The sequence below is a fragment of the Triturus cristatus genome, chromosome 4_2 (genome assembly GCF_964204655.1).
Source record: "Triturus cristatus chromosome 4_2, aTriCri1.1, whole genome shotgun sequence".
Taxonomy (NCBI): domain Eukaryota; kingdom Metazoa; phylum Chordata; class Amphibia; order Caudata; family Salamandridae; genus Triturus; species Triturus cristatus.
In genome coordinates, this window is record NC_140586.1 from 963,655,138 (window position 1) to 963,727,226 (window position 72,089).

Consider the following 72,089-nt stretch of genomic DNA (forward strand, 5'->3'; position numbering starts at 1 on the left):
TTAATACTCCCTATAGAATTCGTGGCTTGGCCACTTCTAAGAAAACCTTCTATCCCTGAGGTCCTAAAGCAAAGTGTCTAAGGCGTACGTTAGCACAACATAAAATAAGGTGTCCTAGCGGTGTCCCACAGCACAGGAGGAAGAGGGCTGCATGTACCGTGACGTCACAGAAGAACGCCCAAAACGAAGCACAGGAGGCAGAGGGCTCCATGTACCGTGACGTCACAAAGGAGCATCCCAAGGCACAGAGTTCACAGATCAGCGCCTACAGTGACATCCAAAAGCACGGGAGCCAGTGCAGTGAGCTCCGTGTACTGTGAAGTCACAGGGCATGGTCTCCCATTGACAATCTAAAGCACAGTAGGCAGCGTGGTCACAGAACATGAGCTACCAGCATTAGGGGCACCGCTTGGAGCATGGTGCACTGCTGTACTGGGCAACCCCTACTTCACCCACTAGGAACAGAATAGCGTCTTTCATGCAAAATACTGCCCACAGAAGTTGAAACATCATTCCAGCACAGTCTGAGCGACAAGGGACCACATTGCAACTCTCACACGTTGACAGCTGTCGCTTCCCGAAAATGAGCGCACGCTTTTATCTTGGCACACCGGAAGCCTATTTACAGGGCATTTTCTCTGCCCCAATTTAACCCCCTGCATTCCCGCTCCCACTGCCAACCACTTTCTGGACAACAAATTGTCCTTTCTTCCTGGTCTATTCCATAAATTACTGAACGCTTCCCTCTGTTACTCAAAGATCGGATGAATGTACAAAGGGCTGCCATGTTATGCCTCCACCGTGATAGTGCCAAGATGCCTGTGCGTTTTCAGGGAGATTTGTTTCACTTTCTAACAAGCCTCGCCTGTAACAAAACATGCCCGGCTTAATAGAAGATCGTGCAGAGTTCACCAAACAAAATCTGCTTACATTTTGAATAGCTTCACAATCAGGGGAGACGCATGTTTGTGAGGCTGGACCGCGGGAGGGTGGACAGCCCCACCACTTTCCGAGCACAAACAGACTTACATTCAGCAGTGGCCCTGTGCTGTCAAATAAAAACACACCTTGTTCCAAAATAGTGCTGATGGGGGTGAAAAAAGGCAGTCTTGCAAGCTATTCACTCGCTGTGAGGGCACTGTCCCAGAACATAGCCACAGGGAGCAGTGGTCAAAGGGGGCAGGATCAGCAGCCGGGCACAGCATGCCCCTACTTCTTTAATTACATAGAGTCCGTTCCCCTACTTTCTTATTTTAAACATGCCTCCCGGAGGGCAGAAGTTGCTGAGGCCGATAGTTAAGGCTCGGCTTTTGGGGATGGGCAGAGAAGGACAAGGACTCTGTCTTTAACTTCTTGCCCAGAGAACACAAGGATAGTGTCCAGTTCTCCTACCGCTGGCAGCTGCCCCCCCTTTGTTCTCTATCTTCCCTCTCTTTCTGTCTCGCTCCTCCCTATTTAGTGAAGACCGAGACTTCAAGAAACAGATATTATCTTCTCTTTCCTCCTTTCTTTTATTTGCTCCCCTGTGAAATGGATCCAAAAAAGAAAAAAACACTTTTGCTGGAAACATTTTTCAATTTCTAAGTGCAGCCTCGGGGTGGAGAGAAATAAAACATTAAAAATATGAAACATAACTAACTAAAGCAAGACAGAGTGGTTGCAAGGTGGGCAGATGGATTTATTCACACCTGAACACATTAGCGCCACTTTACAGTGTTTGCCAGTGAAGCGCTACTTTTGTTTTCTCTTTTCTCTTTGAACGACATTGTTTTCCCTGGGTGGGAAAGTGCACTATTCCTGGAGGTACTGAAGTACCTGCTGGATTGGTCAATTGGTAAACAAATGTGGTCTTTTTAAACCATACTGCTTAGGCTTTGTGAGGATATAGGCAATGGCATTGAAGTGGGTCACTTCTGGGCCCTATAGTCATGACCTTAAGTTTTCAGGCAAAAGCACTCACTAATTTCTGAATAAGAAGTATAAAAAGAAAAAGGTAACCATGTTGTTTCTGCTTACATTTCAAATGCTTTACCTAATCTTGCATTCCCTATAAGCGTTTGCTTTTTCTAGAATGTTGTCAATTTTGTTTTAGGCAGCATATTGCTCTTGTCTAGTGCATAATTTGAATGGAGTCACATCCAGGTGTTTATAGCGGGTCAGTGCAGTGCAAGTTTCTCTCAGTGGGGCAGTATGGTGTTCAGTGGGAGAGAGGATGTGGCACTATGGTCAGAGCTGCTGAGTTTGGAACTGGGTAACTAGGTTCAGCCTTCATGACTAGTCCACCAGACCACTCCCCCTAAGGGAGCACATTCCCATGCTAGACCTTACAAGGCCCGCAAATCTTAAAAGCCCTGGTGTCTTAGCACCAGCACGTGGACCCTAGCAGTGGCAAGTGTGGGTTAACCTAGAATGCCTGTCCGCCACAATTCATTCTGAAGTTCACCTCCAGTCTTGCAGGCAGGCCTATGAAGCACCACACCATAGAGTGACAGTGATTCTGTCTCTGAGGTCACAGGACCCTTGAGCAGGGTGGCTCGAGGGCAGTGCAACCGCACCAGAAGCTGACCAGCCGCGGTCCGTGTAGGTATCAGCGGTGGGGCAGAGGGGCCAGGTAAGGGGGGATTACGAGGGATGATTCAGAGGGAAAATTAAATGATTAATTTTCCCTCTGCATCGTCCTTCGAAATTCCCCCTTAAACGGCCCCACCTCCCCACCGCTGTAACCTGCATGGACCGCGGCTAGTGCTGACTTCAGTTGGGGGCATCGTGTTTGCAAGTATAATATGGTTTTAAAACCCCTTGCTGCCTGCTTCCTGGCCTCCAACAATTTCCAGCACACCTCTGACTCCGCCCACTGACCCTATCCACGGGTTATTCCCGCCCTCTGATTCTCTGCCCACAGTTCCCCTACTTTTTTTCTCCCACTTCGACCACTGACAGGGAGGAGAATTATTATTATGCACACCTAATCCTTTCTTCTCACCGCTACAACATTAGCCCGAGTTGTGGACTCTTAGTTTTGTGCACAGGGGGGCTGTGGACTCTGTCAGCTGTGTGCACAGGGTGGTGGTAGACCCTGTCAGCTGTGTGCACAGGGTGGCGTTAGACCCTGTCAGCTGTGTGCACAGGGGGGCGGTGGTCTCTGTCAGCTGTGTGCAGAGTTGGGGATTGATGTGAACTCTTTCAGCAGTGAGCAGACGAAACGCTGTGGATTGTCAGCAGTGTGTAGTAGTGGGGCTGTGGATTGTCAGCAGTGTGCAGTGGTGGGGCTGTAGATTGTCAGCAGTGTGTAGAGGAAGGGCTGTGGATTGTCAGCAGTGTGCAGTGGTGGGGCTGTGGATTATCAGCAGTGTACAGACGAAGGGCTTTGGATTGTCCGCCCTAATATCAAACGGTTTAAGGCTTTGAAAGTGAATCAGAGTCAGATCCTGGGGCAGATTGGGGGCGGTGGGGTGCTTGCAATCATCTCCTCAATTCCGCAAACAAGTTAAGGCAAAGGGGCAGTGGAGACACCAGCAATAGCGGCAGGGACGGTGGAGAAGATGGAAGGGATGAAGAGATGAAGGTGGGAGGAAGGGATAAGTAAAGGAGGGATAGAGAATGCGAGGAAAGACTTCTCGAAGGGAAAGATAAATGAAGCATGAGAGTGAAGGCCAAGGGGTTGTCCGGAGGGATGACAGGAGTAGGGGAAGGGAGAGAAGAAAGGAAGAATAGGCGCGGAGAGAGAAGAGCTAGAAAACTGCTTAGGACAGACGGAAGGAAGGGAGTTTGCAAGGGAATGAAGACTGACAAGTGAAGGAAACCAGTGAGAAAGGGAGGGAACAACGACGGAAGAGAAGAAAAAGGGAAAGATGGCGGTAAGAGAATGAATGATTGAGGAAGGAGAAGCGAGAAGCCACAATGTGTCTCGGCTAGAAAAGCCCACAAGGCTTATATCTGAGGTACGAATCTTGGCAAAGCCAATTCAGCCATTCAGCCTTCTGAGGTCGATAAATTGACTCCCTTTAAATTAGCTCAAAGCAGCACGTTATTTAAAATTCTTAGAAAAGGCAAAACCTACTGCATTACGAGCTATGAGGTGGCCTGATGGGGGGGCCACCTCCATGTGCTTTGTAATGAAAAATGTGTTGTAAAATGCACTGTTTTGGTCTGTCTTTTTCCAAAATTTGCTTGGGGGGAGAACCCCCCCCCCCATAAAACCCACTAGTAGTGGTTGGGCTCGCTCGCTACGCTCGCTCGCTACGTGCCAGGAGGGGGCTGGTCTGGCAAATTTGCCAGGGCTGCTTTCAGTTCCCAGTCCGGCCCTGGTGGCATCCCGTCAACCAGTGTGCGACCACCTTTGGCTAAGGGTCAGCCCTCGAAAATAGGTCACTCTTCTAGAGAACTGACCTGGGATAATACTCCTGACTTAGCCTTACAGGGAGGACCTGCCGGGGATAGCTCTGAACGCTCTCTCTTGGAAACTATCCACCAGGAGATTCTTGCCCACAGGGAGGAAACACGCCAGGATAACCGTAAGGCACAGGCCGCCATGAGGAAGATTCAGGGTGTAGTAAGGAAACTATCAAAGACATGTACAAATACGGCGGACAGAGTCTCGAATCTGGAGGAGAGGGTGGTATCTACGGAGGCTGAGGCAGCGGAGGCAACGTGTAAAGTCAATGCCCAATGTTCTCAGGTTACGGATCTCCAGTGGAAAGTTGAGGAGATGGAGAACAGGCTCCGTAGGAATAACCTGAGGGTCCTGGGGGTCCCTGAGGGTTTGGAAGGGTCGGATATAAAGGCATTCATCATCAAACTCTTTGAACAAGCATTCCCAGAACTTTCAAGCTGGAACTGGGCTAATGAGATACAAAGAGTTCATCGCACCCCTTTCAAGCCTCGGACCAATGCTAAAGAAGGCGACAAACCCAGAGCAGTATTAATTTTTTTCGGAAACTTTATATTGAGGCAATCTATTGCAGAAAAAGCCAGACCGGATGCTAGGCGGAGTGGCAATGGATTCTCCTTCTTTGTTCTCCCGGATTATTGCCACACGACTGTGGAAAGAAGGTGGCGCTTGAGGGAAATGATTAAACCATTTCAGGAGAAGAAGATTCAAGCCTATCTTATCAATCCGGCTCAGTTAAAGGTGACATTTGATGGGAGAACCTTTTTCTTCTCATCAGAAGTTAAAGCAAAGGAGTTTCTGCTTTCTTTGGACAAGAAAGTCGATTAGGCGCTGGACTGAGCTTGTGGGAGAAATACTTAGGCGGAGGCTTGGGTTGTAGTTTGTCTTGATTTAACAAAATAGGAAGCTACTATCAAAGTAAGGACATATAAGGGGTTCATTGTCTTTGTTTCTCAGTGAATGTCCTCACATACCCATACTGCAGCACCATCACATGCTCAGACTTATTCTGAGCGCTTCACTTAGGAGGGTTCGGGGGAGGGTCGGCAGAAGGGGCGGGATCCTCTTTGGAAGGGAGGGAGATTTGGGAGGATTGAAGGGTGTTGGGGGTATGGCGGTTAATGAGGGGGAGAATAAGGGTTTAAAATGCAGTTTGTTTCATCTTGTTTTTTTTTGTGGTAAGATTCTGGCATCAATGATACAGAAGCACAAGCAGTCCGAAAGGCAGGATAATTATGTTGTTCTAATATTGGGTCAAGATGGTTTGCGTTAGAGTTTGCTCTCTAAATATAGATGGGCTGAATGACTGGAGGAAGCGCACAAGGCTGGCTCATTTTATAAAGAGTAATAGAATTGATATCCTCTGTCTCCAGGAGACCCACCTTCCATGGTCAAAGAGGAATTTGCTGTTTCTCAGTGGATTCGAGTTAGCAGCCTGTTCTACTCAAACTTCAATTAATAGGGGGGTCGCGATCTTAACCAAAAGACATTTGGGAGGGGTTAGAAGTACCAAGTTGGATGGCTGTGGTAGATGGGTTTTGGTCGAATTAGTAAGTGGTCCAACCCTCTGTGTAGTCTATGGGTCAAATGAAGACGATCCAGATCTCTTTGACTCAATGGAATTAGAACTAGCTTCCTGGCCTACCTCCATAATCATGTGTGGTGATTTTAATATTTCAGCTGACTGGAGTGATTCGGGGTTGTACCAGGGTCGAAAACCAAAAGTTTATAGGGCAATAAAAGCCCTTATTAATTCTCATGGCTTGATAGATGTCTGGGATACAAAGGAACCTCTAAAACCGGGCTACACTTATTTTTCAAATCCTTATCAGAAGTACACCAAGTTAGACTATTTCTTCATTTCAGCTAGTGAAATTAGCAGGGTTGGAATAACAAAATTACCGAAAATATTGTCAGATCATAACCCGCTGATATTGTCATATGAAATGCCTGGTTTTGAACGGGTCAGGACCAGACGGACCTTTGAGAGACAATTACTGGGAGACTCGAGATATACAGGGCACATTTTGAATTGGGCAGATGGGTTTTTCGCTGCCAATAGATTTAGCGCATCCAGGAATATCGTCTGGGAGTCATTTAAAGCGGCCCTAAGGGGGGAAACTATAAGTTTTGGTGCAAGGATAAGGAAGGAGGATAAGAAGGAAGAAGAAAGATTAGTGGGTATTTTGTCTGACACAGAAGAACAGCATATGAGAGACATAGCTGGGGGAGGGGACAGTAGGAAGAGCCAGTGTGAACTGTTAAAAAATAGAGCAGAAATACACAAGTTGATCTCCCAGAAAGCCTCAGGAGAGTACTTGACTACCAAGGCCAAGCGCTATGAGACAGGTGAGCTAGCTGGCAGAGTTCTAGCCTTACAAATAAGGCAGGGGAGGGCTAGGAATATCATCTCTAGGATTGAAGTAAATGGTCAGGAACTCACGCAGACGGAGGAGATCTTACAGGCGTTTAAAAACTTTTACCAACACCTATATGACGAGGAAACACGGGATGGTAATCAGGGGGGTGAGGTTGTGGATATTGGCCCCCGTCTTAATTCCCTAGAAAAGGAGGAACTGGACAGAGATATCAGCGGGGGAGAGATTATAGAGGCTTTGCATGAGCTAGCCTCCGGTAAAGCCGCCGGCCCTGATGGGATTCCCCTGGAGGTCTATAAATGTCTTGAATCAGTGGTTACACCATTATTAGTTGATTTATTCAATGGAATAATGTTTACTGGAGTGGTCCCAGCCTCTTGGCAGGAAACCAATATTGTGGTTTTTCATAAGAAGGGGAAACCCCTGGAGAAACTTGGCTCCTATCGCCCAATCTCGCTTATTAACGCGGACGCCAAGCTTTATTCAAAGGTTTGGGCTAAGAGGCTCGGCAGGATCATTGGCGGTCTCGTCTCCCCCTGGCAACATGGATTTATCCCGGGTCGTAGCACTACCGATCATATTAGAAGAGCTATAGCGTTATTTGACGCTCAGGTTGCAGGGGGAGGGGAGATGGCCATGATCCTGCTAGATGCGGAAAAAGCCTTTGATAGGGTTGTATGGAACTTCCTTTGGGGTCTATTGGGAGGTAGAGGATTTGGGGAGATAGTTATTAGAGCTCTCAAAGCTATGTATGTGAATCCGGTTGCAAGGGTGGTAGTTATGGGTGAGAGCTCGGAGAGGATAGATATCAGGAGAGGTACCCGGCAAGGCTGCCCCTGCTCCCCGATTCTCTTTGCCTTATACATTGACCCTCTAATCCAGAAAATGTTGGGGTCTCCCAGGATCAGTCCAGTGGTCTGTAATGGCCATACCAGCAAAATCTTGGCCTACGCCGATGATTTGGCAATTATTACAGTTAATCCCCAGCAGGCGCTCATGGTCCTGGTCGAAATAGCAGAAGAGTTTGGTAAGCGGTCGGGCTATCTTTTAAATGAGTCCAAAACTCAAATAATGTGTACTAGGAATATAGCTAAAAGTGATTCGAGATATGTGGACTCCGCAATTTATCTGGGGATTAAGATCAACGCATCAGTTAAGGAAATAATAGCCAAAAATTACCCTCCTCTATAGTGAAAGAGTTAAAAAGGATAGATGTCTTGCACCTCTCCTTGATCGGGAGGGTAAATGTTTTAAAAATGTCTTTTTTTCCTCGATTCCTTTACCTGTTTAGAGCTATACCATTATTTTTGGATGAATCTACAATTAAAGGATTGGAATCTATTTTTATAAAATGTATCTGGCAATATGGTAGGATTAGACAATCTACTAACCTTATGTCACTGCCTAGGGAAAGGGGAGGTTTGGCTCTCCCTAATTTGAGATTATATCATTGGTCATGTCTCATGACACAAATGTCTATTTTGTTTCAACAAGAGAGGGATTCTGGTGTCATCACTTCACCAGCTCAGGATTTACCGTCCATTTTTGAGGTGTTAATCGGGGAAAAGGCAAGGGGGTTGATGTTGCGGGAAGTGGACCGTAGGTATTATAAAAGGCCCCGCTTGAAGATTCTGGAAGGGGTCTGGGAGGTTTGGAAGGCTGCCTCCAAATTTTGCAAAATCCCAAAAGTCAACTGTTATCTCCACCTGTGTAACTCAAGTTTACTCCCGTATATCGGAGCCGACAGGAATTTATCGATCTGGAAGAATTATGGCATTAGGACCCTCGGGGATATATGGGGTGTTTATGAACCATTGAGTTTTGAAGCCATTCGACAAAGGTTTGGCATTCCGGTCACGCATTGGTTTTTGTATGGTCAAGTCGCTCGGTGCTTAAAGGCATTGAGACCAAAGCCGTTGTTAATGGAGGAGGCCCCATTATTAGAACTGTTATTGGCCGGGTGTAAAAAAATTAAAGGGGTTTATAAGCAATTCGTATTGGAATTACAAGACGATCTAGAAAAAATGGAGGTAATCTTAGCTCGGAAACTGGGAGATCCGGATGTTGATCTAGACCTAGCCATATCCCTGAATAAAGAAGTTTTTAGATCCACCAATTTGAGGGCCCAACATTATAAAACAGTATTCAATCTTTATTATTCCCCTGCGAAACTATTCGCTTGGGGGGTCAGGGGGGACGACAGATGCACCAGATGTAATGCTGGGCAAGCTGACCTTCTGCATATGTTTTTCTATTGCAGCTCATTGTCTCTAATACAGAGAGAAATCTGTAAGTTTTGGGAGGGGCTGCTAGGTCATAAGATCGATCTATCTCCTACCTTGATGTTATTGGGCTGTGATCACAAGCAGAAACTGGTTCAAAGTGAGGTAGCGCTGGTTTTTATTTCGGTGGCGGTTTTACGGATTTTAATCTCGTCAGGCTGGAAAGATACTTTGGCCCCCTCTTTCCAAATGTGGCTCGGAAGACTGCTGTGTATCCATAATATAGAGAGTCGTTTATATGAGCAGAAAGGCAAGAGAAAGAGAGATTTTGGTAGGAAATTGTGGGCCCCGATTACAACATGGAGGGAGATGACGGGTAGCCCTCCGAATTAGACTCATAAATCTTAAAAAATCTGCTTTTATAAGTCTTATCGGATGGTATTTTATCCTTTTGTACTCTGTGCTGATTTTGTTTCATGTATTTTTTCATGTATATATGCTGATGCCTTTTCTATTGATGTATTCAAACTGCAAACAATAAAAAAATAAAAAAATAAAAAAAAGGAGAGCCATAAGATTGCTGCCCACTGCTCCTGGGGGACCCAATGAACTTTACAGGCCCTTTCCAGTGCAGTTATCCATTTGTGGATGTCATGCCCACTCTGATAGGGAGGGACAATCTTATTCAGCTTTCTATGGTCATAAGACCTCTCCCTATCTCTAGGGATGTTGCTGCCACAATGGGACTCTAGTCCCAACTTTTTTCTAGCTCTGTAGAGCTCTAGGGCCTCCTTATCTAGGGCTACCTGCCTCTTTCTGATTTCCAGGTGAGCTTCCTCATACTTAAACAGTCTCTCCCTCCTCTCCTGAGAGGTTTCCCTCCTTTAAGAGGAAATAGAGGTCCCTATGGATGAGCCAGAATGGTCAGACTCCACTGAGGGAGATCTTGACCTTCTACGCCCACTACCAACTCTTCCAGGAGGGACAAAGAGTGGTCCATTGAGGCCCTCTCCATCACCTTCCAGGGGAATTGGATTTTCCAGGTCCAGATCATTGTCATCTGCCTGGCCAGCATCAGAGGTCAGGTAATGGGGAGTTCCATCCCTAGGCCCTTCCTCTGGTGCTGTCCCACCCACGCTGCCTACCCCTTCAGATCCTATAGATCTGCTGAGATCATCCAGCCTGAGTACCACTATGAGATGCTGGGTGGTTGGACTTTTGCCTGTCCTCAGTTTCCTAGCTGTACATAATGCTCTCAGTTCCATGAATGGAAGGTTATCATACTTGGAAACTAGAAGCCCATTGGCTTCTAGCAGGGACCCACTGGTTCCTGTCCTTGAAGACATTACTAGTGAGGTGTGGTGTATTGCACTACCTACTCTAGTGTGGCCTACTAAACTCTATTGAGGTGTAGAAAGGGTGTGCTAAGCCCTTCACACACATCTCTAAGTTCAGTAGAACTTACTGTATTCTAAAGCTTGTATTATATGTACCTAGATTACCTTTAGTGGTTTTCAGTTAGTCACTCAATTGAGATTATCTGGTAAGACAATAGCAAGCACACCAATGTGAAAAGTTGGCCTGGTATATGCTGTCCACTAATTATAGTGGTAACTCTGTACCAGTCCAAACAACCCCTTATTGGTTATAGGTTAAAGACAACCTTTATTGAAAGCTATCCTAGTGGTAGCTATGGAGAGCAGCCTTCAGGCTAAGTTTTGAAGGAATGTAAAGCAGCTTGTTTTATCAGTCTATAATCTCTTGAGTGCCTAAATGAAAGACATCCACACCGGGTATATATAAAATATATGAATTTATTACTAAGCACACCCCCTAGTCTCTTTATGAGACTAGAGGTCAAAACACATAAGTTACACTTCAAATATGACAGTAAATTAGCACAAATACACGTCAGGCCCTAGGGGCGAGCCAAACCATATCCTAAAATAGTGGTATAAGAACCACAACTTAATTAGACACAAGGCCTAGAGCCTGTAGAATCGCTGGGACCCCAAGGAACCAACCAAGGTAGTGACACAGGGGACCCACGAGGGCCGTGTGCAGTGTGTAAACACAGCCGCAAGCTCCCATTAGCTTCTATGGGGAAAGTCGCGGTTAGATTTTCAAAGATTAGGGACACTTAGAAGTGAGTCAGGACCAAACCCTTTGGGACTTAGGAATTATAGGGTCAACACCCACGGGAGCACCGGAATACTCGTGTTACCTCACCCAGAGAAGCCAGGTGCATAGGTGTCAAATGGTGTCGGGTCGTGTCATCGATTTCAATGGGAGCTGGCGAAGAAATGCTGCTGCCGGGAAGATGCAAAGTGTCCGAAGAGATCCAAGCCTGGATCAAAGATGAGAAGAACCTGAAAGCAGAGGGGACAGAGTCTGGGTCACTAGCCAGTGACCAGGAAGGCGATAGTCAGATGCCCACGGATGTCGGGTGATTTCTGGTGAAGAAGGTGAAGCTTGACTTTTCAGCCGCGAGGACCACGAGGTGTCGAGGACAACCAGGAGCTGGATTTGAGCTGCCCCACGAAGGATGTCTAGTGCTGCAACGTCGCTGCCCGGATTGGACACAACAAGCCTTGGCAACAGCAACACACGCAGAAACGAGAAAGAAGCTTCGGTGCAGACCAGCAAGGTCTGTGGGTCTCACCACTTGGTAGAGAGCCGGGGCACGTCTGGAGCAACAAGGGTAGCCCAAGGAAATTCAAAGTTACCCCCTCAGGGACCCACCAGTCAACGGACAAGGGATAGCGAAGGGACCTCAAAACGAAACACAAAATGGCGGCCCACGGGTCACTCGGGGTGACTAGGCTAACAATCTTTGGTGGATTCTGTGCTCGAGGAGGGGGCTATCAGTCAGCCCAAGCACGACTTCATTAGACGTTGAGAAGTCAATGCACTTGCAAAAGTGCACGGTGACCAGGAGTTCCGGTTCCACGCTACTCACAAGGGCTGCGGGTCTGAGCTTTGATTGGGACTCGGGTCGGCCTCTGAGATGTCTGGAAATCTTCTTCCTGGGCTGAAAATACATCGGCGTCCGGCGGGAGCTTCGGAAATGCAGACTGGCAAATTGCTTCATTGGTGCCTGCCAAGCAGGGGAGTCATTCCTGGACTCCAAGGGAGATTTCTTCAGTCCTCTAGTCTTGAGTAGATCGTTGAAGTTCCAGGATTCAGCTTCAGAGTTTCATCCAGGGATATCTAAAGTTCTGGTTACAGAGGTTCCTTACTTATACCTGAGGAAGGGGTAGGACTAGCTCTGGGGACCCACCTATGGGAGGGTTTGGATAGAGGGGTGGCTACACCCATTTCCTTTGTCCAGTTTCACGCCAGAGCAGGGGCTGGAAGCCCCTGAACTGGTTTGAGCTTGACTATGCACAGGGACACCAAATGTGCCCCCAGTGCAGGACTTCAAAGCACTCAGAGAGTTCTCCCACCCAGCCCCAATACACATAAGCCTGGCTGGGAGGCAGTTACACCTCCCTGTGACAGGAAACCTATTGTCCAGGCCTCCCCTGCCAAAGTTTCAGTCAGCAGCAAGAGGCCAGACCTGTGTCTGTGGCTGCAGCATCCATTTTGTGATGCCAGGGTTCTATTAAGTTTCTACCGGGTATACCAGTGCTGTCATGTCTCTACCTCTAGAAGGGTGGGATCATACTCCCACACCAGTTACTGGCGTGGGGGTATGATTCCAAGGTGTTTGATACCTAACACGACATGTTTCCGTGCAGCCAGTCCAAAGTTAGCATTTACAGCGAGGTTCTGAATCTCTTTCAGTCATTGGAGTAGCTTATGGTGTGACACTGTTTCAAAGGCTGCGGTCAAATCCAGCAGCACCAGCAGCACAGCCTGATTGTTATCAACGGAGAGTTTGATGTAGTCTGTAACACCTATGAGAGTTGACTCCATGCTATGCTTTGGTCTAAAACCCGACTGTGATGAAGACTCTACACTCCATAAGCTGTATATTAATATATCCTTCCAGGAGTTTACTCATCAGCGGAAGAAGGAAAATTGGGCAGTAATTAGCGAAGTCCGATGCAGGTACATTCGCCTTCTTGTAGATCGGAAGCACTTGTGCAGCCTTCCCTTCACGTGGAAGTTGGCCCTCAATCAAAGATATATTTAATATCGCGCAGATGGAAGAGGCTAGTTCCCCAGCTAATAAAGCAAAGAGTTTAGCTGGCATGATATCAAGGGGGGAGCCAGATTTAACTGCTTTCAGCATCTCTTCCACCACAGGTACCTGTAGAGAGGGAAAACTCTCTAAACACACATCATTCTCCCTGGGGGATGGAGGTCGAAAAACAGTGATATCCCAAGAGTCGCTATAACTGGCAAATTTGTCATATATTTTATTAATCTTTTCTTCAAAATAGTTGGCGAGATCTCCGCATAGTATTTGGGAGCGAGGAATATAGTTAATACAGGAAGGTGGGTTGGTGGAGGATTTAAGCACTTTATACAATTCTTTGGTAGAGTCGCCTGCATGATTTATTCTGGAGGTTATGTGGGCTTGGTGTGCTTTTTTACATTTCTTATAATAAAGTGCTAAGGTATTTTCATACATTTGTTTCCACTTCAGATTATATGATTGTCGCCAGGACTGCTCCATTTTTTTATAATTAGCCTTCTCCCTGCCAGGCCGCGTGCCGACGCTGGATATTAGAGTGCTGGTGTTTTAAAGGCACAAAAGTATCTGACTCATTTTAAAGCCCCTGAAATTCATTTAACCTTATGTTAAAATCTCCAAACTCTCCAAGTGTGGGCGGCATGAATTATTTCGCAAAGTTGTCTGGGGTAATTTTGTGCGAATGTCGCCTAAAATTACAGGTAGATTTGGTAGGGATGAAGGCAATCTGAGAGCCAGTAATCCAAAAATGAATCAAAAATAATCAGACCAGACAAGTGGGCAAGGAGTTTCAGAGTTTATACAGGGTGAATGAGTCAAGCTAAGGTCCAAAGTATGCCCAGCAGAAGGGGTCGGTCCCACATTCATCTTTACCAATCCTAAGGAGGCGAACTCTGCAAGAAAATGAACAGAGCGTATGTTTGCGATATTTTCACTATGGATGTTAAAGTCACCTAGTACAAAGAACTCTTTGGGAGAAATAATATGAAAAGCCAATCTTTCCACCAATTTTAAGGTAAAGTCCTTGAGAGGGCCAGGACGTCGATATACAAGGGCGCCTTTCTAGTAATCCTGGGCCGCGAGCTCGATCTTGAAGATACAGATCTCTATATTAACATCCGAGATAGTGTCAAGTATGGAGACTTTCAGAGACTCTTTGTAATTGTATTTGTAACTTGGTACTTATAGAGCGCGCAGCTACTCAACTAGAGTGTTCCAGCGCTGTAAGACCTCAAGACAGACACTGACAGTATAACTACCATAGGCTCCGCTCATAGCCTATTGCTGGAATAAGCATGTGTTCAGCTGCTTCCTGAAGGTAAGTAGATCCTGCTCCTGTCTAAGTGCCAGTGGCAGGCAGTTCCAAAGACGGGAGGACTGCACCTCAAAGGAGCGGCCACCTATGTGGGCGTGAGAGAACTTGGGGATGAAATCCTGCTGCTGCGATGAAGACCTCAAAGTTCGGTGTGGAATATAGAACTGGACTCTTTTGCTGATATAGGAGGCACCAGTGTCATGAATAGCTTTGAGGGTCGGGACCAAAGCTTTCAACCTGATCCCTTGCAGATCGGTAACCAATGAAGGGATTTCAAATGGGCGGACATCCGCGTTCTAGGACCTAGCATTGTATACAATGGCTATGCCACCACCCACTTTATTTTCTCTGTCTAGTCTTAAAAATGATAATTTTCTGGAAGAGCCATGGTGATGGCTGGTGTGGAGGTAGGATTAAGCCAGGTCCTGGTGAGAAAACCTAAGTTAGGGGGAATCCGAGTTAATTAAATCCCATATTTCTGTGGCATGCTTAAGCAAAGATCTTACGTTTGCTAAAGAGCATCTCCAGTTGTAAGCAGATTTAGGGGGCCTCAATTTAGCAATAAACAGGAGTTTGGCTGATACTAAAGCTAGCTTGTCAGGAGCACACTGAGGAGAACACTGAACTCTAGTCTCCTGTTTCCCTGTAAGACTTTGAAACTGGCAGTGATTGCATATAAACGGCCCCTCAAGAATTGAGAGTGGTGTGACCTTGTTACACACCGTGGGAGCATCTAATGTATTAGCAAACCGTCTAACCTTTTTAAGATCTATGGCTGAGTAACTGCGTCTTAATGGAGTAGCTGGGACATGAGGGGCAGGGGTCCTCGCTCATGGCAACGGATGGGTGCAGACGGGCTTGCCTTTGGTGCGCCAGCGTCTGCAGCGTGTCAGCGGAGTCATGCTGCTTAAGTAACACTTTCCTGCAATTAGCTATGAGGTGGTGATTTAATTACCCCCGTACACAGGTATTTTTAAATATTTCAATAACCATAGTCCTGATGATGACCTCAACGCAAGGAGGTTGAAACGTCGTCGACCGGACAGCATTATTTGTGGCTAACTAAAGGGTCCTGTGTGACCTTAAAGATTATGTGCAAATTATTCATTGTATATATTTCTCCTCGACCTTGAATTTATTTGAATTATTTTGCCGTACCTTGTTGTCATTTTAACACTTATGTCACTGCGTCGTTCACTTGTTCACTTCACTGTCAGTGCACATATGTTTGTTATGGTTATTCTAAATTATACATACCAATTGTGTATTTAATTATAAAATCTGTTTTCTTTTTCAATCTCTTGGTCTCTCTTGTCCCTCCTTGCCTTTGATTGAATTGTGTATTGATTGGTCCCCTTATTTATTTCCCCTGTTGAGACATTGTTTTTGTTACTGCTTAAGTAACTGAGGCCCAGAAACATCTTGCAAGCTAACCCCTGCAACCGTGCTGGAACTGGAAGGAAGTATTAGCCCACAACACCCTAGGACCAGGTTTGTGCTACATACAACTGCATAAATAGATGTATAGGAAATGTAGTATCGTGAAATCAGTTGGGGAAAGCATGACGGCGGTTGTAAACATGCTCACTCTAGTGTCCCGCCTCATGAAAAGGCTTCTTGGGGCTTAAAGTTTGACATTCAGTGGCTCACTGCAAGTTTGTTATGTGGAACCTCTCAGGTAACCTTTTCCAACCACAATCCTCTCCCAGGTCATAATGCCTTGTTCACTGTGGGTGATCAGCACATTGTCCCCCTCCCTGTCTCTTTAAAAAACATCTCTACCATCTCCTCATGGAGTCTTGGGCTATCCTTGTTCACTGTGGGTGATCAGCACATTGTCTCCCTCACTGTCTCTCTAAATAACCTCACTGCCATATCTTGATGAGGCCTGGAGCTGTTCTTGTTCACTGTGAGTGAGCAGCATATTGTGTCCCCCACTGTATCTGTAAATAACCTCACCATCTCTTCATAAAGCCTCAGGCTATCCTTGTTCATTGTGAGTGATCAGCACATCGTCTCCCTCGTTGTCTCTCTAAATAACCTCACCATCTCTTCAAGAGGCTTCGAGCTGTCCTTGTTCACTGTGAGTGATCTGCACATTGTCTCGCTCACTGTCTCTCTAAATAACCTCACCGCCATCTCTTCATGAGGTCTCGAGCTGTCCTTGTTCACTCTAGGTGATCAGCATATCATCTCCCTCGCTGTCTCTCTAAGTGACCTCACTGTCATCTCTTCATGAAGCCTCGATCTGTCCTTGTTGAGTGTGAGTGACCAGCACAATGTCTCCCTCACTGTCTCTTAAAGTCACCGAGAGGCTCGTCAACGCCCAGCTGACCACCTTCATCGAAGAGAACTCCAACCTAGACGCCTCCCAGTCTGATTTCCGCATCAACCACAGCACCGAGACCGCCCTCCTCGCCGCCTCTGACGTCATCCGCATGCTACTCGACCAGGGACACACTGCGGTCCTCATCCTTCTAGACCTCTCCGCAGCCTTCGACACCTTGTCGCATCGCACGCTCGCAGCCAGACTTCACGACGCAGGGATACAAGGAACCGTCCTCGACTGGATCCAATCCTTTCTCTCTGGCAGAACCCAGAGGATTAGACTCCCTCCCTTCTTCTCTGCTCCCACCGACACCAACTGCGGAGTTCCCCAGGGATCATCACTCAGCCTCACACTCTATAACATCTAGATGGCCCCCCTCGCCGCCATCATCAGACAGCATGGGCTCAGTATAGTATCCTACGCCGATGACACCCAGCTCATCCTCTCACTCACGAAGAGTCCCGAAGACACCAGACTCTGCCTCCATGAAGGAATGAAGAACTGTCGCAGCATGGATGAAAGACAGCTGCTTGAAGCTCAACTCAGAGAAAACTGAGGTTCCCATCCTCGGACCCTGCACCTCCGCCTGGGACTACACCTGGTGGCCTTCTGCCCTGACTGCAGAAGGACAGTCACCCACGCGTTCAAAACGAGCAGACTGGACTACGGAAACGCCTTATACGCCGGAATCAACAGATCACTTCTACACAAACTCCAAACCATCCAGAACGCCGCAGCCAGACTCGTCCTCGGGACACCGTGTCACAAACACATGACCCAACACCTACGAGACTTCACGATGCAGGGATACAAGGAGCCGCCCTCCACTGGATCCAATCCTTTCTCTCTGGCAGAACCCAGAGGATTAGACTCCTTCCCTTCTTGTCCGCTCCTACCGACACCAACTGCGGAGTTCCCCAAGGCTCATCACTCAGCCCCAGGATCTATAAATTCTACACGGCCCTCCTCGCCGCCATCGTCAGACAGCATGGGCTCAGTATAGTATCATACACCGAAGATACCCAGCTCATCCTCTCACTCACAAAGAGTCCCGAAGACACCAGACTCTGCCTCCATGAAGGAATGAAGAACTTCGCAGCATGGATGAAAGACAGCTGCTTGAAGCTCAACTCGGAGAAAACTGAGGTCCTCATCCTCAGACCCTGCACCTCCGCCTGGGACTGCACCTGGTGACCTTCTGCCCTAGGCAATCCACCCACACCTACAGACCACGCACAAAATGTCGGCATCATCCAGTACTCTTCCCTCTCCATGAAATGCCAGATCAACGTCGTCGCTTCCACCAGCTTCAACTGCCTGCGTATTCACCGCAAGACCTTTGAATGGATCCCCCCGACTGCAGAAGGACAGTCACCCACGCGCTCATAACGAGCAGACTGGACTACGGAAACGCCTTATACACCGGAATCAACAGATCACTTCTACACAAACTCCAAACCATCCAGAACACCGCAGCCAGACTCGTCCTCAGGACACCGTGTCACAAACACATGACCCAACACCTACGAGACCTCCACTGGCTCCCCGTCCAGAAGAGGGTCACTTTCAAACTCATCACCCATGCCTACAAATCGCTCAACAACATCGGACCCAAATACCTCAAAGAGAGAGTCTCCTTCCACGTACCCAAGATGATCCTCTGCTCCACCAATCTCGCCCTGGCAGAGGCCCCACGCATCTGCAGAAACAGAGCAGGCGGGAAAGCTTTTTCCTACATCGCAGCCAAGACCTGGAACAAGCTCCCTGTGAACATCAGACGCTCGCTGACCGTGCACACTTTCAAAAAGGACCTCAAGACCTGGCTCTTCAACTGATCCGGAGTTGCTTCCCCCCCCCCAGCGCCTTGAGACCCTATCGGGTGAGTAGCTCGATTTACAAACCCACTGATTGATTGATTGATTGATTGATTGACTGTATCTCTAAATAACCTCAGCGCCATCTCTTCATGGAGCATTGGGCTGTCCTTGTTCACTCTGGGTGATCAGTACATCGTCTCCCTCACTGTCTCTCTAAAAAACATCTCTACCATCTCCTCATGGAGCCTTGGGCTATCCTTGTTCACTGTGGGTGATCAGCACATTGTCTCTCTCACTGTCTCTCCAAATAACCTCAGCCCCATCTCTTCATGGAGCCTTGAGCTGTCCTTGTTCACTGTAAGTGATCAGCACATTGTCTCCTTCACTGTCTCTCTAAATAACCTCACCGCTATCTCTTCATGAGGTTTTGAGCTGTCCTTGTTCACTGTAAGTGATCAGAACATTGTCTCCCTTCTGTCTCTCTAAATAACCTCACCGCCATCTCTTCATGGAGCCTTGGGCTGTCCTTGTTCACTCTGGGTGATCAGCACATCGTCTCCCTCCCTGTCTCTCTAAATAACCTTACCACCATCTCTTCATAGAGCCTCGATCTATCCTTCTTCACTGTGGGTGATCAGCAAATCGTCTCCCTCCCTGTCTCTCTAACCTCACCGGCATCTCTTCATGAGGTCTCGAGCTGTCCTTGTTCACTGTAAGTGATCAGCACATTGTCTCCCTCACTGTCTCTCTAAATAACCTCGCTGCCATCTCTTCAGGAGGTTTTGAGCTGACCTTGTTCACTGTGAGTACGAAAAAACTACAGGAGCGCCCTGAAGGAATACCAGCAGCGCATAAGAGACACCAAACGGACCTTCATAAGAGACCAAGTCCAGACCAACTCGACCAACGCCAAGGAACTGTTCAACATCATACAGAAGTTCACCAAACCACACAGCAAATTCACAGTCGTCACACCCTCCCAGGATCTCTACGACAAGCTCAGCTCCTACTTCCATCTGAAGATCAAGGCCCTCTACGACAACTTGAGCGATCAGATGCCGGACACCACCCCCCTCCCCACCACCGCCGATAAGCCTACCATCATGACCTGGAATCCCGCCACCGTCGAACACATCATCTCGACCATGAAGAAAAGCCACTCAGGTGCCCCAACTGGCCCCTGCCCACCGCGCATATTCCACAGAGCCACCACCGCCATCGCACCCGAACTAGGATGGACCATCAACGCCTCCTTCAGATCCTTCCCAGATGACTGGCAATGGGCGGAGGTTAAACCCCTCCTCAAGAAACCCACGGCCGATCCAACGGACCTGAAATCTACCGGCCCATCTCGCTCCTCCCCTTCGTGGCCAAAGTCACCAAGAGGCTCGTCAATGCACCACTGACCGCCTTCATTGAAGAGAACTCCATCCTAGACGCCTCCCAGTGTGGTTTCCGCAGCAACCACTGCACCAAGACCGCCCTCCTCACAGCCACTGACAACATCCACATGCTACTCGACCAGTGACACACTGCGGCCCTCATCCTTCTAGACCTCTCCGCAGCCTTCGACACGTGTCACATCGCACGCTCGCAGCCAGACTTCACAACGCAGGGATACAAGGAGCCACCCTCGACTGTATCCAATCCTTTCTCTCTGGCAGAACCCAGAGGATTAGACTCCTTCCCTTCTTCTCTGCTCCCACCGACACCAACTGCGGAGTTCCCCAGGGATCATCACTCAGCCTCACACTCTATAACATCTACATGGCCCCCCTCGCCGCCATCGTCAGACAGCATGGGCTCAGTATAGTATCCTACGCCGATGACACCCAGCTCATCCTCTCACTCACGAAGAGTCCCGAAGACACCAGACTCTGCCTCCATGAAGGAATAAAGAACTGTCGCAGCATGGATGAAAGACAGCTGCTTGAAGCTCAACTCAGAGAAAACTGAGGTTCCCATCCTCGGACCCTGCACCTCCGCCTGGGACTACACCTGGTGGCCTTCTGCCCTGACTGCAGAAGGACAGTCACCCACGCGCTCAAAACGAGCAGACTGGACTATGGAAACGCCTTATACGCCGGAATCAACAGATCACTTCTACACAAACTCCAAACCATCCAGAACGCCGCAGCCAGACTCGTCCTCGGGACACCGTGTCACAAACACATGACCCAACACCTACGAGACTTCACGATGCAGGGATACAAGGAGCCGCCCTCCACTGGATCCAATCCTTTCTCTCTGGCAGAACCCAGAGGATTAGACTCCTTCCCTTCTTGTCCGCTCCTACCGACACCAACTGCGGAGTTCCCCAAGGCTCATCACTCAGCCCCAGGATCTATAAATTCTACATGGCCCTCCTCGCCACCATCGTCAGACAGCATGGGCTCAGCATAGTATCCTACACCGATAACACCCAGCTCATCCTCTCACTCACAAAGAGTCCCGAAGACACCAGACTCTGCTTCCATGAAGAAATGAATAACGTCTTAGCATGAATGAAAGACAGCTGCAAATCTCAACTTAGAGAAAAGTGAGGTCCTCATCCTCGGACCCTGCACCTCTGCCTGGGACTATACCTGGTGGCCTTCTGCCCTAGGTAATCCACCCACCCCTACAGACCACGCACAACATGTCGGCATCATCCTGTACTCCTCCCTCTCTATGAAACGCCAACTCAACATCGTCGATTCCACCAGCTTCAACTGCCTGTGCATTCTCCGCAAGACCTTAAAATGAATCCTCCCGAATGCAGAAGGACAGTCACCCACGCGCTAATAACCAACAGACTGGACTACGGAAACGCCTTATACGCCGTAATCGACAGATCACTTCTACACAAACTCCAAACCATCCAGAACGCCGCAGCCAGACTCGTCCTCGGGACACCGTGTCACGAACACATGACCCAACATCTACGAGACCTCCACTGGCTCCCCGTCCAGAAGAGGGTCTCTTTCAAACTCCTCACCCATGCCTACAAATTGCTCAACAACATCAGACCCAAATACCTCAAAGAGAGAGTCTCCTTCCACGTACCCAAGAGGACCCTCCGCTCCACCAATCTCGCCCTGGCAGAGGTCCCCCGCATCCGCAGAAACAGAGCAGGTGGGAGAGCTTTTTCCTACATCGCAGCCAAGACCTGGAAAAAGCTCCCTATGAACATCAGACGCTCGCCGACCCTGCACACTTTCAGAAAGGACCTCAAGTACTGGCTCTTTAACTGATCCGGATTTGCTCCCCCATCCCCCAGCGCCTTGAGACCCTCTTGGGTGAGTAGCGCGCTTTACAAACCCCCTAATGGATTGATTGATTGACTGTCTCTCTAAATAACCTCACCGTCATCTCTTCATGAGGTTTTGAGCTGTCCTTGTTCACAGTGAGTGATCAGCACTCTGTCTCCCTCCCTGTCTCTCTAAATAACCTGACTGCCATCTCTTCATGAGGCCTTAAGCTGTCCTTGTTCATTGTGGATGATCAGCACATTGTCTCTCTAACTGTCTCTGTAAATAATCTCACCACCATCTCTTCATGGAGCCTCGAGCTGTCCTTGTTTACTGTGGGTGATCACCACATCGTCTCTCTCCCTGTCTCTCTAAAAAACATCTCCGCCATCTCCTCATGGAGCCTTGGGCTATCCTTGTTCACTGTGGGTGATCAGCACATTGTGTCGTGAGGGTTTAGGGGAGCCAGCGGACGTTGCTAAGTTAGCATTAGTTTGTGCTTTGCATCACCGCCATCTTGCCACTTATGCACACGACACTACATGCCTTGGTTCCTGTAAACACTTTTGCTCGTGCTGCTTCACATGGGAACGGTCTGCCTTTCAGTATGTCTGTTGTGCTCTGAGTTCTCGTCTGTACATCGTGTTCATGGCCAGAAAACAACTCCACTGGTTAATTGGCTTTGGTCCGTCCCACACACATATAGACATAAGAGGGAACCGCTTCTGACTTTTCGGGTGCTTTTAATATTGCACGAGATGCAAGTTAAGAGCACTTGGAGAAAACCTTTCCAGAGGAAGAGCTGTGTTTGTCCGGAGATGTAAATCCTATCTTCTAAGACTTGAGGTATGGGGTTCCGCTGTCCAAGCCCAGAGGTCTTCCACTGATAAAATAAACATAGCTTGTAGCACGGGGAGGGTGGTAAAGCGCTATAAGGCTTCATCCACTGTCATTATAATATGCTATCCTCGTTCGTATTATATGGAATTGTAATCATGCTGATTACATTGTTTTTATGCATTTCTTTGCTAATGTTAGCACGTGTACTGCATTACAGAGCACGTTAGTTGAAATAAACATTTTAAACTATACATTGTCTCTGGTTACTCACATTGTGAACAGGTAGGAGCATCTAAGCGAAAAAGTATCTTGTTCCCACGAGTTCTGAGAGGCCCTGAGTCACATGTTCGAGGATTTCCATTCATTGGTAGCTCTGCTGTAGTATGGAGAGCGAATGGGATACTATATCTAGCCGCATAGGGGTTCTGGGCACTGAGGCGTGTTTTTGGTACACCACAATACACCGAAGTCCTGGTTTCCTGTGCATAGTTCTGTGTATGTGCAGAATCCCTGCAACAATTGTCTCCCTCACTGTCTCTGTAAATAACCTCAGAGCCATCTCTTCATGGAGCCTCAAGCTATGACTGTGGGTGATCAGCACATTGTCTCCCTCACTGTCACTGTAAAACACCTCACTGCTATTTCTTCATCGGGCCTCGAGCTATCCTTGTCCATTGTGGGTGATTAGCACATTGTTTCTCTCTCTGTCTCTCCAAATAACCTCACCACCATCTATTTATGGAGCCTTGAGCTATCCTTGTTCACTGTGGGTGATCAGCACATTGTCTCCCTCACTGTCACTGTAAAACACCTCACTGCTATTTCTTCATCGGGCCTCGAGCTATCCTTGTCCATTGTGGGTGATTAGCACATTGTTTCTCTCTCTGTCTTTCCAAATAACCACTCTGCCGTCTCTTCATGGAGCCTTGGACTATCCTTGTTCACTGTGGGTGATCAGCACATTGTCTCCCTCACTGTCACTCTAAATAACCTCACTGCCATCTCTTTATGGAGCCTTGGGCTATCCTTGTCCATTGTGGGTGATCAGCACATTGTCTCTCTCCCTGTCTCTCCAAATAACCTCACTGCCATCTCTTTATGGAGCCTTGAGCTATCCTTGTTCACTGTGGGTGATCAGCACATTGTCTCCCTCACTGTCACTCTAAATAACCTCACTGCCGTCTCTTTATGGAGCCTCGAGCTATCCTTGTCCATTGTGGGTGATCAGCACATTGTCTCTCTCCCTGTCTCTCCAAATAACCTCACTGCCATCTCTTTATGGAGCCTTGAGCTATCCTTGTTCACTGTGGGTGATCAGCACATTGTCTCTCTCCCTGTCTCTCCAAATAACCACTCGGCCGTCTCTTCATGGAGCCTTGAACTGTCCTTGTTCACTGTGGGTGATCAGCACATTGTCTCCCTCACTGTCACTCTAAATAACCTCACTGCTATTTCTTCATCGGGCCTCGAGCTATCCTTGTCCATTGTGGGTGATCAGCACATCGTCTCCCACCCTGTCTCTCTAAATAACCTCGTCAGAATAAGAGGGAGAAGGAGGTTCAGGCTACGTTTGTCCTCCTATATCATTAAAGTACACTCAATTGATCCATAGATAATGGATCATGAGAAACTAGCCTAAGTCAACAGACAGTGGGTTCACCAAATTGGTGATCCATTATCTATGGATGAATTGAGTGTACTCTCTAAATAACCTCACCACCATCTCTTCATGGAGCCTTGGGCTATCAAACAAGATTAGAACTCAGAGAAGTAAATCTCTGTTTGAAGCTCTCTGTTTCACAGACACGTACCCTCAAAAGGTCCTTCGATGGTAAATGTAAGGATGAAGAAACCTCTGAAGACACAGGTAAGATCAAGAGGCATTTTTTAACACCCCATCCATCAGCAAGTGCGGTCAACTATCACCAATCAAATCCACACTCTGTCCGCCCTTGATATTCCATATGGAACCAAGCTACCTCACACTTCTTCCCCATTACAATTAACATGAGCTAAGGGAAACACCACAACCTCTTTTCCCTTAAAACAAATGAGAAACCAAGACAACCAAAAAACAAGAAAAAAAGTAATAGAGATGAACCAAACAAGGTGAGCTCCTGCAAATATGCAATTATTTCTTCACAAAGTCCGTAAGAAATGCTGGACTTCTGCAAATTCTCACCCTCCTCCGGGTAAACGCCGAACACCCCAACTAAGACATGGCTCTGGATGCTGATTCAGTGTTTTACACTTTGTCGAAAGAACTGTCATTCCTTGTCTTTACGTGAACCACACGGCTGTGATTCCAGATACGTCCATTATTGGTTTTCGCTGCATTCTTAAACAATTTCACTACTACCTTCACATTTGTGAATTTAGACCAGTCTTGACAGCCCACAGGTGTCTTAATCTTAACTTTGTCTTCAACCTGGAATTCAACTGCTTTAGCACATTTATGGGAATCAAAATACTCTTTCCTTTTCTGCTGCAATGACAACTCCTTCTCCCTCCACTGGCCAATACCATTGTCCTTCTCCCCTTTGTCCAAAATCATCCATCCAGGACATATTTTAGTATTAGGAAATCTCCCCTTGAATAATTCAAACAGAGTCTTCCCAGTGGAGGAATGAGGCGTTAATCTGTAGGCTGAAATCCTGATTTGCAACTTGTTTCTCCAATTCAAACGCCAAATGAATTCCCTCCTTCAAAGTTTTGTTCAACCTCTCAATGGCTCCATTGGTCTCTGGATGATAAAAATAAGTTCTCTTGTGTTCAGTTCCACAACCTTCCAAATGTTGCTCCATTTCTCGCGAACAAAACTGTGGACAATTGTCCGACAACAAGAACCTAGGAAAACTTTCACGTTTAAAAACTGCATCCAGAAATGTTATCACATATTGAGAAGTAATGTCACGCACACAACTCACTTCAATCCACCTGGAGTATAAATCTAGAAGAACAATCAAATACGGTGTCTGAACACCGTGAACAGCTCCAACAATATCTATAGCTACCTCTTCCCAAGGACACATAGGTAATTTTCAGCAGACCATAGGTGACTTTCTCGGCCTGGGTATCTTATCACCAGGGTACACATTCACTCACCACGCGTTTGACCATGAGATCCAATCCAGGCCTCCAAAAATCCTGTCTAATGCGTTCTTTGGTTTTCAAAATTCCCATGTGCCCTTTGTGGACCATTTGAATAATGTTGTCCCTCCGACTTACCGGGGGAACCAACCTCATGCCCCTAGTAAGCATCTCATTACAAATGGCCAACTCATCACTCAACAATGACTAAGGTTTCTCAAGCTTATACACTTTATCTTCCAGAATCCGATCCATCACTTTCACAAGCTCAGAATCCTTCTTTAAATCCTCCTTCCATTCTTCCTCTTTGATTGCTCCCAAGGTGATCTCACACACTTTCACATCAAACTCTTCCACAATGTTCATGTCTTCCTTACTAACCCCAGAATCCACACTGTCAACCAGACGCAAAAGACAATCTACCCTAACATTAGTAGCACCTGGAATGTATTCTGTAGAGAAATAAAATTCTTGCAGGAAAATGACCCACTTCCTTATCCTTGAAGAAATTGAATCCAAACCTTTCTTCTCAAAAATCTCCTTCAAAGGTTTGAGATCAGACCTAACAGTGAAGGAAGTTCACCACACAAGCTTCCTGAATTTGTTTATTGCCTAGAAAATCGCAAGTGCTTTCTTCTCATCGACTGAGTAGTTTATCTCAGCACCTCTTAAGCATCTCGAAGCCGAGGCAATCAGATGTTCCAAATCTTTCCTTTGTTGAGCTAGCAGAGCACCCAACCCTTTATTGCTTGCATCAGTAATTATATACGTTGCATCACCTGGTGTAAAGGCCTGAAGATCAGGAGCACACGTCAGATCAGCCTTACCCCTTGTAAACTCCCGTTTGCACACCACATCATCCCACATAAATTCTACCTTCTTGCCGAACATACTTCTGAGACGATTAGTTTTCTCCGCAAACTTCTTTACAAACTTGCTATAAAACTCAGCCATACCCAAAATGAGGCCATCTCTTCCTTAGAACATGGATCTTTCAATTGTGTTATAGTGTCAAACAAATCCTTATTTGTCTTAACCCCACTGCTTGATATGTGATGACCCAGATAGTCAACCTTAGTTACTCCATATTTACATTTCTCACAACGTAGCGTGAACCCTGCCTTTAATAGCCTCTCCAAAACCTTCACCACTCTGTCATCATGCTCTTCAATAGTCTTCCCATAAACCAACACATCATCCTGGTAACAACGAACACCTGCAGTTCCCTTGACAATATCATTCATGAACCTTTGAAAGACGGAAGCCACCGACACCAAACCTAATGGCATCCCTACGAACTTAAAAGCCCCCATGGGAGTTATGAATGCTGTCAACTCCTGTGAACTTTTATCCAAAAGCACCTGATGGTAGGCGGATGCTAGGTCAAGAATGTTACATTAAAATGCCCTATCCAGAGTTGACATGACCTCATCAATATTGGGGAGTGGGAATGTATCCACCACCACCTCCATATTGTGTGCTTGAAGATCCACACATAAGCGAATCTCATTATCACTCTTCTTGGCCACTAAAATTGAAGCAAACCACTCCGTTGCCTCCACGGGCCCAATCAATCCAGAATCTATTAACCTGGTGATTACCTAATTCATGGCATCATGCACACTTAAAAGAATCCTCCTCACCTTAGCTACAACTGGCTTGGCACCAAGCTTCAACTTAATATGATGACTATAGCCTTTCATACGCCCCAACGTTTCCTTAAACAATACTTCAAACATCATCACAAATTTGTTACTAGCTCAATTCGGGGCAAAATGGCATCTGAGTAGGAGCCACCGCTTGCCTTTCTCCCCCTCTTCGCTGTAAACATCCCAGATGGAGCCCAAGAGTATGCATTGGAGCTGCAGGGAAGTCCGCGACGGGCATGCTGTGCTCTGGTGGATTTCTCCAACTTTCCTTCAAGTCGAACAGCAAGGGCATTCCTGCAGAGCTAAAGGGAACTTCTGTCAGGGACGCTGGGAGGCCCTAATGTGGCTTCTGCAGATGGCAGCAACAGGTTCAGGGCACGCCTACGGCTCGCAGTGGTTGCCTGGAGATGGCAACACACTATCGGTAGGAGCGCTGTTAGACACGGAGCCCGAGCGTAACAGCGAGTCAGTGGCAATCGCTGCTCAAGGCAGGGGAAAGCAACGAGTGAGTGCTACCGCCGTACAGTTACAGCGGGAGGACTCTGATTTAAAAATAGATTTCAAAAAAGGGGATCTACGGCCAAATAAAGGAGACAAGCAAGGGAAAATCGAACATGACAAAACTGAACTTTCTGGAAAAACAAACTTATGGCGAACAAAACCATCCACTGATGTAGAGGAAGCACAACCATCCATTTTAAACATCGTCTCGCCCATAGCTTCGGGTGGGGAAGGGGCCCCTAAAAATGGAGACACAAAAGGACCTCAGCAATAACAAAAATAATGGCAATGGTGATATGGACAGGATTAGAAGCGACCATGTATCAGAAACTGACCAGGCAATAACATCCGCAGTGCGAACGCCCACTGGACAAAGTAAAAGGTCAGACGTCCCGGATGGGGGAAACACGACTCCATGGCAGGCAAATGGTGTTAATACCATTATAGCGGCACAAGTGCATGCTGTACATACTAGCCCAAGTAAAGACGTATTAATGCAGGGTACTCGATCCCGGATGTTGGACGCGGGTATTTCTGGTACAGAGTAACAGAGTAACAGCTGTGGCTGGCAAAAATGGGCCATATACTCTGGGAGGCACTGAGGACCAAACGGGGATATGGAAGCCGACTGCTTGACCCCAGATGTACCTGGAGAAAAATTCTTCTCACTGACAGAAGAGTCAGAGAGAGTCACAACCTCAAGTAAAAAACAAATGGGTGTCGGGGAAGAAGGCTCGCAGGAAGATCACAGGGGAGCAGGAGACGGTGGAGGAATGACTATTCAGCAACATCAATGCTATCCCCGGAGGGAATAGACGAAGGTGAGAAGCAAACGGCGGAAAATATCGGTGGGATCTCAGATCAGACGAAGCGAGTAAACCCGGCTGAGCCCTCACTGGCTCTGATATTGCAGTTTCTACGAGCTTTTCAGGATTATGTCAAAGCCGACAATCGACAGGCACGACTAGCAACTAAGAAACTTTAAGGTTCCATAGGGAAAGTGGGGAAGATCTGCTCGGACATTGTTGAGTGACTGAACGGAAATGCTTGAAAGCACAGTGGAAAGGCGCAGGCTTCATGGCAGGGCAGTACTATAAAAGATGTGATGTAAAAGCTTGAGGACTATGAGAACCAGCAGCGCCGCAATAACCTCAGGCTGTTAGGGAGTTCCTGAAAACTGTGAGGGTAACAACATAAGAAAGTTCATAGTAACCATGCTAAGAGGCTCCCTACCCGATCTTCCAAAATGGGATTGGGACAAGGAAGTTCAACGTGCTCACAGATTCCCCCTTTTACCATCAAGGCATTCCTCCAGAGAAAAAGCTCTACCCCATGAAATATTGATCTATTTTGGTAACTTCTTGCTTCAACAAGCCGTGTATGATTTAGTTAGACCCAATGCCAAAAGGAACTTTGAAGGTTTTTCTGTTTTTGCCAAACCGGATTTTGCACACGCTATGGACGAGAGGAGATGGTCGGATCAGGCAATTAATGACCCCATTTCAATCTGGAGGGACCGTGGTTTTCCTACAAAATCGAGCGAGGTTAAAGGTGATATACAAAGGCCAGTATTTCAGTTTCACCTTTGAAATTAAAGCACAGAAACTCTTGGATGATATTGCAGCGGGGAGTATGGGGGGGTAAATCGTAAATTGTAAAAAAAAATGTAGTAACTATTGTAAGCAAGAATTGTAGGCTTGAAGGATGGTTCCTCTGGATATGGGTATTTGGTAAGGGCGAAAAGCGTTACAACAAACAAATGATGGACGGAATGCTGACAATGCAGACATTCTCCCCCAGTCAAGAGATCTGGGTTAAATCCATCGTTCTTTTGCCCACTACACCACCCCAGTTTAGACATGGCCATATGCAAATCAGTCTTGACCCTGTGCCTCATGGGAACAGTCCAGCCCGAACTGCCAAGCCATGTCTTCCCTGGACCGGAATCAAGCATCCTAGGACCCGTTTCTGGCTATCAGCCGTCATCAGCCAGGATAGCTTGACTCCAGTGGCGTAGTGAGCACGGGTCCCACGTCTGGGAATACCCATCCCACTTGGGGCGAAAAGCGTTACAACAAACAAATGATGGACGGAATGCTGACAATGCAGACATTCTCCCCCAGTCAAGAGATCTGGGTTAAATCCATCGTTCTTTTGCCCACTACACCACCCCAGTTTAGACATGGCCATATGCAAATCAGTCTTGACCCTGTGCCTCATGGGAACAGTCCAGCCCGAACTGCCAAGCCATGTCTTCCCTGGACCGGAATCAAGCATCCTAGGACCGGTTTCTGGCTATCAGCCGTCATCAGCCAGGATAGCTTGACTCCAGTGGCGTAGTGAGCACGGGTCCCACGTCTGGGAATACCCATCCCACTTGGGGCGTAAAGCGTTACAACAAACAAATGATGGACGGAATGCTGACAATGCAGACATTCTCCCCCAGTCAAGAGATCTGGGTTAAATCCATCGTTCTTTTGCCCACTACACCACCCCAGTTTAGACATGGCCATATGCAAATCAGTCTTGACCCTGTGCCTCATGGGAACAGTCCAGCCCGAACTGCCAAGCCATGTCTTCCCTGGACCGGAATCAAGCATCCTAGGACCGGTTTCTGGCTATCAGCCGTCATCAGCCAGGATAGCTTGACTCCAGTGGCGTAGTGAGCACGGGTCCCACGTCTGGGAATACCCATCCCACTTGGGGCGAAAAGCGTTACAACAAACAAATGATGGACGGAATGCTGTGTTTGTATGTCATAAACACCTACCTCTGTACGTCCTCTGTTAGTACCTCATAAGTACTTACCTCTGCACCTCCTCTGTTTGTACCTCAGAAGCACCTACCTGTGTGCTTCTTCTGTTTGTATGTCATAAGCATCTACCTCTGCACCTCTGTTTGTACCTCATAAGTACTTACCTTTGCACCTCCTCTGTTTGTACCTCTCAAGCATCTAGCCATGCACCTCCTCTGCTTGTACCTCATTAGTACCTACCTCTGCCCCTCCTCTGTTTGTACCCCATAAGCACCTACCGGTGCACCTCCTCCATTTACACCTCCCAGGTGAGCTTCTAAAAATGAAGCTTGTGATCCCACACTGCCAACAATGGTCGTTTGACTACTAGGCTGTTACCCGATTTGTGCTCTGTACAGGTTTCAAACTGCTCCCTTTGTTTTGGCTAACAGTGAGCCCTGTAGAGTGAGAAAACAGGTATAGGGGAGTGGTAGGGGGTGATGAACTTACACCTCCTCTGCTCCGCCAAATACCCTCGTGGCCACAGAGTAGCCTCCTAGCACTAAACGGACAACATTAAATTAAATTAAATATCATTGAAAGGAAAAAAAGCAACAGTTGTATAATATGAACACCTCTTTTGGCTGCAAGGGTATGTCAGGTCAACTATTGATTGTGGTGGATTCACTCTGTTAAGAGCTAAATGACTGATATCGCTGTTGTTTGCTTTAGGAAGAACTAAAGAATCTCTAGTTTGTGTAAAGTGTCCGGGCCAGAACTAGGCCGTGTAGCTGCACTAGTCTCAGGGAGATGGGCGGATATTACGGTGATAGAAAATCCACCTCAATTCACAATAATGCTCCAATCTTACAGGTTTGAAGAGACCAGAAATGCTTGAACCAACCCCAGGGGGGCTGTGGAAAGTGGCAAAGATAACAAGTGAACAACAAGGTAAAGAAAGGAGTTGGCGCATCAGCTGATCCAATGTGAAGAGGAAAGGATTGTGAAGAAGTGTGTGGATGGAGTTACCTTTGTTATATACTTCCCGAAGAGTTACCTTTGTTATACACTTCCTCAAACTAAAGTATCAGCATCATGTCCTGATCCATCTCTGTTTCCTCAACCTGTTCTTGTTTAATTGTAATATTGTCCACTTGGGTCTGCCTAAAGCTGGACATGGTGCTCTGTGACCGCCCATTCTTTACTGAGTTACTCTGTGAACCCTGGTAAATCTCCACCTTTTGTGAAGTAAAGATGTCACATGGGTAATAGAAATTTTAGTTAATTATTAGTGTATGATGAAATATCGCTTGATAAGTTTCACAGATGGTGAAGGAGACATGTCTTTTGCAACCAGTAAAATATTGTGTATTCATATTCCATTACATTTCCATTTAGCGATTTTCAATCTCTTTACAGCCAACAGGAAACAAGTCTTGAGCGCACAAAATAAGCGCAGTCTGAGACAGAGGAACCTGAACCTAAACTCAACGATCCTGGAAGGAGCCGTCAAGGGCAGTTCAGTGAATGTATAAGTCAGAGTTGGGCGCCTCCAGCCACACGACGAAGAAATGACATCTAGAAACTAAAGGCAAAAACAATAACAAACCACCTCTGGTATAAGTCAGTGTCCAACAACAGCTTTGATCATGGGATCGGTATGATGTGGTTACAGCAGTGTTCTTCTTTCTATGATATCAGACCATCATTCAGTGCTCTGGGTGTCTTGTAAACTCTTTCTGGCAAAACCACAGCAACCAGACAAAGGCACAATGGAGTGGAGCCAGACAACTGGAGGGTGAGGGAAAGAGGAGCTCTTCTGTCTTAAATACAGAGGACTGCCTCAGTTTGCATCAACTAGGAGGAGGAAGGATCTGTACCCACAAGTGAGTAAAACCGTTATCTAGTTTAAAGAGACAATCACCCAAAAAGACGCCTGACGCATATTATCAATGCAACAAGTATTTAGTGACCATTGTACTTTATTGTTAAATTAGAAATCAAACTTACAAAATAGCAATACATACAGGGGGTGTGAGAAAACACAATGTTGGGATGTAGAAAAAACACATGCCGCTGAATCTTCAGTTTGTCATCAGAACTAAAGCACCATCACCAAACACAGAAGGTGGAAAGGACAGTCAAGTGCAGTAAATATGTGAAGAGGTTTAGGCTGATATTACACCTAGAAAGACATCAGCGAACACACAGAGGGGAAAAGCCATTCAAGTGCAGTGACTGTGGAAGTAGCTTTGGTCACTCAGGAAACCTAAAAATGAATCAGCTAACATACACAAAGGAAAAACCATTCAAATGCAGTGAATGTGAGAAGAGCTATAGGGGTTATCACAGCTACAAAGACATCAGCGAACACACACAGGGGAAAAACCATATCATTGCAGTGAATGTGTGAAAAGCTTTTGTCAGTTATCAGATCTCCAAAAACATCAGCGAACACACACAGGGGAAAAGCCATTCAGTTGCAATGAATGTGTGAAGAGCTTTAGGGACTCCTCAGCCCTAAAAAGACATCAGCGAATACATACAGGGGAAAAACCCTTAAAGTGCAGTGAATGTGCAAGGAGCTTTTGTCAATTATCAGATCTCCAAAAACATCAGCGAACACACACAGGAGAAAAGCCATTCAGGTGCAATGAATGTGTGAAGAGCTTTAGGGACTCCTCAGCCCTAAAAAGACATCAGCGAATACATACAGGGGAAAAACCATTCAAGTGCAGTGAATGTGCGAGGAGCTTTCGTGAATTATCAGACCTACAAAGACATCAACGAACACACACAGGGGAAAAGCCATTCAGGTGCAATGAATGTGTGAAGAGCTTTAGTGACTCCTCAGCCCTAAAAATACATCAACAAATACATTCAGGGGAAAAACCATTCAAGTGCAGTAAATGTGTGAAGAGCTATAGTCGGTTATCACAACTACAAGAACATCAGCGAACGCATACAGGTGAAAAACCATTCAGATGCAGTGAATGTGGGAATAGCATTAGGTACTTATCAGAATTACGACGACATCAGCGAATACACACAGGAGAAAATTCAATCAAGTGCAGTGAATGTGGCAAGAGCTTTAGTAAGTTATCAAACTTGCAAAGCCATCAACGAATCCACACAGGGAAAAAGCCATTCAAGTGCAGTAAATGTGGAAGTAGCTTTAGTCACTCAGGAAATCTAAAAATCCATCAGCTAACACACACAAAGGAAAAAGCATTCAAGTGCAGTGAATGTTTGAAGAGGTTTAGTCGGTTATCAATACTACAAGCACATCAGCGAACACATACAGGCGAAAAACCATACTACTGCAGTGAATGCACAAGTAGTTTTAGTTGTTCCTCATCACTGAGGAAACATCAAAGAACACACACAGGAGAAAGACCATTCAAATGTAGAGAATGTGTGAAGAGTTGGGGTCAGTTATCAGGCCTTAAAAGACATCTGCGAACACACACAGGGGAAAAACCATATAATTGCAGTGAATGTGGGAGCAGTTTTATTGACTCTTCCGCATTAAAGAAGCACTGGCGTACACACACAGGGGAAAAACCATACCATTGCAGTGAATGTGTGAAGAGCTTTAGTCAGTTGTCACACCTCCAAAGCCATCAGCAAACACACACCGGGCAAAAGTCATTCAAGTGCAATGAATGTGGAAGCAGCTTTAGATGTTTATCAAACCTACAAAGACATCAGCGAACGCACACAGGGGAAAAGCCATTCAAGTGCAGGGAATGTTGGAAGAGCTTTAGTCGATTGTTACACCTACAAACACATCAGCGAACACACACAGGGGAAAAACCATACCATTGCAGTGAATGTGTGAAAAGCTTTAGTCAGTCATCAAACCTCAAAACACATCAGCAAACACACACAGGTGAAAAGGCATTCAAGTGCAGTGAAAATGGGAAGAGCTTTAGTCGGTTAGTACACTTACAAGGACATCAACGAAAACACATCATCACTGAACAAACATAGAAATAATTTATAGAGATGCAGCAAAATTGGCAATAATTTAAGTACAAACAACCATAATCTTGACCCATCAGTGGACGCACATAGAAGCAAAATTGTGCAGTTATTGTTAGATGAAGGAATTACATAAAATTATAAAAATACAACTGCGAAGGACATTGAAATACCAGATGATAAAAAGTAGATAGAAAACTTGACCAGTCAGAATAAAGAAAAGCAGAGATATCTGTAGGGTTATAAAAGTGCCTGTACAAAATTGAATTATTGGTTGAAGGGGGTGAGAACCTTGTCTAATAATATCACAGTCGTTGTCAGGTGGAACCACAAACGTCACTAAATAAACCTTTGGTTAACATTCTGGTTAAGCAGTCAGACTTAACTTGGGGGTGGTGAGCATAGTATTCATAGCACTCTAACAGAAATAATGTGAAAACACAACACAAGAAGAATAAGAATCTCAAACCAATTTAGAAACATAGAGGATATTTTAATTATTAAATTGGTACCATGGAAACAAAAATCCAATAAGTAGAATCGGTGTTATGAGTTTTTACAATTTTAGGTAAAAATAGCACAAAAAAGGTGCAAAGCACCAATTGTGGGTATCTGATTACACCGGCGTGGGAAAACGTGACAAGTTCAGGATGACTGTGAAAAAGCGTGGGCCGTATCAAGGTCCAGGTTAATTCGGCTGGAAGTTTTACCTTGTGCTATTGGTGCGAAGACGGTGTGGTGCGGCTCTGCAGGGCTCTGTGTCGAACTGTGCATGCTGAGTTGGACCCGGTGAAGCCACCCCTCTGGAGTTGCATGGTGCTTCTATGTGATACTCTGTGTGTGGTCCGGTGGAGCCAAAGATCGGGAGCTGTACAGTGCTGTGAGCTGTGATGCAACTCTTGGCATTGCTCTCCATCAGGTCAGGGTAAATCTGCTGACCAGGAGCTGAGTGGTGCTGTGAGGCCCAGTGTCATCATGTGCAGCATTCTGTGAAGTCTCCAGTTGGGCAATGAGGTGTACAGTCCAACTCCAGCCAAGGGTCCAGGACCTAGAGGACAACAATTGGGGGGTCGGACTCAGTCCCACAGGGGTCAGCAGAGTTTAGTCTAAGGCTGGTGGAGGTATTGTTTCTTTTCCACTTTTAATACTTGATACCCCCATGAGTGTGAACAGGAGCAAATCCCACTTAATGTAAAAACCTTCCGAAAGTGCCATTTTCAAAATAGAAAGTAAAAATCTAACTTTACTATTAAAGAGGATTTTTTGGGATAAACAATGTTATTGATTTCTGAGCAAACAAATAGCAGCATAGCACATTTGATCAGTAATACATGGTATCTCAGAGTACAGTTGCATTGGTAAGGTACAGGTAAGCGTGTCGATCTACAACCACAGCACATGGACATTGCATTTGTAGACAGTGGTGGGTGTCAATTCTAATCAATTGAACTGATTTGTCCATTTGCCCCAGACCCTTTGGTATTTAGTAGGGCATCCCCTGGCCTCAAATATGTGTTTTTGCTGCGCAGCACACCAGTCTACTCCTCGGTGCCACCTAGATATGTTTGGAAGCTTAGACTGTGCCCATGTCGCCACAACATCGCATTTGGCTACTGCAGTGGCTGTCCCCGGGAACACCTTGTCGGATCGAGATCCATCTAGACCGTCCATTACCCCTAAAAGGAGCCTTAGGGGATTGTGGGGATCCTGCTAGCCTAGGATGTGTGTGAGTTTGGACTCAATCAATCAATCAATCAATAATCTTTATTCGGCATCTAAAAAACACCATAAAAGCACATAGCAATAATAAAAAGAAAAAAAGAAAAAATTTCATTAAAATCCATGCTGATATACATCAAATACAGTACTAATTTTTGCTTCAGCAAACCCCTCTTGTTTTCCTTATTTTTAAGGCCATCTTCAGGAAATTCACCACACAAAACAGAGTCCGAGAGTCATTTACCATTTGTAGGTGTAGCAAGGCAACCCTGGCCTGCTTGAATTTAGCCTGTTTTAAAATACCAACTAAAAATCGACGTCTCGGCACTGAATAAAATGGGCATAACAGTACAAAATGAAGTGTGTCCTGAGGAGACCGTAGATCGCAGCCACAGGGACCCTTCTGCTCAACCGAAACAGTAAAACCATGAGGCACAGATAACAAGTGATGTAAAAGATTGAGCTTAAAACGGGTGATTAAAAACCTATCCTGAGCATTACACATAAGAGTCAAATACGGTTCCATCCCCGCCACCGTTTTCAACATATTGTAAGCTATCACAGAATTCTTGCCCCCTTCTTTTAATTCCCTCTGCAATTGGACATAGTTAAAATATCTTTTCATCACCAATTTCCTGTCCAAACGGGTAATTACCATGGGGATACTAAAAAGGTTTTTGCATCCAATAGACTCAAGAGAGGACTTTACATATCTCAGCCAAGGAATGGACAGCCCTTTATCCCTACTGATGCTGTCCATAATTATTTGCCTGTTTAGTTCAGCCTCTGGGTTCGCCCATATCCTAATCCAGGCCATAATCGGCTTCAAATGGACCACATCCTCTATATAAGCCAATCCTAGTTCCTCATGGGTGACATAAGGCGAGGTACTTTGGGGAATGTTAAGTAGGGATCTCAGGTATTTATTCTCCTCTGTCTGAAGCTGATGGACTTCTCTACATCCCCAAAGTTCAGCTCCATATAACACCTTTGCACAGCAAATTGAGGTGTACAATCTTGCTATCTGCTCCGGGGACCACCGTCCCAGCCTACGTCCATAATTCATAATGGAGCCTGTGGCCGAGACTAGCTTTGTGCATCGTTCCTCCAGTAAAATTTTTAAATTTAAACGCCCATCAAATAAAATGCGTAGATATGAAAAATGTTGTACTTTCCCTATGCTATTGTCACCCATTTTATAAGTAAATTTCTTAATGGGTTTACGTCCAACCTCCATGATAAAGGATTTAGAGAGATTGCCCGACAGATCCAGCGTGTCCATGAAATTAACAAAACCGTCTATTAGACGCTGCAAGCCCCTGGGTGTGTGTGCTAGAAGTACCGCGTCATCTGCGTAGAGCAGAACCGGGATTGGCCTAGATCCTCCCCTGGGGGAATCCACCTTTAGATCAAGTAATGCTTGCTCCAATCCATTAATATATAAGGAGAACAAAAAGGGGGCCAAAATGCACCCTTGTCTAACCACACTGGTGCATGAGAACGATGCTGATAGGTTCCCCTCACGGTTATATCAGACTCTAGCAGATGTGTTACAGTGTAGGTTCCTAAGTATATTTATAAGTCCCCTATCCACCCCCAGCCTACTTAAAAGGGCCCATAATTTCTCCCTGTTTACATGGTCAAATGCGGCCGTTAGGTCCATAAAGCCTAAATAAACCGACCCCTCAGTTGCTAGTGTATATTTAGCCACTAGTAAATATAGATTTATACACTGGTCGGATGTAGATTTCCCCGGTCTAAAACCATATTGAACATCAGTAATGACCCGATTTTCCTCCGACCAGTCCATCAATCGTGCTAAAATCACACGTCCCATAACTTTCGCTGTGACGTCGATCAAAGAGATCGGGCGATAACATTGAGAAGTGTCCCTATTCCCTTTTTTGAATATAGGGACAATTATCGCTGTGGACCACGAACTGGGACAACCCCTCAACGACACGATCGGCCAGGCTGGGTCCCGCCGATAGGGACTGCATCTCCCAGCATTCCAGGGGGACCAGGTGACGCTCCCGCTCCCGCTGACGAGCTTTCCCGCGCCTGGAGGCGTTTAAATTTGAGGGCGGTTGCTCGTCCCGCGAGGACGCGCGCGGGACGCGCCGGGCTAAGCCCGGGCAAAGGGCGGGCCCTCTGTGGCCCTCAGAGGTCAACAGTGGTCGGGCGGGCCACCTATCTAAGCTGAATTATCGGGGATCACCAGGTGAGAGAAACGGAATTGTCTATCAGTGGGAAGTGCCCTGCAAATCAAACTGGCAAATCGGCAATGACACATCCCATCATGCCTTCATCATTAGAAAGCATGTTGGATAATGCCTTTAATATGGTCGCAAATGAAATCGCGAGCACTGAGAGACGGATGTCATTGGGGCTCATACGCACACACTCTGAGCCCGGGGACTCCAGTACAGAATACACCTCACCCCTATCCCCAACTGTAATAGTTACTAAGCCCAACACGTTTTATCCACCATCTATCACCCCTGAGGAGGAAGGTGACACCATTATCCTTGATTCTCAGCTTGATGTCACTGAATACGTCCCTATCCCCCAGGCATCCTCGAAAACCAAACCTACTGGAGGGACGAGGAAAAAAGGCCCCCCAAAACAATCAACTAACAAAAGGAAACCAGCCACATGCAATAAGGATCAACCCACACCACAGAGTATGTGGACCAGAGGAAAACAAAAAACAATAGAGGGTAGTAATGCCAGGACTGAACAAGTGCACTTGGCTGAAGGACCCTTGAACACTACCCCCCTCAGAAATGGCACAAACTGTACATGTACACAGACTGATCCAGTTAGTGAAAGTTCCACACTTAACAAGTCAAATGTTAATTTTATGGAAACTATTGTGGACACCATTTTTAAACAGTTAGAATCTCAAATGATCAAACAGTTTAATAATATTTTTAAAAGATTAGATCGCATTGAAACCGTGATTAAAAATGAAGACGCAAAAAGGAAGGGGGCTATTAGCCTTGACTTAACAAGGGGTGAGCGCTTTATTAAAGACCTAGAAGCTGCAAATAGGGGCACTTTGATCGAAAGACAAAATGCTTCTAACAAAACGACCACCCCTAGTACCGTATCCAGAGGCGTTAATAAAGCTACAGAACCAACACGCCACATTAGTCAGGTCAGTAATACGTTAAATGATGCTCCCACTTTGTCATCCATAGGGAGGAAGGCAGAATCAACACGCCACATTAGTCAGGTCAGTAATACGCCTAATGATGCTTCCACTTTGTCATCCATAGGGAGGAAGGCACCTACTACCACTGGACTAGATAAGGGACACACAACTACTATTAGGCCAATAACGCATTTAGGGCCTGTCCTTCATCTGCCCCCCGACGCCTGCCCCTATGTAATAATCTTAGCAGGCGTACCACAGTTAAGGGAGGGGCAGAGCGAGTCATGGATGCAACTAAACAACAAATGCACAGACTGGCTATGCAAACATAAAGGGGTAGGCCCTAACATTATGAGAGAAATTTTGACCACTAGACGGGTGAGTTGGGTTGGGCCATCACCCAAGAATATAGAAGGGGACTGTATTGTCATCAATTTTAGAAATCCCTCTACAGTCAAATTTATCCTTGGTAGTATTAACATGCGTTTCCCCCTTCCCAGTGACATAACTTCTTTGCCATTGGGCTATTTTTATAGACCGCATCATAGATTACCTAGCCTTACTTTATCACCTCTTCCCTTACACAACAGGTATAGTGCATTGTCTGACTTGGGTACTCTGGACTGACCATCAATTATCTTTTCTGACCCATTGAGTAGAAACCAATCTAATATACTTGATTCAGCAGGGGATCTATCTTTGGATCCAACCAAAACGACTGCTAATGCTGTCAAGGCGGTTAAGGGTAAGAGCTATGTTTCCCCCTTGGTAACACCTATTAATAACTTGACAATCCTGAGCTGGAATATAGCAGGTTTAAATGCAAAAGTAACAAATGGGGATTGGGTGGACTGGGTCTCCAAAATTGACATCTTGATGTTTCAAGAAACCTGGTGCACCACTCCTTTGTTTTTTGATGGATACAGTTGTTTCAACCAAACTGCACCAATTCCTGCGTTGGGCAGACCAAGTGGGGGACTATCCATATGGGTTAAAATAGGCGCAGATATTAAAATTGAACCATTGGAAACACATGACAGGAACTTCCAGGCATTGCTTCACATTAGTAGTGTTAGAATATGTTTAATAAATTTTTATAATAATGATTTTAAAACACATCCCAATATGAATTTTATTAGGTTGTTTAATTTTATTGATGATATTTTAGAAGGACAAAAGTGCGGTAAACTTGATGGGATATGCGTAGGAGGAGATTTCAACGCACACATTCACCGTCAAACCCCTCCCTGTAAAAGAGGCAAAGAATTATCCAATCATTTGGCCACAAGGGACTTAATTAATGTTATGGAAAAGGTCAACATCACGGAAAATAACTGTCCCGTGGCCACCTATGTCGGGCATGGGAGTGCATCTACAATTGACTACGTATTCATGACCTCCGCACTTGTGGATCTTTTATTAGAGGCTAAAGTAGCTAGGTCTGTACACAGTGACCATCACCCGATTCTATCCAGTCTGAAACTCCCCCATAAGAGGGTGAATCGGATAGAAATAGGGGCAAAAAACCTAGTCGCATCAACAGACAAACTCAGGGTGGTCTGGAAGGGGATTGACAACAAGGGGGTGCTAGCCCGAGTCATCAAATCCGAATCCAGATTAGTATTCACCTGTCTATCTTTCGAGTGTCCTGATCATGCGATCATAGAAGCATTCACGGAGCTGTGTAGGACCATAAAAAAGGAGATATCTAAGCCAGTTATAATCAATTCTGATATTAATCCTAGATGGTTCGACAACTCCTGCTCTAGAGCAAATAGAGATTTGAGAGCTGCTCTAAAAGCTGATCCACCCAATCAAGCTTTGGTGAGGTCCCTGAGGATTAGTTATAAACGCACCTTAAAAAGACGATCTGAATAGCTACTAAAAACCCATTGGGAATCACTTGTACGTACTGCAGCAACAAAGGATGTTGCTGGGTTTTGGAAAGAGGTTAAAAACCTGAAAACATTTGGTTCCAATATTACTCCCATAAATTGTAGTATATCAGGGGATGTATGGGTGAAGCACTTCACAAATATCTATATGGCATTGACTCCTCCCACTGAAAACCGCCAACCTTTTAAGTTCCCGAATATTTTAATAACAGAAGTGGAGGATGCAATCTTTCAAAGCGCAGGAAACAAGGCGCCAGGGCCTGATGGAGTATCCATTGACTTAATAAAATCAGAGCCCGACCTATGGTCCCCATTACTGTGTAATGTTTTTAACAATTTGTCCATTACCTCATTGCCCGATACCTGGTCAAACAGTACAATCGTCCCTATTTTTAAAAAAGGCGACAGACTCGACCCTGGCTGCTATCGCCCAATATCACTGATTGATAATACACTGAAGATTTTGGGCAGGGTCATTTTTAATAAGATCAGCACTTGGGCCGAGGAAAACAAAATCTTACACCCTTGCCAGTTAGGCTTTAGAAATAACGTAGGGACGGTTGAGCAGTGCTTGAACCTAAACCTAGTTTTAGATAAATATATCATAGCAAAAAAATCCCCACTTTACCTAGGTTTCATGGACTTAAGCTCTGCTTTTGACTTTGTCAACCGATCTCGTCTATGGACAGCTTTGCTGAGCTATGGTTTAGATGAATCTCTGGTCCAATTTCTGGCTTATCTACATAGAGATTTAAAGGCTCGTGTTCGCATTAACAACGATGGTGAGGTTTCGGACGAGATTTTAATTGGCAGGGGTGTAAGACAGGGTTGCGTCCTGGCTCCCCTACTTTTTATTTTATATATAAATGAATTAAGCTCATCACTAGACAAACTAACTACTGATGTCCCGCTCGTCAATGGCAATCTTTTACCCGTACTTCTTTATGCCGACGATGCGGTACTCATAGGCCGTACACCTAATGCACTCCGCACTTTAATTTCAGGCTTTGTTTCCTTTATGGCCGACCTCGACTTATGTACAAATTTTAAAAAATCTTATATAATGTCTTGTGGGCCAAAGAAACATAAAATTCGCCATATAATGGCAGGGAATAATACCCTAGACAGCACTTGCACTTTCCCTTATTTGGGCTTGCTGTTCTCTGATTTTGGATCCTGGCAACCACATGTTGCCAGAGGGAGGAACAAACTGGGTAAAGCCATTAATTCTTTAATCACTTTACGCCAACCAAGGCATGCCGAGGTCACCTCATCACTTCTACAAATTTATAAAACCCAGTGCGTCCCTACAGGAACTTATGGCGCCGAGGTGTGGGGATACTCGAGCTGCACCAATATTCAGGTAGAAGAAAATAAATTCTGTAGGAAGGTACTGGGGGGGGTCATTTCGGCTCCGTCATATGTATGCCACAGAGAACTGAACCTCCCCTACATAGAGGATTTCATAAAATCAAGACCCGCTTTATTTTGGTTAAAAATCTGGCGTAACCAAGCTGCTTCATTGACCCGCGACATAATGTTAGATTGTTTAAAATGTGAGCGGGTAAATTACATCCCTTGGCTTAAAGCGGTACAGACGAGCTTAGAAAGTGTAGAAATGGGGCATCTTTTCTCAGCACCTGACACAATAAACCCATCACATAAGCTCATAGTGAAAAGGGCCTTATTTGATTTGTATCGAACGAATAGAGAAACTATTGAATTTAGAAAGCCAGCCATCCTTGGGTACCTACACATACAAGAACATTGTACTAGGCCACCTAACAAACCCCAAGGTTATTTGTGTAAGGTACTGGGCAGATGGAACAGGAGCTTGTTGTTTAGATTTAGGGATGGGAGCGTGGTAAACTTACTCTGTTTCCCCCTAGGTTACTCCTATAATTTAAGAAATTTATCCTGTCCATGCAACCAAGGCGGTAAGCAAAGTTTGATGCATTTTACATTGTTTTGCGGCTTTTATAAAAAATATACTAAACATTTTCTCATTCCCTATTTTAAAGTCAATGCCCTGACAGATTTCAAAGAGGCCTTTAGAATTTTGCGGACACTAAGCAATGAGGATGTAATTTATAGAGTCAGTCACTTTCTTCAAACTGCTGTCCGCTCCCGTGCCTCAATGAATACGACTTGAAGTATGTCTATTATCTTACATACCTGTATAACGGCTGTTTACATATTATAATGAATGTGGCCTGATAGTTTGTTTATTATCTGTATGTTGCATTTTTGTCAATTAGGTGTACGACAATATGTGTTGAATATATGTTTTATTTTTTTACTATTCATTGGGATGATCTTTTTATATATTTTAATGATGTATTTTATTGAGCTTCTGATGTGAACAAAATGGATTTGGCCTGTTAGCTTTCAGAAGTATCCTTTGCATATTCGCACATTGACTTTGCACTTTTGTATACGAATGTATGGAATAATTTTTATGTACTTTTATGGATGTTTTTAACATATCCGAATAAAGATCATTTGAATTGAATTTTTGAACATTGAGAAGTGTCCCTATTCCCTTTTTTGAATATAGGGACAATTATCGCTGTGGACCACGAACTGGGACAACCAAACATTACTGCAGCATTGATCACTCTTGTCAGTATGGGCGCCCACAACTCAATATTACTTAGAAAAAGAACCAGGGGAATGCCATCCGGTCCTGGCGCTTTATTAGGGGATAGACCCTGTATTCCCCCAATGATCTCCTCCAACGTAAACATAATTGCAGGTACCTCCCCTGCCTCCACCTCAGAGGGAATTGTACTAACCGCTACATAATTATAAAGGCCTTTGAAATGAGCTACTCAATCTTCCGGCAAGATATTGGTGCCGAGTGCGGGAACACTGGCATCCTGGAAAAATGGTTTATTAATTATTTTCCAGAAAGCAGATGTGTCCCTCCTTAAGGCAGCCTCCCTTAGGTCTTCCCAGGCCTGTGTTTGAATGGCTCTTTTCCTGCATTTAACGGCCTGATTATATATCAGGCTTGACTCTTTTACTTTCAACTTATCCCTTGGTGAGATTTTTAAACAACTTTTAAAATTTTTAAGGGCTAAAGTGCAGGATTTGTCAAACCATCTTGAATTATCCATAGCTGGACCATGGTGGGTGGAACACAACAACTTGTCCACTAGATGGGCAACTGCCTCAAAGCATTTAATTACTTCTGGACCCTAAACCACGGGGTCCAGGCACCTTTCTAGTTCTCTCTTGCCTTCTCTTATGAGTTTTTTATAAAAGGTACATCCATCCACTTTGGCCCATTTTAATCTTCTCCACTGGTCTGTTATTTTCTCTGTGCTACCACCCCTTCCCTTCTTCTTAGATTTTCTAGTGTCCACACCCTCGACCACCAATGTTAGAGGGTTGTGGTCACTAAAAGCACTTAGGTCAATGTCAGCCCCACTTACCCGATCTTTTAAAAATGTAGAGACTACTATGAAGTCATTGAAAGAGGAGCACCCCCTCCCCTTAAAAGTGGGATTAATCTCTCTCTCCCTCTCTTTGGTTATCAAATCCACGGTATGCTCAAAGGCGTGTTTGCTTAACACCCTTCCCAACTCATTGCCCTCAATTGAGTGCTCAAAGTGTGGTCCGTTCCTAACCGGGCACGAAGACCAATTTTCTTGGCCCGGTCTCAGATCAGGGCAAAGATGACAATTAAAATCACCCACAACGGCTACCAACGGGGCCACCGCCCCCTTGTAGGCCCAATTCCCTGCAGTGAGCCTAGCATCTAGTTCTTCCACACCAGACCCTGTCTTTTTTGTGACGTTGGGTTATAAAAATTGATCAAGAGAATACAGTTCCCATAATTAGAAAACCTAAGGTCCTGCATACAAGCAGAGGACCATTTTAGATCGGTCCAAGTGCCTCCCAATTGTAGGTCCACAAAAATACACAATCCCCCCATGGCTCTCCCTGAGCAGGACTTTCGGGCCGGGACAGCGAAGCGCTTGTAACCTACTAAGTGAATATTACTACAATCTATTATCCAGGTTTCCTGTAAACATATAATCTGGAAACCCTGAATATATTGCAGTCAATCAGGATCCTCTATTTTGGACGCAAGCCCTGCAATATTCCAAGATGTTGTTTTTATTATGTTGAAATTTTTAACCTTGTGTACTTCCAACTGTGACAAATTTACGGGGTCCTGTGCTACTCTTTCTGGTGTGGAGCCCTCTTCCAGTGCTACCATAGTGGCAATCCTCCCTGCCATCCCTACATTTTCCATTAACAAGTCCATGTTATCCCCACACCCCGCATCAACACCCTGTGGGACCCTACCTGGTTCCTTTGTTTGGTCTAGCTGCTGTACCCTTCCATTTTTCGCCCACCGTCAATCCACCTCACTTAAAACTCTCCCTCTAAGCAGTGGGTCGAACCTGTTGCGTATAGGGATATCTCTCACTCCCCCTGCTCCATATGCACATTCTAATGAACCCTCTCCATAATTGCTAACCTCCAATGCTAATCTTGCAGACTTTCTATAAAAGAATTCCAGGGGCAACAAGCCTATCGCCAATCGTTCCTCCCACGCTCGATCTCTGAAGCAGCGAAGTGCTTTGTCCAACAGGTTAGGGTGCCTGAGTGTTACTACAACACAGTCCCCTGGGTGTACTTTTTTAGACTTCCCTACCCATGCTACTCGCCTGGCCATTAAAATATGCCTAAGGTCTGTACCATTAAACCTCGCATTCTGACTTAGCCAATGTGCCGTCTTGTTTATTAATGTTTCTGTCGTTTCCCGGGTGTTCTCTTTGGGTGCTGGCACGCCCACGAGAACCAATGTGTATGGGCTGCATGCAGGAGGGAGATCTAGATGTGTCAGCCCCTTTGATCCCTGCACACAGCCTTCGCCCTCCGCGTCCCTGTTATATTCCTTACTCATGGTCCCCCTAGTAGCCTGATCCAGAGTGGGTCCCCGCCTCTCTGTCTCACCCTCATTAATCGCTTGTCCTTGGTCCTGGTTTTTTCTAGTACCGGGCGCTTGGTTGACCCACTGTGCCCCTAATCCATTCTTCCCATCAGAAGACCTTGTCTCTGCCGCCACATGATCACTAACGGTCCTCCCTATAATATCCACACCTTTCCCATTTATCAAACTCTCCTGGTGCAACTCGGGACCCTTTCTCCAATTTCCCATCTTCATAAAGTGAGACTCAATCCGGTCTAATTTAGATAATAAGGGTTTTAAGGCAAGGATGAGGAGATGCTCAATTTTGGCCCAAAGTGCGCTATTCCTAACCAATTCTAAATCAATCTCCTCGTGCACCACATTAGGACATGAAGCTACTTTGTTTGAATCATCTACCCCCTCCTCCCTCGCCCCAGCTGCGCCAGTCAAGTGCTTACTTATATTTCTTGGGGGGGCCCCCTTTGTTTTTTAGCCTGGGCTGTTTGGTTAATTTCGATTTTATCCCCTCCCCACCCCCTTTCGCCACCAGCTCACAAACTGCTGGACTTGCTTTTTTCTGGGACCGTGTCATAACTGACCTATTTCCCCTAGCTAAAATCGGGTCCGCGGCATTTTCATTAACACCCTCATTCATACTCTCCCCCAGTTCCTCATCATGGATCTCAACAATCACACTCTTGCCCACCTTAACTGAATTATGGGCCTCTTTACCCTCCTCCCCCTTTGACCCTTGATTATGGCTAATACTAGTACCATCCTTGACCTCCCCTGGACACTGAGGCGGACTTAAAGGGCGTGACTGTGATTCTGTAATACAACACGGATCCCCCTCTGGAATCACAGACTGGCTCAGCCTACTCGTAATTGGTGATTTTGACAGGGCAATATGCCCGAGCGATGAGCGTCTCTGTGCCTGGGCCAGTTCAGCCGACACCCTTCTTTCCGTCAGCTGGATTTGATGTGACACCAGGGATTCTGCCCTTATGATGAACGCATCCAAAGTCCCTACAATTCTGCATCCCCCCCCCGCCCCGAGGTTCTACGTTTACTCATAATACTCCGCTCACGCTGATAGTCTCCAAGAGGTAATTACCAGCTTTTTATGAGAAGTCCTTAGGGGTTTGGCCCTCCCCTGCCTCTACCGGTCCACTAACGACCACAAGCGGCCGCCCTTGGCCCAAGCTGTCCCGGCGTCCGCCGTGGATATCTGGAGCGCGGTTTTTAACCGCGAGTCAGGAGTCAATTCCTCCCTCCAGGGAGTAAGGACCTCTGGGACTTAGAGTCCCTGATGGAACGCACTGCAGTCACTCGCCAGCTGCCAGGGGAGCCTGCACACTAGTTAGGGAGCTCCAGCACGAACCACAAAAGGGAAGTCTCCCCCAACAGCCGCCTCCTAATTTTTGTCATCCAGCGCTACAGCATACAGAGGCCCAGGTGGACTGATCAGGGACCAGGGGTGGAGGTAAAAACTTCAATTTTATTGTGACGTCTGCTAAATGGCCAACGCGCCACCGCCGCCACGAGTTCGGACTCCATTGCAGCTCAGTAAGGGGCAAGGCATGGGCAGGTCCAGGTCATGTGGCAAAAGTCTGCTGGTTTGTGGTCACAGCATGTGCAGCTTGGGGAGGGCCGTAAGCCCGCTCTTAAAAGGCGCTCTGCGGTGATATAGGCAGTGTGTAAGTAATATGGTTGGATTAGGCGGAGTCTGGCCAAAGTTGGAATGGCTTTGGGGGCCATAAGGTCATCGTGCCAGTCCTCTTCCTCCAGAGGCCAGCCGTCCTTTCCACCAGGTATGGTATATCCGGGATACTCCTTCCTTCCCCAAGTTTCCCATCATGACCTCATCTTCTAATGGGCTAAATTCAAGGAGTGTTGTGTCTGCTGGAATATGTGCGCCGAGAGCATGATGTAAATGTAGGTACTTATAAAATTGTGAGGTATGAAGAGTGTAGCTTTTCTGCAGGTCTTGAAATGTCTAATGTGGTCGCCCACCCAGACATCGCCCAGTTGGGATATTCCAATATGGTCCCATCGCCTGAACCCCCATGACTGCCGCCACCTTGCCCAGCCACATGCCCTGCCAGAGAGGTGTCTGCTGGCTTAGTTTCTTGTCCCAACATGTGTGTCTGATGGCCATATGCCAGGCTATCAGGACTGCCCTGGTAATTGGTGGTATTGCTGTAGATAGTGGGCTGCCATATAGGAATGCCTGGATCTGAGGAAACTCCCAGTCCTTGAGCTCTGCTCTGTAAGCCGGGTCAGACCAGCCCCCGGTGAACCAGTCGTGGAGGACTAAAAGTAGGGTAGCTAAGTAGTACAGGTGAAAGTCAATCATGTCCATGTTGCCATCAAAAGTGGGATCAGAGCGAGGGCGATGCGTGGTCTTGCGCCCCCCCACAGGAATCTTGTAGCTTAAACCAGCTGCATGGGAGGTGGAAGGAGGATCATAATTTTAAACAGAGCCACCCTCCCCAGTTGGTTGAGTGGTAAGGTTTGCCAGCGCTTGAGATCCTCTTTGGTTTTTCTGACTAGCGGGGTAATATTTAATGCCCACTCTAGTTTGGGGAGCACAGCAATCCATATCCCCAGGTATTTGAAGGATTGTCTCCTAATAGGGATTGAGGTTTGCCAGTCGAAGCATTCCCTAGAGGGATGAAGGAGTACTAGGGTCGAATTTTCCGGGTTGAGCCAGAACCCAGAGACGCTCTCAAAGGTATGGAGGGCCTGGAGACAGCGTGGGCCCAAGTTGGCCAGGTGTGCCAGGAAAAGCAGGACATCGTCCTCATATAGGGCAATTTTGTCGATGTGGTGGCTCCTCCAAGCCCAGCCCTGGATCAAGTCATCTGACCGAATTAGGCATGCCAAGGGCTCCATTGCCAGCACAAATAGAAGGGGGAGAGGGGGCAGCCTTGTCTCGTTCCTCTTTGAATGGGGAACGCCTCTGACAGGGCTCGCTTGGTGTCTAAATTGCTGACCCAGGCCCATTGTCTTTAAAACCTCCTCCAGGTAGAGCGAGTCAACCGTGTCGAAGGCTTTTTCAAAGTAGACAAGGAGGAGCGTCCGGTAGGGTGAGAGAAGACGACGGTGCACATGGGCCAGGTGGAGGTGCCTCAGGTAGTGCCTCGTACTGTGTGCTGGCATGAAGCTGCATTGGTCCGGGTGGAGTAGTTTGTTGTGAGTGCAGACATTGGGCCGACATTGAGCCAGAATCGTGGCATATATCTTTACTTCGGTGTTACTTAAGGAAATGGGGCTGTAGTCCGTGCAGGATGGTGAAGGTGGTTGGGTCGTGGGGATCACCACTATGGTTGCCACCCCTATCTATTTAAGGGGGGAAAGACCGGGCCTTATCAACACAGCAATACAGTTCAGTAAGGTGCGGGACCTATAGGTCCCGATAAGCTGCATAATACTCCTGCGGGAAGCCATATGGCCCCAGCATTTTCCCGGCCTTCAGCAAGGAGATTGCGCTGTGTATTTCCTCTGGAGTGAAGGGAAGATGCAGGTCTGCCGCCTCGGTCTCCACGAGACAGGGGAGCTGGACCCTCGGTTGGCTAATCATGTCCATGATGGAAGTTTCGGACCTGGGAGTGGAGTATAGGTGAGCGTAATAGTCTGCAAATGCCTGTGTGATTGTCGGTGACGTGTGCTTGGTGGTCCCTGAGGTGTCATGGATCTTGGGGATTATTCGGTTGGACAGGGGGTAAGAGACCAGGTTGTACAGCAGCTTCCTGTTCTTGTCTCCCCAGCCGTACACTCGGGCTACAGAGGAACGCCACATTTTCTTGGCCGTTTCTAATGAGATATGTTTAATCTCCTCACGTATGACCGTGAATTGCCTGTCTCGCAGATCGCTTGGGGATTCATTTGGGACTGTTTCAATCCGTATTGCTTGGGCCTCAAAAAGGGTTAAGCGGCTGGTCTGAGCCAGCCGACGTGCTTGGACTTGACTTCTGGCTACACCCGGGCATGGTGGCTTTACTTGCCTCCCAAAGGGTGCTCAGGAGGGGACAGATCCTAGATTAGTGGGGAAGTATTGGCATAGCTCCTCCCCTATCGCTTCCTTGGCCTCCTTGTCCTGCAGGAACCAAGCGTTTAGTCACCACAGTGGGCAGGGCGAATCAGGGGTTTCGCCGAGGTATAGAAGTAGGTCTGAATGGTCTGAGATTCCCCGGGGAGGACGGCAATGTTTGATACTCTCTGGCACTCAGAGGCAGGCATGAGGATCATGTTGATTCGCGAATGTGTGTGATGTGCCGCCATGGTATGAGTGTACTGAGAGCACCGGGGGTTCCAGATGCTCCAGACATTGCACAGCCCCAGGGCAGCCGCCCAGTCAACCAGTTTCTTTGCGTTCGCCAACCTAGCGGTAGTGAGTGTGCTAGTGGTGTTGAGCGTTGATGCCATAACCGCATTAAAGTCACCCCCTATCACCGTCTGGCCCAGGGGTAGGGCAGTGATAATGTCAGTGAGGTGGTGCAGAGAGGAGGTGACCGTAGCTGGTGGAAAGTATATGGATGCCAAGTTGAGGGTGCTCCCCTCCAGCGGCCCGGATACAGTGACAAATCGGCTTTGAGGATCTGTAGTAATGTGGTTGGGTGTGAAAGGAGGGCCTCATCATAGCAGGATGGCGATTCTTTCTGACCCTCGCTCAAACCCAGAGTTCCAAACCCTATCAAAGCCATACCTCGCAAGGAAGGGGCACTGAGTCCCAAGGAGGTGGTTTTCCTGAAGTAGGTGTATGTCAGGGGTGTGTCTTTGGCCGCATTTAAGGGCCACTGTCCGTTTAATACGGTCTAGCAATCCATTCACATTCCAAGATAAATTTTAGAGGGGATTACCTTTAGTGGATGATCGTGTCATATCTGGTGTGTTCATTGGATGGGAAATGGGGCAGGGAATCCCCATGGGGATTGGTTCTGTGTTGTGGGAGGGTGCAACTAGTCTTCTCCCTGTGAGGTGCGTGGTCGTAGCGCTTACATGGTGATCAAGTGCTGAGGTGCTGCAAACAATGAAGAAGGGACATTTTTACAAATCCCAACATAAAATTAGGCAGAGGACAAAGGTCCTACCCCTCACCGCCCTGATCCCCTCCACCCTATACTTCCGGAATGGAAGCTTCTGTTGCCCTGCAAAATAAAAACATAACTACTTAAACTGAACTAATACGTTTAGCTGAGAGCTGCGTGTTGGATCCCTCCATAATATCGGATCTAATGTTAGCAATGGCAGGCATCTCTAGGGTCTGTAATTCCGTGGCATATGGTCCACATGTCTCTTTTCCGCTAGACCCTCCCTTGCCAACCTCTCAATGGTGATGTGATACCTCAAATCACAGGGCTTCTGGAGAGATCTGAGTATGTAGCTGTCAGATCTAAAGTCTTGGAGGGACTTCTTGCAGGGGACAGGTCATTCGCAGAGCCATCTTGATGTCGGGGGGGTGGGGTGGGGGAGAGCCCATCGGGTCAGTGGCAGCACTGGATACTGGATCCCAGCATCTTTGCACCGGACGATTTGGAAGCCTCCTTGCGTGCTCCCCTGCCCCTACGTGATTGCGTGCATCTCCTGCTTTGCATGGGGGATGGCGGACCAGGTATTTGTGATCTGGATGACCCAGGTGAGGAAACAGAGCAGACCCGAAGGGGTCATTCTTCGGTTAACCAGGTCCAGGCTGATTGCCGAGACTCAAAGAAATGCGTTTTGTTTTGGAAAACAACTCAGAGACGGGCTGGAAAGAGAAGTCTGTATTGGAGCCCCAAGTTGCAAAGTTTCTGCTTGACCTCTGTGTAGGAGCGCCGCTGGGCCTGAACTTCCTTAGTGTAATCTGGGATGATCATTATGGTTTCATTTTGGAATTTCAGGGCACCCTGGGCCCGAGTCGCATTCAGGATAGCGTCTCTGTCTTTAAAAATGAGGATTCGGGCAATGATGGGGCGTAGTGGGGCGCCAGGAGGTGATTTAGGCGCAAGAGATCGGTGGGCATGTTCGATAGCGAACCATGGTGACAGCTCGTTTCTGGGCATCCATGATGTCAGCCTGCTTTCAAGGAAGGCCACCATTGGTCCCGTTTGGCCCCCTGCAGGAATCCCACCAGGCGGGGTTTGTTGCCCTGTGACCTATTTTTGGCGTCCTCAGCTCTTCTGTGCAGTTCCTTGGTGTGGGCTCGTAGGTGGGTTACTTGCTCTTTCAGTTGGCGGATGTCGTCTTTGTAGGAAAGTAGTATCTGCTTCTTATGGTTACCCCCACTTTTTGATGATGTCTCAATGTTTTTGAACTAGTCTGACTGGGATCCTGCTATCCAGGACCCCAGTCTATCTGCTTTCTCCTTTAAATTGCTATCTATGTACTTTAGGTACACTCCAGATTAGATACTGGGGTACCCTTATCAGTCCCTAGTATATGGTACACATGTACTCGGGCATAGGTACCCCAGAGGCCTCCCCTGGGCTGAAGCATGTATTATGCCACCCATGAGAGGCCTTTCAAAATGACGCAACAGGTCTGCTACTGCAACCTGTGTAAGCTGGTGCTTGCACCACTTACTCAGATATAGGTTCACTATATCTATCTACATCACTACACTTAAAACGTATCAGTCACCCCTATGGCAGGCCTTATCAATCCTGAAGGCAGGGTGCTGCGTTTTACATGAGAGGGTGCCCCTGCATGAGTAGGGCCCCTCTGCAGCCTTGGGAGACCATTCTCCGGGGTTGTCTGTGATGCAGCCAGACATATAGGTAAAGGTGCATTATAAACTCGGTAAAATGCTATCTTTAAAACGGTTGCGTAGAAACATGTTGTGTTTGGTGTCAAACACCTTGGAATCATACCTCCACACCAGTAACTGGTGTGGGAGGTATGATTCCGCCCTCCAGAAGTAACCTTTATGGGTCATCAGTCTACCCGGTCTCGGCTTTCTCGACCCGGGCAGCACAAAATGGACGTTGCCAGCCACAGACACATTAGTGCCCTCCTGCTGCTGAGCCAAGCTCGAGCAGAGGAAGGCATGATAATAGGCATCCTGTCACTGGGAGGTGTAACCACCTCCCAGACAGGGTTTAGTGTATTGGGGCTGGGTGGGTGCACTCTGAGAATGCCGGAAAGTCTGCACTGGGGGCACATTTGGTGTCCCTGTGCATAGTCCAGCTCAAACCAGTTCTGGGAGCTGTTGACTCCTGATCTGGCGCGAAACTGGACAAAGGATGTTAGAAGTTGGCCTGGTATATGCTGTCCACTAATTATAGTGGGCACCCTGTACCAGTCCAAACAACCCCTTATTGGTTATAGGTTAAAGACAACCTTTATTTTAAGCTATCCTAGTGGTAGCTATGGAGAGCAGCCTTCAGTCTAAGTCTTGAAGGAATGTAAAGCAGCTTGTTTTACCAGTCTATAATCTCTTGAGTGCCTAAATGAAAGACATCCACACCAGGTATATATAAAATATATGTATTTATTACTAAACACACCCTCCTAATCTCTTTATGAGACGAGAGGTCAAAACACATAAGTTACACTTCAAATATGACAGTAAAATAGCACAAATACACGTCAGGCCCTAGGGGCGAGCCAAACCATATACTAAAATAGTGGTGTAAGAACCACGACTTAACTAGACACAAGGCCTAGAGCCTGTAGAATTGCTGGGACCCCAAGGAACCACCCAAGGTAGTGACACAGGGGACCCACGGGGGCCGTGTGCAGTGTGTGAACGCAATCGCGAGCTTCTTTTAGCTTCTATGGGGAAAGTCGCGGTTAGATTTTTAAAGATTAGGGACACTTAGAAGTGAGTCAGGACCAAACCCTTTGGGACTTAGGAAGTCCTTGGGTCAACACCCACGGGAGCACCGAAGTACTCGTGTTACCTCACCCAGGGAAGCCAGGTGCAGAGGTGTCAAATGGTGTCGGGTCGCATCGTCGATTTCAATGGGAGCTAGCGAAGAAGTGCTGCTGCCGGGAAGATGCAAAGTGTCTGAAGAGATCCAAGCCTGGATCGAAGATGAGAAGAACTTGAAAGCAGAGGGGACAGAGTCTGGGTCACTAGCCAGTGACCAGGAAGGCGATAGGCAGATGCCCACCGATGTCGGTTGATTTCAGGTGAAGAAGGTGAAGATTGAATCCTCAGCCACGAGGACCAGGAGGCATCGAGGACAACCAGGAGTTGGATTTGAGCTGTCCCACAAAGGATGTTGAGTGCTGCAGCGTCGGTGCCCGGATTGGACACAACAAGCCTTGGCAACAGCAACCCACTCAGAAATGAGAAAGATGCTTCGGTGCAGACCAGCAAGGTCTGTGGGACTTACCACTTGGTTGGGAGTCGGGGCACGTCTGGAGCAACCAGGGAAGCCCAAGCAAATTCAAAGTTACCCCCTCAGGGACCCACCAGTCGGCGGACCAGGGAACGCGAAGGGACCTCGAGACGAAACACTAAATGGCGGCCCACAGGTCACTCGAGGTGACTAGGCTGACAATCTTCGGTGGATTCTGTGCTCGAGGTAGGGGCTACCAATCAGCCAAAGCACGACTTCAAGAGACGTCGAGAAGTCAATGCATTTGCAAAAGTGCACGGTGACCAGGAGTTCCGGTTCCATGCTACTCCCGAGGGCTGCGGGTCTCAGCTCTGATGGGGACTCGGGTCAGCCTCTGAGATGTCTGGAAATCCTCTGCAAATACTTCAGAGTCTGGCGGGAGCTTCGGAAATGCAGACCGGCAAATTGCTTCGTTGGTGCCTGCAAAGCAGGGGAGTCACTCCTTGACCCCAACGGAGATTTCTTCAGTCCTCTAGTCTTGAGTAGAGCGTCGAAGTTCCAGGATTCAGTTCCAGGATTCAGCTGCAGAGTTTCGTCCAGGGATATCTAAAGTTCTAGTTACAGAGGTTCCTTATTTATACCTAAGGAAGGAGTTGGACTAGCTCTGGGGACCCACCTATGGGAGGGTTTTGAAAGAGGGGTGGCTACACCCATTTCCTTTGTCCAGTTTCGCGCCAGAGAAGGGTCTGGAAGCCCCTGAACCGGTTTGAGCTGGGCTATGCACAGAGACACCAAATGTGCTCCCAGTGCAGGACTTCAAAGCACTCAGAGAGTGCTCCCACCCAGCCCCAATACACATCATCCTGTCTGGGAGGTGGTTACACCTCCCTGTGACAGGAAACCTGTTGTCCAGGCCTCCCCTGCTGGAGTTTCAGTCAACAGTAGGAGGCCAGACCCGTGTCTGTGGCTGCAGCATCCATTTTGTGATGCCAGGGCTCTATTAAATTTCTACCGGGTAAGCCAGTACTGTCATGTCTCTCCGTCTAGAAGGGTGGGATCATACTCCCACACCAGTTACTGATGTGGGGGTATGATTCCAAGGTATTTGACACCTAACACGACATGTTTCCGTGCAGCCAGTCCAAAGTTATCATTCACCTTTTGGCTCAGCTCATACCTAGGCACCCTCTCACATATAACCAAGCCCCTGCCTTCAGGATTGATAAGGCCTGCTATAGGGGTGACTGATCGGTATGTATGTGCAGTGATATGTGAGGTATAGTGAACCTATACCTCAGTAAGGGGTGCATGCACCACCTTACCCAGGCTGCAGTAGCAAACCTGTGGTGTCATTTTGGGTGGCTTTCCAGGGGTGGCATAATACAGTCTTCAGTCCCTGGTAGGCCTCTGGGGTACTTATGCCCTGGGTACATAGTATACCATATACTGGGGACTCACAAGGGTACCCCAGAATCCAATTTGGAGTGTACCTAAAGTACATGGAATCAATTTATAAGGGAAAGCAGATAGGCTGGGGACCTGAATAGCAGGTTCCCAGCAAAACTAAGTCAAAAACCATCAAAACACCAGGAAAAAAGTCAGATTCCACCTTCCTACAAAGGACATGGATGTAGCCGCCCCTCTCTCCTGCCCCTCCCCTAGGAGGGTCCCCTGAATCTGTCCAGCCCTTTCCCGTGGGTATAAAATGGGTTACCTGGCTAGATTTTACCTGGACAAGATTCTACAAACAAGATACCAAGTACTTTGACTGTCTGCACGACGCTGTACGACTGAAGAATCTCCCTTGGAGTAAAGGAGTTATTCCCCTGCACTAACAGGCACCTAAGTGCATCTGACTGGCTTGCTGCGACTTTGCTGCTCCCGAGCTCCTGAGGACTCCGAAGATTTCAACAACACAGGTGGGTTTCCGAAGGTCCCTGAGGTTGATCTGCCCTCTCAGCAATTCTGAGGGCAGTATCCCTCGTGGGGACTGCTTGACCCGAACCCCTGTTCACCACATACATTTGCAAGTTGGCGATTCCCGAGCTTGTGCATTGAACTCCAGGTAGTCCTGACCCCGAGCAGTATTTTCCCCGAAGAACTTCGACCTCCTCACCCTGAGTGCTCCGTGGGCTGGTACTTTGCAAACTTGCTTGAGGTCTCCTCGCGACTCCTGGTCCGTTGGCCTCTGGGTCCTGATGAGGGTCACCTTGTTTGTTCTTGGGCTTTCCTGGTTGTTTTAGACGTATCCTGACTCTCTATTGCTTGGAGAGTCCCCGTAACCTGTTTGTCTTCCTTCATGGGTTGCTTTTGCCAAGGCTTGATTGGTGCTCCAGCCGGACACCGACCCCTCAGCACTCTACATCCTTTGTGGGACAGCTCACTCCGGCTCCTGGTCGTCCTAGACATCTCCGGGTCCTTGTGACCGCCGAGCCCCCAGTCACGTGAAGTGACCCAGACTCTGTCCCTTCTGCTTTCAGGTTCCTTCCTTCCCGAATCCAGGCTTGGATTCCACTGGACACTTTTCACCTTCATGGCAGCAGCACTTCTTCTCAGCAATCCATTGAAAACAACTTAGGTTTCCGACACCAACTCAGGTACCTTGGTATCCACGGGTGGGTTGGGCTTATGTTCCAAAGGGTTTGCTTGAAGTCCTCCTAGAAATGTCCTTTAACTATAACTTTGCAACAGCGACTTTCTCATAGAGTTGTACGGACCACGCAGTCATGTTTCCTCACTGTACCCGTCCTCCGTGTTCTTCCTGTGTCACTATCTTGGGCGGTTCCTTGGGGTCCCAGCGATTCTACGTGCTCTAGGCATTGTGTCTATTCAACTCGTAATAGTTATGCAATATTTTTAGTATATATTTCGGTCTTCCCCTGGAGCCCGCTGTGTATTGTGCTACTTACGACTGTTCTATTGATCCAGTATTGTGTGCTTTGTGTTCTATCCGCGTGTAGAGGATAGTATAGAGTGTTACATTAATAAATACATATTTTTATATAACTACTGTGTGGTTCTCCTTTCATTTGGTCATTCAGGAGGTGATATTCTGGTAAAACAAGCTGTTTTTCTTTCCTTCAAGATTAAGTCTGAAAGCTGCTCTCCACAGCTACCACTAGGATAGCTTTCTAAAGGTTATTTTTTACCTCATTCATCATAAGGGTCGTGTAGACTGGTACAGGGTGCCCACTTTAACTAGTGGACAGCATATACCAGGCCACCTTCTCACAGTCTATAGCTGTGGAGATGCAGGATTCTGCTTCCGAGATACGAGCTGTGGCGTTACACAAGTCTTGGCAAATGAGAGCCACAGCCACCCGGACCTCACCGATCTTATTCTCTAATAAGGCCCTGGACGTGCTGATGGCACGAGGGTTTGCAGCGAGATCGGCTCCTGGGAGGGATGAGCCTCCGGTCGCATCGTCAATTGGGCCTGACGCGCTTGTGGTATATTGGTCCATTTTAGTCTGGGTCTGGGTGGTGAATGCCTTGGGGGCCTGGTCCTTCCCCATCCTAGATGTCGAGTGGAGCGGAGGCGAGGCAAAGTGCAGGAATCCAGCAGGACTCCAGCAGGGATTCAGAGGGGAAGCCTATCGGAATGTACTTTGAAGTTGGTCAGGCTCTGGTCGTCTGGCAAGCGTTCGCAGCCGTCAATGCCCCATGGCTCAGACTCCAAGAGGAGGGGTTCTCTTTGACCATGTCGTGGCTCCCGGGGGAGCAAGTGCCGATTGTTGGGTTAAGTCCAGGAGGTGAGCAGAGCCCTTGTCGGGTAGGTTGGCGGGGGGGAGAGGAGGGAGGATAGGGTCCGATCGCCTGGTAGAATATGACGATCCTGGCCGGAGCATCGCTGCAGAAAAAGTGGGGGTCTCAGGGAGACTGTGGGGTGATACCAGTCGGGACCCCGGGGAGGGACCCAGGGAACCACAGAGGTCCTCCACATGGAGTGCAGGTCAGGAGGGGTTCCTCATTAATTAAGAACCAGTCAGAAGCACAGGGTCTGCAGGGGTGTTTCTCAGTCTCTCTCCCCCTATCCAGCTATCTCCCGGACCCGGATTACCTCCCTATCGGTCCAGACGATCTCTGTTTCAGGTCCGACTGACCCCAGCAGCTCCAGCTAAGGCCCAACCTACGCAGCTGTTCGGTTGTGAGGTGTGAGTCACCAGTGGGGAGACGGTACGCAACACAGTTCCATTGGTTGGTTGTTGTGCATTGGGGCCAAGTCCAGCCAGATCTCTCGGCAGCCACCTTCTCAGAAACCACAGAGTGGTTCAGATCCCCGATCGTGCCTTCCTATGAAAGGGGGGGGGGGGGGCGCGGCTTGCCCTGGTAACGTAGTATACCATATACTAGAGACTCACAAGGGTACCCAGGGTCAGCCGGGGGCGCTTTGTAGCAACAAAAGAGACAATTATCCAATAGTCCAAAGATTATAATGTCTTTAAGAGAACAAACGCTTGTCTGAAGCTGTATGGGGGATTGTAAGAAGAATGTAGCAACATTCCAGACAAGGTACAAATACAGTCCACAGAGAATTTAGAGCATTGGCAACACTCCAATACAATGCATTCTATTAAAGGACAAGAAACATGAAATGAGATAAACAGATAAACTCTCCAAACACATATACTACACATCCTCCCCTTTGAGAAAGAAAAATAATTTAAAAAAAAAATTGATAACAAATGAATTCATTGTATCTGTCTGGTTTTTTTAACAGTCCTGCCACAAGAAGCTTTTACATTAGAGCAAGGTCTGGAAGTGTTGAACATATCATTAAAAACTTCACAATCGCTGTTATGTTATTTATTCATAAAGTTTAATATAGCGTGAACAAGGGTTATTTTATGTTACATAAATTTGTAACACGCACAGATACTCATGAGTGTCCCGGAGCAGTGCCTAGCGGAGTACGGAAAATGAACTTTAAGCAAAGAAATGTGTTTTCAGATTGCTCTTGAAAACCACTGGATCCTTAATATTGCGCAGGGCAAGAGGAAGGGCATTCCAAGCAAGAGCAGCCTTCAGAGACCCGAGAGGCCAGACTGGACGGGATGTTGGTTACGGAGATTCCTGCCTCTTCGTAAACCGAGGTGATCCAGGCCCCACCCACCCACAGCGCGAACTCTCAGCAGAGCAGTGAGTGTGATGGCGTTCGTAGGTGTTCTCTGTACGCCGTGTGGCTGAATCCCTGAGGCAGCGTGGCGCCGGCAAGAATTCTCATGGGAAAGGCATGATAGATTGTGCCGCAGCGGGAAAAGAAAGGCTGTGTTTGAAGACGGTGCCCTGGGAGGCAGTTAGATGCCGTAGGGGAAAGCCGAGGAGGGCTTTTTTTCCAGCAGCTGAGGCGGTGGTTTGGACAAGGGTGAGACATCGCTCAGCGTGCGTGTGCCCTCAGTTAAAGTGCCCGGCCGGGTAAGAGCCTGCGAGACAATGTGTATTTGGCCCTAATTCAATTGTCCAGTGCCATAAGGAATTTGGAATTTTTGACAGGCAAGGTTTTCTCATTTTGAATGATAACAGCTGACAGCGAGGGGGACTTAAAGATATCAAAGAGATGGCTGAATGTGGCTATCTGTTTAGGAATGCTGGGACGGCAGAGGAAGGGCGCAGAGGAGATAATGCGTGCAGTTGGCTGGTGAACTCTGGCGCTTAAATTTTCGTGCAAGAATTCTGACATTTACTGACATTTTGAAGTACTGAGAAGTGATTATAGTCAGAGTATCTGCCAGTATTTTAGGAAGCCTCTCCCTCTGAGCTGTAAATGAGCTGTAAGTGAGTGAGCAGGATAAGGAGCGTCAGGACAGTATTCACTGTATTGTGGACAAGCCCGCTGAGGGAGTAGTTTACCACGTTGTGGTAAATAATTTAATTACCGGTACTTAATTTGATGCGGAAACTTATTACGAATAACTCAGTAAAATGAGAGGCAGAATCCGTGGTATTAGAGGGTCTGAAAGGCTTTATTCCTTACAAAGGAAACTAGGATGGGTCGACCCATGGCAATCAAATTCCATCACCACGAAGGTTCAGGAAGGATAGGCAATACATTATTGACAGACAATCATATTTATAGAAAAGGCATTTACAGTGAAACAGATGCAGGAGGCGTAACAGCTGATAAAACAGATAATAATATACATGCGTAACTAAAAATTAGGCGTAACTGGGTGTAACTAAAAAAACGTCACTATGCATGATGTCAATGGGTGGATCCATAAGAGAATCTTGCAATGTCAGCAGAAATATTTGGCAAGGATGCGCGCGCAGCCGCATGACGTGTGATTGACGTGCAACTAGGGGGTGAAGGGGACTTGACATTTAGCTTTACATGTGGAGACAGAAGTCTGGGAGGTCAAGTCAACCTAATCCCAAATCATATCTAACATCCTATGTTTAAAGAACTATGTTATCCATTAGGAAATATTTCTCGGGCAGAATCTATTCTATACTGACTGTGAGTGCGTGTACAAGCGTCTAAGTGTCTACATGAGAAGCGAGGGCAGAAATCTTCCATAGAAACAGGGCTATGAATTACTTGCACAGGGACAGCAAGGCCGGGCTCTTCGCTCGGTAGCTGGAAGAATGTTTACCTAAACTAGTAGACAGGAATGCATTGGATAGAGAGCGGAGCAGATAATCTTGAAGGTGAAATACAGTTTTTGGCAGGCAGACAGGCCGAAGTCAGGCACCGTTAGCCGCGCAGGGAGTAGGACAAAGTTCATGGATACAGATGCGAGCTCAGACTGGAGCTGTCAGAGGTAGGAAGCAGGGAAAGACTTGATGGCAGCATTCAGGGCCTACTCGCCTGAACTGTAAAATAGAGTAACTGAGCCATACAAAGTCGGTGGCCTTTCATACTTAGGAATGGAATATCCGACCCATTCATGGCGGATCTGAAAGAGGACATGTTGACGGTGGACGCACATATGTTTGCGTCTTCATAACTGGAACTAAAGAGAACATACATGTACTTGTAGCATGTACATGGAACCGTTGGGGTCCAAGATAGGGGACATAATGGATCACGAAAATTCATATTTCCACATTCCCTCCTTGTCCCCTACTGACCTTAGGAGATATCGATCTTCATTAATCCATCAATCTGTTCATATAACATCATTTGTTCTTCTTTCTTCATCCGGTATTGTGAACGAAAACTTGAATGTGGGATGCACGATGTGGCACACAGACCACAAATCGCTGGCCCACATTGTAGACATAAGCAGCAACTGAATAATATGAGAAAGCCAATACCTAGGAAGGATAGTATTCTCCATCCCCAGGCTGACAACACGCTCCAAAACCAACCGGACCAAGTCCAGGTGCCTGGATTCTGGTGTATCTGGCTTACAATCTTATGAAGGCGAGTTATAGCTTTATATACAGATGGCGAATTTTCTGGGATGAATATGCAGCAACTTGATCCGATGACCCTACAAGCTCCGCCCCTATCGGCCAGGATGACGTCAAGGACAAGACGATTTTGAAGAACAACAATCCGCATCGCAGACTGCTCCTCTGTTAAGTTGCCTAAGGCGGAAATAGTTTCATTTACTACGGCTTCAAGGGTCCTAGTTAATCTACGTATCAGCTTACTATTAGTTACTGTACCTATATAGGGAAAGAGACCTTTATTGAAATCTGTATATTTTTCCCATGCTGTCTCAGTGTAATCGACAATTGGGAGATCTCTCTGCTGTCTAGTGTGTACTAAATGGATATTCCTATGATAATCAGGAGGGGCTAGGAAAACAGGTGGCAGAAGGAATGCTATGAAACAGGTGCCCTCCCAATCTAGAGGTAAGCGTGTATATGCGGTCTGGCCACATATGAAATAGGAATGACGAGAAGCTCTAAATGTAGATTTGCCTTGATCACTGAATTTTATTACAGTGGTGCATTTACTATGGCCCATATGTATGGAGCCATTCTTTTTCACACATAATTCCCCTTTTACTGGGAATACTGACATGGCGGGCAAGATTGGTGTAGCTTCGGATTCAATGTTCAGGATCATGAGATTAAGTGTAAAATTACCTAATCCATATACTTCATTTTCTAGATCAGTTCCTGTTCTTTTGGGAAGTCCCTCCTTGTTAGGGTAGCAGACTTTGAGTAAAACTGAGTTCAGGTTTAAATCTAAGGAATTAATTAAACTAAACCATGCTCCACAGGAGCCATTGTGTGTGAATGGATATGGAAAGAGAGGCAATACTCCCTTATAGTTCTGATAGGGAGGGAGTCGGCCACATATCCAACAATTGGTAGCATTGCTGGTCTGATGGGAATGATGTAACATACTAATGAAAGTGTTATTACGCAGCGCAAATCTATAGGACAATTCATGCGGAGGTAATTCGCTAAAAGAATGTTCTGCAGTTACATTGTGATTATGTTTAAGAATAGGGTAATACAGGTGTAATAGTATGCTGACAATAATGATCAGAAAACTTAGGAAAAACAAAATCAATAACGTTACTGTGCAATGACTACGCAGTGATTTACAATACGCATGCCTCTTCAACTGTATTAGACTTTTTCTTTCTCTATTCAGGTCTAGAGGATACATGTCAGGAACAAATTCAACCGCTTCACCTTGGAGAGGACTTAAACAATCAAATTGTCTGACTTACTAGACCGCAGTTTTAATTTATAGAGTTCGGTTTCAGTCTTTTCTACCAAAGGGAGTTTTGAATCAGTCTGTAAGGGAATGCAGGGCTGACTTTGTACATCGGATGGTAGTCCATAAAATTTCTTGATATGACTTGAATGTAACCAGCCCTTGCGGCCTTCGATCTTCACGGCTGTCCTTGTGGTAAGCAATACTAGTTGCGGCGACTTCCACCTAGGATCCAGCTGAGTCTTCCGGTCAAAGTTCCTCACCAGCACGAGGTCCCCGGGAACTACGTCATGGGGTTTCACCTCAGTGTTGTCGGGAAAGGCTGCAGCTACCTGTGAACGACAAGATCGTAGTGCAGACATCAAAGAAGCCAGGTAGTCTGTCAGCATATTACAGTCAATATCAGTTATTTTACGAGGTATAGGCGTCCCCCACATATTTGGTGGTCTACCGAAGATCACCTCATACGGGGATAGCCCTGTTCGAGAGTGCGCTACCATTCTCATGTAAAAGAGTGCAACTGGTAAAGCTATTACCCAATCGACACCTTTCTCTCTACATATTTTGGACAATCTGATTTTCAGAGTTTGATTATGTCGTTCCACGAGACCTGCTGCCTCGGGGTGTCGGACACAATGAAACTTCCATTGATATCCTAGCAAAAGTGAAACATGTTTCATTAATTCGGATGCGAACGGCTGGCCGTTATCTGAGTAGACAACACGTGGTAAACCATATCGTGGGAAGAATTCTCGGACTAACTGTTTGGCAGTAGTCGGGGCAGTGTAATCTGAGACGGGATACGCCTCTGTCCAACGGGAAAGAGCGCATACAACTACGAGAACATATTTGAATCCTCGACAACGTTCCATCTGGATATAATCCATCTGGAGGACTTCAAAAGGGTGATCAGGAGGCTGAAATCCACCCTGCTCTACGGGAATGCTTTTTCCTGGATTAAACTGACAACATATCATACAGGTACGGACTTTTTGCTTAGCTGCTGCTCGTAAATGTTTGTTGAACCAAATGTGTTGAATGCTGTCTAGCATAGCTTTTTCTCCTAGGTGCGCTGGACTATGTACGGTATTTATAACAACTTGAACCATGGAATCAGGAAGAAACCATATAGATTTTTCCTTCGTCATCCATCCTTGATCTGTTTGGATCCCTCCTAATTCAGTCCATTTCTTTATTTCATCTGGTGTAGCATGTGTCTGTATGTCAATTACGTCAAGAGCGGGATCCTTAACTATCATGCAATGTGTTGGTGTCGGGACTATTGTCTTTGTCATGTCAGTTATGTGAGTTTGACTCTGAGCAGTCTGTTTGGCTGTTCTGTCAGCTAAATCATTACCCTGAGAAATGATATCGGTAACTTTCGTATGAGCTTTGCATTTCATAATCGATATTGCAGTGGGTAGATGTATTGCATCTAATAGGGCGTGAATGAGTGGTCCGTGCTGAATGTGGGCACCGTGAGAAGTTAAATAACCTCTCTCTCGCCACAGCACGCCGAAGTCATGAACGACTCCGAATGCATAACGTGAATCTGTGTATATGTTGACTTTCTTATTTGTGGCTTGAATACAGGCTTGTGTCAGAGCGATGAGCTCTGCTGCTTGAGCTGACAAAATGTTAATACAATTTGTTTAAATGATTTCAGTGTCTGTTGTGACTGCGTACGCGGCCACTAACTCTCCTGTACTTGTTCTCATGCATGAACCATCTACATACAACGTCAGGTCTGGATCTGGCAATGGGACATCTGTCAGGTCTTGTCTGGGTTTCGTCGTGATAGTGATAACTTCACTACAATCATGTGCTAGTGGGTCTGTTCCGTTTACTGGCAAAAGTGTGGCAGGATTCAATGTATTACAATGTCTGATCTCTATATGTGGCTGAAACAATGTCAATTCATAACCGGTAAGTCTTGCTATAGTCAAGTGTTGTGTTTGCGTTCGGTTCAGAAGAACCTCTACTGCATGTGGTACTTGTACTGTCAATTGATGTCCTAATACTATAGAATCGCTTTGTCTGATTGCTAAGGCTGTCGCTGCCACTGATTTTAGGCACGCAGGAAGAGCTTGACCTACGGGGTCTAATGTGCTAGAAAAGTAAGCACACGGTTTGTGTGATCCTGCTTGTTCCTGTGTGAGTACTGACAAGGCAGTACCTTCGCGTTCCGTAACAAAGAGTGTAAACTGTTTACTATAACATGGTGTTGCTAAGACAGGTGCTTGACATAAAGCTTTCTTTAAGCTTTCAAAGGCATGTGTATGTTCTGGAGTCCAAGGGAGGACAGTCGATGTGGCTGCCTCCTGTGTCGTCAACTGAATGAGTGGTTTTGCTAGAAATGCATATTGAGGGATCCACTGCCTACAGTATGAAGTGAGGCCTATAAAAGCCCGCACCTCCTTCTGTGTCTTGGGTATTGGCATGTTAGTAATTAACTGGATGCGGTCGGGTGTAAGCTGCCTTCCCTCCTTGGACAGCGAGTGACCCAGGTAAACAACTCGCTGGACACAGAATTGCAGCTTAGAAGGGGACACCTTGTGCCCCTTTTCAGCCAGAAATTGTAAAACTGTCAGTGATGCTTTTTCACATTCAGGTTCGCTCCGGGCGGTGATCAGCAGACCATCGACATATTGAAGCAGTGCAGTGTTCATTGGCATGTGTATACTGTCAAGTTCTCGTTTCAGTGCTTGGCTATAGAGGCTGGGACTCTCTGTAAATCCTTGAGGTGCGCGTGTGAATTTAAAACTTCGTCCATTTAAACTAAATCCGAACAGGTATTGGCTTTCCGGATCTATTGGGACGCTGAAAAAGGCATTCTTGAGATCAATTACAGTATAGAACGTGGCTTTGAAATCAATGGCTGTCAGTAATGAAGAGATGTCTGGGACCACAGGGAATTGTGGCACAATGCATTTGTTTAGTTCGCGTAGATCAATAACTAATCGATATACTGGCGGGGCTTTTGGATCAGTTCGTTTGAGAATCGGAATTATCGGGGAATTACATACATTGGAGTCGGTTTCCACAACCACTCCTTGGGCAATAAGCTCGTCAATGATTTGCAGTAAAGCCACTACAGCATCTGGAGGTAACTTGTATTGTCGTATTCGTGGTAATACTACTCCTGTTTTAAGTGTGACTCGATATGGTGTAATGTTCATGCAACCAACATCAGTGGGGCCTTGTGCCCATAAATGTGTGCGTAAAGTCTGCAGTCGGGGATCCATGTCTCGAGACACATAATGACCTTTGAAATCACGTAAAAACAATCTTACTCCTTCCGGAGAACAACATATTATAGCTCCTAGAGCTTTCAGTGTTTTTATACCTAACAAGTTTTCTGGACATGATTTGGTAAGTAATAAGTCTGTAGTTCGTGTCAAGGGTCCAATCGTAAGTGGAAGAGGCTGTGATACTTCATTAACAATAGGTTTTCCTGAAAAACCAAGGGAAATATTCTGTGAGCCTGAGAGGGGTGCCCCTGGAACTTCACTACGTTTTATAGTTGTTCGACTTGCCCCTGTATCAAGTAAAAATTTTCTATCTTGGCCTAATAGTTCACTATGTACATAAGGACCTTCCTGATCTACAGGAACCTCAATAAGGGGTAAGTCAACTTCCTTCTCTAGGCTATGTCATGCGTATCGTTGATAATCAGGATAATCGTATTGTGCATACTGGTACATCTGTTGTGTTGCCGCTTGCGTGGCAGCAATAGGCTGTTGCTGTGATGCAGCTACGGTCTGTTGTGGAGCTGCCTGTTGCGGAGCTGGCCTAGATTGTGCATGCTGAGGGAGTTGCGTTTGGTTCTGATCCTGTCTAGGTGGACGTGGTCTTTCCTTTGTTGCACCTGTGGCGATATTGTGTTTTAAGACTGAACAATCGTGTACATAATGACCTGGCTGTTTACAATAGTTGCATGTCCCTTTCACAGGACCTGCTGAATCACTGGACTGTGTCATACCCTTTTTATGACCGTCAACTGGAACGGTCTGGGCTACAAGCATTTTCATTTTTGTGTCTTTCATGCGTCTTTGTTCGTGTTCTTGTTCCTCTCTAATTCTATTGTGGTGATATTGTAACATTTGTAACATCTGTGACGGGGTGTTACCTTGCCAGGTACTCTCAAATTTCAATACTCTATTCTTCACTTGAGGCAGGGAATTTTCAACTAATTTTGTCACAAACAGATGTGGATATGATTCGCTACTTGCTTTTATTCCACTATTTATACCAAAACATTTTTCGAATCGGGCCTAGAAATCACTAGTGTCTTCATCTTGCTTTTGTTTACAGGCTGAGATTGCACCCCAGTCTTCCTTTTTCGTAGTCAATAAACGTGGTAGTACCTGCACTAGTAAACCTGGTAGCATTTTAGTCTTTTCCCCAAGCCCTGAACCTGGACCTCGGGCCTTTTCTTCATTTTCTAATGCTGTCCAATCTATCTTTTGATCTCCCACCTCCCAATCTTTTTCCTTGAGTTTTTCATAAATGCCCGCAGGCATTAGTACCTTTAATATTGTCATAATATCGGGATAGGTGTACTCCCCCATGAGTAACATGTCTTTAATTTCTCGGTGGAAACCCGCTGGGTCTTTGTCATGACTGGGTACCACTTTCTTCATTTCTAACAATTCTATTTTAGATATAGGCGTATATACAAATACACGTTTAAACTGATTGTCCTCGCCTTTTATTGGGTGCACTTCTCGTAAGGGATTCTGTCTGTCCATGTAATACGTCGTTCTTTCCTTGATGGGCAGTGAGACATGTTCTGGGCATACAGAAAGAATGTACTGTTTTCTGGATGCTAGTATTTCTCTAATTAACTTAGTACCTGAACCTCTCCATCTATTCGTGAGTAATTCAGTCAATATATCAGGTAAAGGACCAGGATCTGAGTGTTGGCCTTTATATAATATAAGGAGATGTTGGATCATGTATATACCAGCTAAACGCTGTTCATCTGGGGTAAAGTTCAAAAACGTGTGTGCTAGTGTATCATCACTGTATTTTCCGGGACTGTCAGCCCATAGTACTGCTGATCTAGCTAATTCCTGTTCGTCCAATGAATCAAGTATATGATGTCCTCTTCGTTCTCGAAGTAAATTGTCAGCGGCTTGGAATAAGTGTTCGGGAGATCTTATATTGATTATAGGGGTTTGGTAATGTCTGCTACTTTCTGGACGTGCCGGACGTATTGGATCAGTAAAACATCTAGTATTATTACAAGATCTTCCTCTACCTATATAGGCTATTGTTTCTGACTGTCCTGTGGGTAGTCCTAATCCTCCCTCCTCCTCGTTCTGTTCAAACTGGTCTACCGCTAATCTTTCTTCGTGTATTCGTTCTATTTCTTTACGGATCTTTCGACACATGGCTACTATACATGATTGCCTATCATGTTTCCCCTCTGATATATTCTGGCTCCATCTGGTAAGAATTTGCATTGCTTCCGGATTTACCCCCGGTCGGTCTTGATTTCTGATCACACAATTTATGAGGAAACGTAACAGTTCCCCCTGTATCTCTACTTTCTGGTATTCCATAGCTCTGTTAATACATTCAGAATCTCGCCCTGTTTGGACAAAATGATATATATTATCTAGATGCATAGTCATTCCTGGTAGCTTCTCTAAATACATCGCAGCTCGTCTGATACGTAATGATGCCAGGATCATTTCGTCCTCTTTGCCGGGCACAGGGTCATATCTACAATCTACGAGAAGTTCCTTAAGCGTGCGGGAATTTATAAGTGTGGGCGTACGTGGATGTGCTGTTTCTTGAAAAGTGAGTTTATTTATTCTGGGTGGCGTAGAAAAAATGTTGGTAGCACCTCCGGTAGCCCCGTCTGGGGTACTGGGCGCAAAAGGATTCGTTGAACGTGACACGGCAACCATAGGTGGGGGTACAGCTGTAGAAACGGCTGTGGAAACAGATGCAGAAACAGATGCGCTTGCCGGAACTTGTGTCGGTGCGGATACAGGGTCTTGGCGTTGAACCCCCCCGGCAGACGGTCTATGTGGGGCGAGGTTAGCATACTCGGGAGCTACGTCATCTAAATATGAGGAAAGAAAAACATCTTCTGCGCTTCTAGGATGTCCTTTAGGGTGTACCTTTATTGGAAACAATGGGGGTGGCAAGTCTTTTGGTATGTCCGGAGTAGCCTTAGGTAATCCTCCGGCCAGGAGGGGATACATACCACTCATAAGGGCATTTCTTTGTCTGTCTACTTGTTCTGATTTCACTCGTGTACCTTCTTCAATTAATAGATTTTCTCGGACTTTATTTGAATTCTCCTTACTTTTCTCTTCCTGTCTGAGTGCTTTTTCTGTACGTCTATGAGATTCTTTACGCCATAACTCGACGGCGTCTTTTTGTGACTGTCTAGCTTTCTTTTTCCATAACTCTTCCTCTACTTTCATGATGCACTCTGCATCCCAGGTCCCAGCTGCGGGCCACCTCTGATTTTCTGGTAATTCCTTGGTGTAGTCTACCCATAAATCAAGAAATAATATGGCGTCTAAGCCATGTTTGTGATACATGAAGTACCCTGGAGTGTCCCTAGGAGGAATAGGAACAGCTTCTTCGAGTACCCCTTTTCTAGTTGTGATCTGTCTTAATTTCGAAAAGAGCGGCATATTGAGAACTGATCTGATACTTAATCTTGAACACACTTAATACAATAAGCACAATGATGAACAGTCATTCATACCACAATATGCAGGACGTATTTACACATTTAACATTTAACATTTAATGAACAACAATGATGATGATGATCTAAGAAACTAGTCACTTAAACATAATACTCGGCATTAACTGAATTATTCTGAATTATATATCTGACATACTAGATATACTGCTAAACAGTACAGATACACTGCTGAAACAGTGCAGACCGGATTTGTGTACCCAAACCCGTCTTGACCGGCACAACCTATGTGCACGTCAGAACGCCTCCCCAGCAATGGTACTCACCGGGTAGCTCGGAACGGAAGGCCTCGGAACGGAACTGAACTGGTCTGGACCGGACTGGACTCGACTCGACAACTTCGGAACTTCGGGACATCGGAACCTCGGAACTTCGGAACTTCGGAACTTGGTGGGCCTCTATATACCTCGGATCTTGCTCTCTCAGCTAGGCTCTGGTCGGGATACTTCGCACTTCTCACCGCCTCGTCTGGGTGTTGATCGCAGCCTCAGTCGCCCCCGCTTGACCGGAGGGAGATACAGGAAATCCTGCTGGTACGCGTTGTTGTCCGTCCAGCTGTGGCAGGAGACCGGGCCTGCAACGCACCGCCGGCGCGTGAGATGAGAAAGTGTCCCTGTTCGGGCGCCAATTTATGTGGTAAATAATTTAATTACCGGTACTTAATTTGATGCGGAAACTTATTACGAATAACTCAGTAAAATGAGAGGCAGAATCCGTGGTATTAGAGGGTCTGAAAGGCTTTATTCCTTACAAAGGAAACTAGGATGGGTCGACCCATGGCAATCAAATTCCATCACCACGAAGGTTCAGGAAGGATAGGCAATACATTATTGACAGACAATCATATTTATAGAAAAGGCATTTACAGTGAAACAGATGCAGGAGGCGTAACAGCTGATAAAACAGATAATAATATACATGCGTAACTAAAAATTAGGCGTAACTGGGTGTAACTAAAAAAACGTCACTATGCATGATGTCAATGGGTGGATCCATAAGAGAATCTTGCAATGTCAGCAGAAATATTTGGCAAGGATGCGCGCGCAGCCGCATGACGTGTGATTGACGTGCAACTAGGGGGTGAAGGGGACTTGACATTTAGCTTTACATGTGGAGACAGAAGTCTGGGAGGTCAAGTCAACCTAATCCCAAATCATATCTAACATCCTATGTTTAAAGAACTATGTTATCCATTAGGAAATATTTCTCGGGCAGAATCTATTCTATACTGACTGTGAGTGCGTGTACAAGCGTCTAAGTGTCTACATGAGAAGCGAGGGCAGAAATCTTCCATAGAAACAGGGCTATGAATTACTTGCACAGGGACAGCAAGGCCGGGCTCTTCGCTCGGTAGCTGGAAGAATGTTTACCTAAACTAGTAGACAGGAATGCATTGGATAGAGAGCGGAGCAGATAATCTTGAAGGTGAAATACAGTTTTTGGCAGGCAGACAGGCCGAAGTCAGGCACCGTTAGCCGCGCAGGGAGTAGGACAAAGTTCATGGATACAGATGCGAGCTCAGATTGGAGCTGTCAGAGGTAGGAAGCAGGGAAAGACTTGATGGCAGCATTCAGGGCCTACTCGCCTGAACTGTAAAATAGAGTAACTGAGCCATACAAAGTCGGTGGCCTTTCATACTTAGGAATGGAATATCCGACCCATTCATGGCGGATCTGAAAGAGGACATGTTGACGGTGGACGCACATATGTTTGCGTCTTCATAACTGGAACTAAAGAGAACATACATGTACTTGTAGCATGTACATGGAACCGTTGGGGTCCAAGATAGGGGACATAATGGATCACGAAAATTCATATTTCCACAACGTGGTGAATTCGTAGGCGCACACCAAGTCCTCTGCAGCCAGCAGAAGAAACCGGGTTTTAGAGTCTTACAAACTGGGATTAATATGGGAAGACATCAAAAGCAGGCAAACACGATGGCCAAGGTAGAGGCAGCTACTGGAATGAAAGCCAGAAAACGCCCTGTACAAATAAAGGGGGCCTCTTCCGCAGTAAAAACCCCTGTGTCTGCGAACCAATCCGAAGTAAGCTCTGGGTCAGAGAGCTCGATTGAGGATCATACGGGGTTGCCTCTAGTGATACTCCCCTCGCAAGATCTATCGCCATCTCAAGAGGAAAATACCA

At 46.5% G+C, this 72,089-nt stretch overlaps 1 pseudogene; it reads left to right on the forward strand.

Moving 5' to 3' along the window:
- The first annotated feature begins 28,147 nt into the window (after nt 1-28,147).
- LOC146839147 (uncharacterized) lies at nt 28,148-35,423 on the forward strand (annotated as a pseudogene).
- The last annotated feature ends 36,666 nt before the right edge of the window (nt 35,424-72,089 follow it).